The sequence below is a fragment of the Monodon monoceros genome, unplaced genomic scaffold (assembly GCF_005190385.1).
Source record: "Monodon monoceros isolate NGI ecotype Baffin Bay Population unplaced genomic scaffold, NGI_Narwhal_1 Super_Scaffold_12, whole genome shotgun sequence".
NCBI classification, from domain to species: domain Eukaryota; kingdom Metazoa; phylum Chordata; class Mammalia; order Artiodactyla; family Monodontidae; genus Monodon; species Monodon monoceros.
This window is the reverse complement of record NW_021703768.1, coordinates 96463078-96535166: the sequence shown is the minus strand read 5'-3', so window position 1 is coordinate 96535166 and position 72089 is coordinate 96463078. Positions and strand designations below refer to the sequence as shown.

Here is a 72089-nt window from a genome sequence, read left to right as displayed (position 1 = left end):
AGGCTCTTAGATTTAAGCTGAAAGCAACTAGCTGAAAGCTCTAAAATACTCCCAATATTCTGGCCTTGAAAGCTTCAAAGATTCAGTTAGGGTCCATGTAGTATTTAAACCTCAAAACAAATCTTAACTTGTTACTACCTGTTGAATAATTTCATCCTCCAAATACTGTTCGGTTCCTTGAAATTCTTTGTTTTCTAGGCATCTTTTCACCAATGTAGTAAACACCACTAAAGACTTTGCTTTTCATTCTTTCCCTTTGAAAATAATTCTGACTGGGTCATGGTACGTTTACTGATGGACGATTTCTGAAGAGTTTGTGTGCTCCTCCCTGCTGTATTTTAGAACCATCTGCTTTGCTCACAAATATTTTCTTTCCTCTGTAGGACAGACTGTTTGGCATGAGATTCTGCATAATAAAGGGAGCACTCCAGAGCTTTATAATAAAGAAATTAAATCAGGTCAGCTAACAGCCCAATGTTTATCTACGAATCTTAGAATGACCAACGTTGAAAAGCCCAGAGAAAAAAGGAGACGACATCTGGCATGAAAGCTCCAAGGTAGAAACATCAATGGCAGAAGATGGCTTAGCATTTAGTTTACAAAGGATTAGCTAATTCTTCCATAAAAGGATATTTTTAATGCACACCTGAAAAATAAGATACTGAAGAAAGAGGGAGGCGCGTGATGACAGAGTTACTGCCTGAACACTGGAAAGTATGGGGATGGGAATTTAACTCCCAAATACCCCTGGACCGCCCACCACCCACTCCATCCACCAAGAATAAAGCACCCTCTGAGGGTGACACAAAGCCCATGGACGATTAGGAGCTAAGAAGAGATTTCTGTTGGGATGACCCAGACTTGAACTTAGAGGAGATAAAAAGAGAGCTGTGATAGATACTTTCAATCCATTCAATAACTACAACTCTAGTGAACATAGTTAAAAGAAAGCATCCTCAAGGTCAGGTCTCCTGAATAGTTTTTATAGCCATATCCCTATGAACATAGACTGATCTTCAGAATGAATGGTGGTCTCTAGCTGATTAGCTGGTTAGTGCCATATGCTTACGTAAGCTGAAAGAGAAGACAAAGTTGATGAAGGAACAGATGGAAAGAGTGCCTAGGTGAGGAAGAAAAGGAAAGTATGAAGCAAGAGGGGAAGTATAAGGAATTGTAAAGAAAAAAAGAACAAGGAGAGAAATAAGGATGAAAGATGGAGTATAATACAGTCCAAATTTAGTTTCAAAGAGAAACTAAAAAATATGAGAAAATTTAAAACTTTTTCTTAAAGTAAAGCAAGTTAAAAAGAAATGTCATCTTTAGTCAATTCTAACATTAATCTAATTTAATTATTAGATTCTCAAATATTTGAGAATATTCTCAAATATTTAATGAAAAGAAATGTCTGAAACCACTTCTATTCTCACCTGATCCCATTACTATTTCATAGTCTTCTCCTGGCTTGGGGAATTACTCAATTTTTATCTATACTGCTTTAGAGCTTAAGGAAAAGCACAATGGAAATCCAAGCTTCATTTACACATAGTTTTTTTTTTTTTTTAATAAATTTATTTATTTATAATTTTTGGCTGCCTTGGGTCTTCATTGCTGTGTGCAGGCTTTCTCTAGTTGCAGTGAGCGGGGCCTACTATTCTTGTGGTGCACAAGCTTCTCATTGCAGTGGCTTCTCTTGTTGTGGAGCACGGGCTCTAGGCACGTAGGCTTCAGTGGTTGTAGCACGTGGGCTCAGTAGTTATGGCTCGTAGCTCTAGAGTGCAGGCTCAATAGTTATGGTGCACGGGCTTAGTTGTTCCGCAGCATGCAGGATCTTCCCAGACCAGGGCTCAAACCCATGTCTCCTGCATTGGCAGGTGGATTCTTAACCACTGTGCCACCAGGAAAGTCCCTACACGTAGGTATTTTTAAAAAGAAAAAGTGAGTATTTCCTAGTGCAACCAAAAAGTCCATACATTTTTTAAAGTAATTTCTTCAGAGTTTGTTGGTTTTCTTACCCAGACAAAAACAAAGAAAGAGGTGCTAAACATGTTGGTGTCACTTTCCTTAAGCTTTGTAGTTACATGATGGTTTCAACTCTGTTACCATCCCCAAAAGCAATGTGAGCAGGTCTGAGCTCAGGAGGTAGGCTTTCTGATCTGAAAAAGTGACTGACTTTCATTATCTATCCACCTTCCAGATCGCCTTGCTTGTCAACTGAAGATATGGCTCAAACTTGTCCAACCAAAGGAGTCCCTGAGCTTCTTGTTAAAGTCCAGATTCTTAGCGCTGTTCAAGAATTAATAATTTTGAATCTAGGTGAAGGGAAATTTGACTTTTTAGTAAAAGTCCCAGGTGATTCTAAATTCAGTTATGTTTAAGAACCATTGCAATAAGGGGCAATCCTTACAGAATAAATCATGTGTGATTTTGTTTTCCCATTTTGAGTGATATATGACAAAGAAATATTGTGCCATGGGAACTATTGCAATATACATGTAAAACTTTCACTAAGAGATTTTTAAATTGTGTATCAAACTGTCGTTCGATCACCTTTAAGAAATCTGTATAGAAGCCAGATAGTATCCTATGGGAACAAGTAGACTTGAGAAAAAAACTGCACCCCTGATTGCTTATAAATGTAGCCAAGAGCCAAATGTTCGCTCCAGCCACCTGTGAACAATCCATGTTTGACATGTGACATGGAGAGTGGTCATTTGTTTTAGACTCCGTGGCCAGCACCTCTGTAGATTTATGGTGATAGAGATAGAAATTCATTTCCTTACCTTTTAGTCCAATAGAAGTTAAATTCTCAATTTATTACTTTTTGACCTTTGCCACAAAAACCCGTTGAACACTATAAACAGAAAATTCTTTCTTTGGTTGTATAATATGCAGCCACAGAAGTTGAAGGACTTGAAGAAACCAGAAGTGACCAGGGTGGTGTCTCATGTGGCATAAGGAAATTAAAAAAAAAAAAAAAACTTGGATAATCTAAGAATTGATTACAGTGTTTTCTAAATTCTTCCAGAGCTGTCAGCTACTCTCAAGCTTTGTAGACCGGCACCTTAAAAACTAACCGGCTTAATTCTTTTTAAAGTTCATCACCTATAATTAATGAACTAAAAGACAGGGAGCATGAAGATTTTCAGGTCTGCAGTTTATAATCCCTCGGATTTTAAATCTACTTCACCTCTAGCCTCTCCTTCCCTTTAAACATCACATTCAGGCAAAAAATGGAAGAGAACTTGCTACTCATTGGACTGATTAGCTCTGAATCCTAGTAAATAGTTGAAATGTTGTATCCTTAGATATTTTTAGTCTCTTTGTCCCAGGTTTTGTTAATTCCTCCCTAGCACTAGCATCATTCTCTTCAACAAAACATTAATTCTCATCTTTATTTTGCTCTGACCCCCACCCCTGACAGCAAAGATTGACTAAAGTCCTCCCTCTTAATATCCTCATAAAAATTATTTGCTACATCCAACACTGAAGTAGACACTGAAAGACAGCCTTAGGTTAAAAGATTTCTCCTTAGCTTTACAATATAAATAATCTGATGTTATACATTTAAATTATAATAGAAAATAAAATCTGAGCCTAAGTAGTAAGTTTTAGAACACTGTGATAATCCTAACAAATATTATGTAAAATACATTATATTAATATTAATATCTGGCTACAATAATATTTATGTAAACTAGTTTGAGATTACTCTTTTAAGAATAAAACATCAAATTAAAATAATGAATTTAATATAAAAATAAGATTGCTTATTGAGCACATGCTGTGTACCAAACACTATTCTAGAACTTTATATACATAATCTTATTTTATTCTCATTATACAGGTGGAACACTTGTTATGAGAGGTTCAGTACTTTGCCCAAGGTTGTCATGCTGCTTGATAATGACACTTAAATTTAGGTCTGTCTGATCACAAAGGTCTCTCATCTTCTTAAATATTACATAAACTCCTCTCTCCCTTCCTTACATTTGAATAATTTTTTTAAACATATCTTATTGGATTAGAATGAACTTTCTCAAGAATTAAGAAATGTTAGCTTGTCTCTATCTGTGGCAAAACAAAAAGATGCTGTTTTTAAAGTCAGAGGGCCTACTTTGTTTGACACTGGCATTTACTCGTTTCTTATGACCTGAAAAGTCACTTGAGGTCCCTCAGCTCAGGTTTCTTCTTTTATAAGGTAATGAGGGTGGGCAGGAGATGGTACTGTCTCACCTGAACTTCCTGGTCCATCCAGACAAATGTCCATCCAAAGCCAAACTCCGTAGTTATAACCACCACTACCCCACATGAAGTACATAGCAGAACAAGTTTAACTGCTGACTTCATATTTTATAGAAAAGGAGATGCATCTGAGTGTACTATCCCCCAGAATGAGAGCTGTTGTCATGGTGTAGAATGATTTCTGATACCAGGGAAACTAGCACACAATGAATTTTCACAGTGAGAAGAAACCAGTCTCAACTTTTCTGAAATTTAAGAAATTTTGTATTACTCAGTCTTAGAATACAAACCATAAAAATGAACACAACTTTTGGTCATTATTAGGAATAAAACTTAAGCAATTCTTAATGTGTTTAGCAAAATTTTGCCTGTGTCAGCACAGATCCACTCAGTCACATTTGTCTGTTGGTCCCATGCAGTTGAGGTGTTATGGGTCTATTTTGAAATAGTGGTATTACAGTTATATTAAATTTAGCTTGGGTTACCACTTTGAACTTGAAACGTATTCTCAGTATACAGCATACATGCACACCCTAATCTGATACATGAAACCTTAAAATCTGGCCGGCTCAATTTGCTATCAAGATGTCTCCAAAGCGAGAGATTGCTATTATTCTGAAAGGCAGTATGACTTAGTAGGGACAGAAATTTGAATAAAATAATAATAAAGTAATGTCAATATAATAACAATTATCTACCAAAAGAGGAATCTGACAAACAGTAAACCTCTAAGTCTTTTGTGATTTTGTTTTCTTGTCTTGCTTTGGTTTGGTGTTATGTGACTATGACAGGACACCCAGAACAAATATTAATAAATACAAGGGTAGCACAGATATTGTCATTAAAGTCAAAAGCAAATAAAAAGGAAAAGATGCTTTTTGTCTTAAGCTAAAGTTAGGCACAACTTCCAGAGACCTTTTCCATCTATATGTTAAGAGGCTAGATAAGATAAAAGAAGGGTTTGGCCCATTGCTTGGGGTAAATGGGTTAAAGGCTAATAGTAAGCAGATTACTTTTTTCCAGGTATGCTATCAAAGAGGATAATCTTTGCCCTGCAAAGTGTAAAACAGATGGGGGTAAAATAAAATTGGAGCCCAAGATAAGGAAAATGATAGTAGGTAAACACCCAGCTGTTCAATGAAGCTGAGTCTCGAGCCCCTTACAAATTACTTCTAAGCATACGAAGAAAATTTTGAAGTTGTAATCGGCTGTTCTACTCTTGATTATCTTTGAGGAATCAAGTGAGTGAGTTTCCATGGGTGAGTGTTCCATAGTTCAAAGGACAGATTTCAGACTTACAAATAGACTTGATACAGATACTTGCAAAGTTCCAAAATTATTCTTCAGCATTTAGAGAAGGGTGTAGTAAGCACCAAAGGATTGCACAGGTATGCTATGAATAAGGAATGAGACTTTAAAAATAAACTGACAGAGCAAGGCAAAGCTGTAGACAGTGAATTATAATTCAAAACAGAAATCTGATACCTCCAATAATATTCTTGTTTACGGGATGAAGAGACATTGCTGAGATGAAAGCAGGGTTAGTTATACCCTCAGTCTTACTCAAGAAGTCACTGTAGAGCAAAACACCAGTGATGTGCCATGTAATTCTGCTATTGATCTTTTTTTTTTTTTTTTTTTTTTTTTTGCGGTACACGGGCCTCTCACTGCTGTGGCCTCTCCCATTGTGGAGCACAGGCTCCGGACGCGCAGGCTGAGTGGCCATGGCTTGGGCCCAGCCGCTCCACGGCATGTGGGATCTTCCCAGACCGGGGCACGAACCCGTGTCCCCTGCATCGGCAGGCGGACTCTCAACCAGTGCGCCACCAGGGAAGCCCTACTGACCATATCTTGATCAACATTTATGTTAAATGGCATAAAAGGAACCTTGGAAAGTCAGCTTATTGAGTTAATACATGACAGAACTCTTGGTGGGATGCCCAATTTATTCAATTATAGAAGACTAATTTCAATAATATAATCAGGCTGGAATAATGAGACTACATTTTTAAATGGAAACACATATATATGTATATGTATGTGTATATTTATACAAATACACACATATATATACAAATATTCATAATATTATTTGCTTAATAGATGAAAGGGAAAAAGTGAGGGTAACTTGGTTTGAGAGCAGTTAGGATAAAAAATAACTAGAGGACTTAGTTAACTATTAGTTTACCACCTAGACAAGTGAAGGAAGTACTAGGAAGCCCATTTAGGATCAGCACCATCTGTGCTCTCTAGTTCACCTTCATCAGCAATAAAGCTGATATTTTTATTCCTGGTTTATACCTGCATCAATTTCTCAGTTGGACCAAAAATCACGGGGGAGAGAGGTATTTTCAAACTCAAATGAGTGGTTTATGTACCTGATTACCTTTTCGCCCTCTCATTCTCATTTTACAGACGAGAACACTGAGGCTTAGGAAACGTGCCTACTTACCTCAAGTCAGCCCCTAAGTAAAAGAAGGACTTGAGCCTGGTTCTGATCTCCTCCAAAGCCCTTACCATTAACCATACTTCTCCAGCCTTCCAAGAGGAGGGAGATTAGGGTCCTTCCCGCACTTGATAGAACTCTTTTTAAGAGAAACATGGAGCAGCTGAAGTGTAGCCAAAGAAGGAAGTGGGGAGAGGTGGGGTGAGGGTGTTGGAGATTTGAGAACTATGCAATATGAGCACCAGCAAAAGGAGGTAGAAAAGGTTTACTCTGAAAGGAGGAGACACAAAGAGGACAAGGACACTTTATCCATCATTTCAAGGGATGGAAAGCCAAAGGAGACTCAATGTTTTCATGCTGTAAAAACTGACCTCCACTGGCAGAATAAATGGAAACTACGGGAGGCTGATTTTCATTAATATTTAAACAAACATCATAATTTAAACTATTCCAAAATATTCCTAGCTTCTTTGAATTCCATCTCAAACAGTGGCTGGATTGTCAACTTTTGGGAATCTGTAGAAGAAATATGTGTCATGGATTAATTTGTTTCTTTAATAGAGATGCACTGAGCATCTACTATGAGCCAGGCACTCTTCTAAATACTGAGGATGCAATGTTGAACAAGAGACATGGAATTATAAAATTAAAAACACAGTGTTGAACAAGAGGCAGGACCCTTCTCTCATAAAGTTCCATTCTGAAGGGAGGGTGAAAAAATAAACAATTAAGCAAATAATGAATAACTTAATTTATGATACTGATAAATGCCATGAGACAGCCCTACAAATGGTGATATGACAGAGTATGACCAAGGGTAGGGAACTACCTTAGACAGTTGTTCAAGAAAGTCTTCCGTGAATGACACTTGACAACCAAACTGAGTGTTTCATGACAAAACAGAGCACACAAAATCTAGAGGAAGAGAATTGCAGTTGGGTTAATAGCAGGGACAAAGGTCCTTAGGCTTGAGTGGGCTTGCTGTACAGCAGGAAATTCACTACGAATAATGAGTCACAAGCTTAACTAAGAGGGTAAGTTTACATCTTGTTCTAATATTCTTGACTTGAAAATATGTCCTTGTCCGGTCTAAATGTCTAGATCATAGATGCAGCAGAATTAATTCACTGGTATAAATGTGAAAAATTCATGACATCAGCTGTCAGTGGGAGAGTAATATATTTTGTGACAAGTTTTTAAGCTCTACTGATCAACACTTTGTCACTTGTAAACCTCTGGAGAGTATTAAACTCATTTTCCATTGATTTTGACACTGAAATCTTTGTCCAAAGTGTATTTTCAAAATAGATTAGAATGGTATATTCTATGACCGCTTCCAGCCTAGGTTCATGTGCTGACCATCACACAGAGAGTTGGGAGGTGCCAGCTCTTGTCTTCATGCTGTCACTGACTAAGTGTATGATCTTAAATCAGGTCCTAATGTCTCAGAGCCCCAAGTTTCTCCACTTGTGAAGAGACAGGATTACAACATCCGCCTAACAAACTGAGGATGATAATTTAGACAATGTTGTAAAGATGATTTGAACATTTTAAATTATTAAACAAGACAAAGATCTTAACAGAAATGTCAGCACTATTTTTCCTTGAAAGGAAAAGAAATCCTTGTACTTTTTCTATGATTTGCAGAGAACTGGAAGCCCAAAGCATGCTTCTAATTAAGAAGACACAGGAAAAGAAGCAAATTGAAACATAAGGGAAACATTGAAAGAAAAGAGACAACTGAATGACAGTTATCCGGATGAGTAGGGAAGAGAGAGATGTGTCGCTTAGAGAAAACATCATGACATAGAAATTGTGATTTAGAACTTTGTAAAATGAAGAAGAGGAAAACTGGGGTAAAACTGCAGTAAAATATGAGAGAAGAATGTACCACAGCAGTAGATCCCTTAACATTTTTTCTCTTTTTATTAAAAGGCAAAAACTATCTTGACACCTATACTTTGCGTACGACTCTGCCACAGTTCAGTTTTATCTGTAGAAACAGAAAATGTACGAATTTTTATAGGTTTCACCATATTTATTCCCTGTATTCTCTGCTAGAATGGTATTATTATTAAACTTCTTCCTCCCAAAGAAGTTAGTATTGTTAATGTTGCAAATATGGACTTGGAACCCTCACTGCCTCACTAAAATAAATCAATAGTTTTATTTCACAGAGAACATGATGGCTATCCAGTTTATGCAGGTAGTTTATCACTTTTCACGTTCTCTATGTACAGAAAAATAATGAAAATGATAAACTGAGGACTGCCAGGAGACAGACAAATGCATAAACCAATAAAAGATCAATACTTTAGAGGGTAACAGAGGATTAAGAAGGTTGAATGCAATCAAGACTTTAAAATGCAACAAGTTTCCAAAGGCTGGTTAGTGAAGATTTATGACCAGCTTTACATAACTCACGTTTATCTGATATTCCTAGTCTTCATAAACTTCATGACCCCTAAACATCTCTCCCAAAGCCTAGGCAAAAAATGAGATCAGAAAAGATGTCTCTACACCAGATTTTCTACCCTTCCCTCATTCTCATCACCTTCATCCCTGAAACTGTCTGAATTTCTATCATTTAAGAGTCCTTTTGTTACAGACTTTGTAGACTTTTAAGAATGTACTATCACAGGACAAATACCATGTTCTGAAAAGTCTAACTCCTAAAATACTTTATCAACTCAGTTTCTTGTGAAATGAATAAGAATGAGGTACAGGGCAGTTTCTCTTTTTTTGGCGGGGGCGGGGGGGCAGTATTAGAAGACAAAGATTGGTTTGGCAGAGTCAAGGTTCCAGGAAAAGCGAGCCTGAGTAAATCAGCATTTAGGCTTCATGAGTTTCATGAAGATCTTAAGTGAGAGTAAGCAAGCAAAAAGAAAGGATGCTGAGGGGGATACAAGTGTCAAAGCATGACTTATTCAATGTCACATTTATGCTCCAGGAAAGGTTACCATAGCCTCATACCATAAAGAATAATCATTAAACTCTCATCATACAGTATTGACAATAGATATGAAATGGATACTTGAATTTGATTAAAGAGAATCAGATAAGAAAAATGTATGATAAATCATGTGTCTTTAAAGGTCAGAGGTGGAGTCAAGATGGCGGCCTGGGAAGACACTGAGTTCGAGTCTCCCCACAACTAGGGCACCTGCCAGATGCTGGTGGGGGAAGTTGAAGACCAGGGAGATGGGAGGAATCCCCAAACCACAGGGCAGAATATGGGGGGGAGTGAGGGGGGAGGAGAAGTGGAGGCCAGACAGGACTGGCTCCGCTGAGGGATGACTGGGAGAGGGGAGGGGTTCCCACACCTGGAGGGGCCCTGGGGGCTTGGAGGATCAGAGGGGAGTGCACCCAGCATTTCCCCAGCCCACTTGGGCCCCAGGAAGCCTGCTGGGCTCCTGGGCCTGGTCTTCCATTCTCTGGGGCCACCTCTGGCCTCGTGCGTCCTAGGGGCATAGGAGGGATTCGGGGGGGAAGAAGAGAGGCCAATGGGAAGGGACCCTCCAGGTATGGATGACTGGAGGGAAACGTGCCTAGTGTTTCCCCCGCCCACTCAGACCCAGGGAGCCTGATTGGGTCCCAGACCTGATCCTCTACCCTCCAAGGCCAGAGGCACTCCTGGGCCCCACCTGCTGCACTGAGCCTAAGCCCCACGCCCCCACTCCCCCAGGGCCTTTTCCGCCCTATGGGTCTTAAGCATAGTCCCCGCCCAAGGCCTAAACCCAGCCCCTGCCTAAGACCCGGCCCCCACAGCCAAGGCCTTTTCTGGCCTTTTTTTTTTTTTCTCCTCTTTTTTGCTACTGTAGTTCTGTTTTACCTTCTGGTTGTTTCATCTATATTTTTATTTTTTTCTAATATATCTGCTAGTTCTCTAATCTTATTTATTTTTTACTCTTTGTTATTGTTCTGCTAATTTTTTTCTTTATCGCTGCCCTATGCAGCTTGCAGGATCTTGGTTGAAGAGTCAGGGGTCAGGCCTGAGCTCCTGTGGTGGGAGCTCCAAATCCGAACCACTGGACTAACAGAGAACCTCAGAACCCAGGAAATATTCATAGGAGTGGGGTCTCCCGGAGGTCTTCATCTCAGCAACAAGACCCAGCTCTACCCAAGAGCCTACAAACTCCAGTGCTGGAGGCCTCAGGCCAAACAACCAGTAAGACAGGAACACAATACCACTGATGAAAAAAAAAAAAAAAAGAGACAACAAAAAAATATCTCACAGATGAAGGAGCAAGGTAAAAACCTAAAAGACCAAATAAATGAAGAGGAAATAGGCAACCTACCTGAAAGAGAATTTAGAGTAAGTATAGTAAAGACGATCCACAATCGCTAGAATAGAATGGAAGCATGGATGGAGAAAATAAAACAAATGTTTAACAAACACCTAGAAGAACTAAGGAACAAACAAACAGAGATGAACAACACAATAAATGAAATGAAAAATACACTAGAAGGAATCAATAATAGAATAACTGAGGCAGAAGAATGAACAAATGTGTTGAAAGACAGAATGGTGGGAATAGTTGCTGAGGAGCAGAATGAAGAACAAAAAATGAAAAGAATTAAAGACAATCTCAGAGACCACTGGGACAACACTAAAAGCACCAACATTCGAATTATAGGGGTCCCAGAAGAGAAGAGAAAAAGAAAGGTTCTGAGGAAATATTGGAAGACATTATAATGGAAAACTTCCCTAACACGGGAAAGAAAATAGTCACCCAAGTCCAGGAAGCACAGAGAGTCCCATACAGGATAAACCCTAGGAGAAACACAACAAGACTCATATTAATCAAACTAACAAAAATTAAATTCAAAGAAAAAATATTAAAAGCACCAACAGAAAAGCAAAATAAAACATACAAAGGAATCCCCCTAAGGTTAACAGCTGATTTTTCAGCAGAAACTGCAGGCCAGAAGGGAATGGCAGGATATACTTAAAGTGATGAAAGAACAAAACCTACAACCAAGATTACTCTACCCATCAAGGATCTCATTCAGATTCGATGGAGAAATCAAAAGCTTTACAGACAATCAAAAGTTAAGACAATTCAGCAGCACCAAATCAGCTTTACAACAAATGCTAAAGGAACTTCTCTAAGTGGGAAAAACAAGAGAAGAAAAACACCTACAAAAACAAACCCAAAACCATTAAGAAAATGGCAATAGAAACATACTAACCTTGAAGGTAAATGGATGAAATGCTCCAACCAAAAGACACAGGCTCACTGAATGGATACAAAAACAAGACCCATATATATGTTGTCTACCAGAGACCCACTTCAGACCTAGGGACACATACAGACTAAAAGTGAAGGGATGGAAAAAGATATTCCAGGCAAATGGAAATCGAAAGAAAGCTGGAGTAGCAATACTTGTATCAGATAAAGTAGACTTTAAAATACAGACTGTTACAAGAAACAAAGAAGGATACTACATAATGATCAAGGTATCAATCCAAGAAGAAGATATAACAATTATAAATATATATGAACCCAACATAGGAGCACCTCAATACATAAGGCAAATGCTAACAACGATAAAAGGGGAAAGCGACAGTAACACAATAATAGTAGGGGACTGTAACACCCCACCTACACAAATGGACGGATCATCCAAACAAAACAAATAAGGAAACACAAGCTTTAAATGACAATAGACCAGATAGATTTAATTGATATTTACAGGACATTCCACCAGAAAGTGGCAGAATACACTGTCTTCTCAACTGCACATGGAATATTCTCCAAGACAGATCACATCTTGGGTCACAAGTAAAGGCTCGGAAAAGTTAAGAAAACTGAAATCATATCAAGCATCTTTTCTGACCACAACACTATGAGATTGGAAATCAATTACATGAAAAAAAACTGTAAAAAACCCAAATACATGGAGGCTAAACAGTTCACTACTAAATAACCAAGAGATCACTGGAGAAATTAAAGAAGAAATTAAAAAATACATAGAAACAATGACAACAAAAACATGACGACACAAAACCTATGGGACGCAGCAAAAGCAGATCTTAGAGGGAAGTTTATAGCAATTCAATCTCACCTCAAGAAACAAGAAAGATCACAAATAAACAATCTAACATTACACCTAAAGCAACTAGAGAAAGAAGAACAAAGAACCCCAAAGTCAGTAGAATGAAAGAAATTATAAAGATCAGAGCAGAAATAAATGAAATAAAAATGAAGAAAACAATAGCAAAGATCAATAAAACTAAAAGTTGGTTCTTTAAGATGATAAACAAAATTGATAAACCTTTAGCCAGACACATCAAGAAAAAAAGGGAGAGGACATAAATCAATAAAATTAGAAATGAAAAAGGAGAAATCACAACTGATGTCGCAGAAATACAAAGGATTATAAGAGACTACCACAAACAACTATATGCCAATCAAATGGACAACTATCAACAAATGGACAAATTCTTAGAAAGGTACAATTTTCCAAGACTGAACCAGGAAGAATTAGAAAATATAAACAGACCTCTCACAAGTAATGAAATTGAAACTGCAATTTAAAATCTTCCAACAAACAAAAGCCCAGGACCAGATGGCTTCACAGGTGAATTCTGTCAAACATTTAGAGAAGAGCGAACACCCATCCTCTCAAACTCTTCCAAAATTGCAGAGGGAGGAACACTCCCAAATTTGTTCTACAAGGCCACCATCACCCTGATACCAAAACCAGACAAAGATATCATGGAAAAAGAAAATTACAGACCAATATCACTGATGAGCACAGATGCAAAAATCCTCAACAAAATACTAGCAAACAGAATCCAAAAGCACATTAAAATGATCATACACCATGATCAACTGGGATTCATCCCAGGAATGCAAGGATTCTGCAATATATGCAAATCAATCAATGTGATACACTATATTAACAAATTAAGGAACAAAAACCATATAATCATCTCAATAGATGCAGAAAAAGCTTTTGACAAAATTCAAGACCGATTTATGATAAAAACTCTCCAGAAAATGGACATAGAGGGAACCTACCTCAGCATAATAAAGGTCCTATATGACAAACCCACAGCAACCATCACTCTCAATGGTGAAAAACTGAAAGCATTTCCACTATGATCAGGAACAAGACAAGGATGTCCACTCTCGCCGCTCTTATTCAACATAGTTTTGGAAGTCCTAGCCATGGCAGAGAAGAAAAAGAAATAACAGGAATACAAACTGGAAATGAAGAAGTAAAACTGTCAGTTTTCAGATGACACAATACTATTCATAGATAATCCTAACGATGCCACCAGAAAACTACTAGAACTAATCAGTGAATTTGGTAAGGTTGTGGGATACAAATTTAATGCACAGAAATCTCCTGCATTCCTATACACTAACAATAAAAAATCAAAAAGAGAAATTAAAGAAACACTCCCATTTACCATCTCAACAAAAAGAGTAAAATACCTAGGAATACACCTACCAAAGGAGGCAAAAGACTTGTACTCAGAAAACTATAAGACACTGATGAAAGAAATCAAAGACGACACAAACAGATGTAGAGATATGCCCTGTTCTTGGATTGGAAGAATCAATATTGTCAAAATGACTATACTACCGAAAGCAATCTACAGATTCAATGCCATTCCTATCAAACTACCAATGGCATTCTTCACAGAATTAGAACAAAAAATTTCACAATTTGTATGGAAACACAAAAGACCCCAAATAGCCAAAGCAACCTTGAGAAAGAAAAACAGAGCTGGAGGAATCAGGCTCCCTGACTTCAAACTATACTACAAAGCTGCAGTAATCAAGATAATATGGTACTGGCACAAAAACAGAAATAAACATCAATGATACAGAACAGAAAACCCAAAGATAAACCCACACACATATCATCACCTACCTTATGACAAAGGAGGCAGAAACATACAATGGAGAAAAGACAGCCTCTTCGATATGTGGTGCTGGGAAAACTGGACAGCTACATGTAAAAAAAAATGAAATTAAAACACTCCCTAACACCATACACAAGAACAAACTCAAAATGGATTAAAGATCTACATCTTTTTGACCCAGCTCCTAAAGTAATGAAAATAAAAAGAAACAAATGGGACCTAATGAAACTTGAAAGCTTTTGCACAGCAACGGAAACCATCAACAAGATGAAAAGACAACCCTCAGAATGGGAGAAAATATTTGCAAATGAAGAAACTGACAAAGGGTTAATCTCCAAAATATACAAACAGCTCATGCGGCTCAGTATCAAAAAAACAAACAACCCAGTTTAAAAATGGGTGGAAGGCACTTCACCAAAGAAGACATGCAGATGGACAAGAGGCACATGAAAAGATGCTCAACATCACTAATTACTACAGAAATGCAAATCAACACTATAATGAGTTATCACCTCACACTGGTCAGAACGGCCATCATCAAAAAATCAGCAAACAATAAATTCTGGAGAGGGTGTGGAGAAAAGGGAACCCTTTTGCACTGTTGATGGGAATGTAAATTGATAAGCCACTATGGAGAACAGTATGGAGGTTCCTTAAAAAACTAAAAACAGAGAAACCATATGACCCAGCAATCCCACTACTGGGCATATACCCTGAGAAAACCGTAATTCAAAAGGACACATGTACCCCAATGTTCATTTCAGCACTGTTTACAACAGCCAGGACATGAAAACAACCTAAGTGTCCAATGACAGATGAATGGATAAAGAAGATGTGGTACATATATACAATGGAATATTACTCAGCCCTAAAAAGGAATAAATTGGGTCATTTGTGGAGATGTGGATGAACCTAGAGTCTGTCTTACAGACTGATGTAAGCCAGAAAGAGGAAAACAAATATTGTATATTAACACATATATGTGGAATCTAGAAAAATGGTACAGATAAACCTATTTGTAGGGCAGGAATAGAGACATAGACGTAGATAATGGACATGTGGACACAGGGCAGGAAGTGGGGGTGAGACGAATTGGGAGATTAGGTTTGACATAAATATACTACCATGTGTAAAATAGATAACTAGTGGGAACCTGCTATATAGCACAGGGAGCTCAGCTCGTTGCTCTGTGACAACCTAGATGGGTGGGCTGGCAGGGCGGGGGGATGCGCCAGAGGGAGGCATATAGGTATACACATAGCGGATTCACTTCATTGTACAGCAGAAACTAACACAACATTGTAATGCAATTATACTCCAATAAAAATAAATAAATAAATAAAGGTCAGGAAAAAATGTTCCTATATGCTACCTCATTAACTTTCAAGTCATGATTTGGGGGTGGTATGGGGGAGAGAGTATTAATGCAGCTGTTTCTTCAGTCTTGAGTCCATTTTCTAAAAAAGCTATTACTTTTAAGATGTAAGAGGGGAAAGAAGAAGAACAAACAGAACGCCAAACTGAAGGGGATGGGTTGAGAAGGGAGGCACCAGGAAGAGGGAGACTAAATATAATGTCAGAAGCAGCAGAGTCTCAGTGTGGAGAGGGGGTATACACAGAAACCAGTCCAGGGCTGTTTGTCAGATTATATTTAAGTTGCCAAGGGTGGCTTAATGATTCTGGCAACTTCCATGGTAGAATTTGAAACTCCTCTCTGAATATCTGTGCTTTCACCCACCTCCACTTTCATTAACCTGATCTCAATGTTTTTTTCCCAAGCAAAAGAATATGGGTTCTGAACAGTGACGGAATGAGAAAGAATAAACACAGGCCAAATTTTTTAAAATTAGATAGCAAAGTAATTAACCTTGAAAAATCCATGTAGGATGAGGGTTAAATTTGCGAGTAGAGCCTCAGTTTCCCAGTAGGGCTGCTGACATTCATAATGTAGGAAGCCTGAGAGCATTATTACCTTTGTACAGGGGATTCAATTCCCAATTCTCTAAATCTGTGAAAAATTTGATAAGCGTATTTTTAAACGGTTTTCCTGCTTTCTCAGCCTACTTTCTTTAAAAATGATTACCATATTCTTAATTTAAGTGTGCAAGTTCATTTTCTTCAAATCTTAGAAACATGTGTGTATGAAAATGCCTTTTCATCCCCAGATATTCAAGTGTTGAAATAACTTTCCAGGCCCAAGATGAACTGCTCCTGCCTGGGGGGCCACTTCAGCAAACCCAGAGTCAGATAACCCTCAGGTCTCTGTAAATGCTCTGCTTGACCGGAAGCAGCATATGCAGTCAGCCAATCCCCAAGCCAAACAACCTGTGGGCCTTCTCACCTCAAACAAGGCTGACTACGTGGCCCCAGCCAATCAGTTTCTGTTTTTCTCTTCCTTGTTCTTTATTCTTCATCCTGTAAGACCTTCCTGCCTACTGCCCCGCTGTACAGTGCTCCAAAATGAGATTGCCCACTTCATGAAGTGTTAAATCAAGTTCGTTTGTGTCACCTAAATTGTCTTATTTAATCATGTTTTTAAAAAAAGTTGGGAACACTAGTTGCTGCATTGTTTTATATAATCCTTCTCACATTACTATATTTTAAAAATTGAAAGTAGTATTAAATAATGATGCTTCTATTACTTTGCACATTGTAAGTACAGCATTTAATGTTCCTAGCCTCATTTTCTTAGCCCATGCTAACAAATACTTAAAAAAAATAAATCATGTTATCTTCTTAGTGTGGTTTATAAAATAACATTCCCTTTACTCAATTCAAATAGGGAAATGAACTTCTAACGGCATCCATGTACACTGCTGCTAATGACAACTCCCAAACTTTTAAGGACATACAGTATTACTGTATATTTAGACAAACTTAATACGCTCCGGAGAACTCCTAATGTTTAGAGATCTCCATTACTTCCACACCATATATTTATGATTTCTCTTTTTATTTCTTTCCTCTCTCTCAAGTTGTTTTCCCACAGCATTTTTTTTGTCAGAACATCTCTGTTAGCTCTAAACTTTTAGAACTTTATTTTTAACCCTTGCATTTGTACCCCAGTTCATTTATAGAACAGAAATCTGTCTTACATAAAAAAGCCCCTCTTTTAAGTTCTACACTGTCGTTTCAGACTGACCAGTTGGACAGACACTTCATTCAGTCACAGACAGTTTATTCTGTCCCCAAGAGTGCAGCTGCGGGATTAGAACTTTTTCCGTCACCGAGTAATTTTTATTTGAGAAAGATTTGCAGTCTTCAAAAATGGGCTAATCTATTCCATATATCCTTAAAATGCCATAAGCAATCTAAGAATTGCCCAATCAGTACTTTGTTCCTGCTACATAGAAAAGAAATTAGTGGGAAGAACAAAGAAGTGTAAGGAAAAGAAAAGAAAAAAACAACCTTGGGGAAAAATGTCCACAGTGATTTATGTTTGCCATATTTTTTTAAAGACACTTTCACAACTTTTACTCTGGGACAACTGCTTTAAGACAAGTCAAATATGCTTTATTTGGCTAGAATTCACATAACTTCAGCAATGATTTATACTGGAACTGATCGATACAAATAGAAAAAGATAATGTTTCCATTCTCAATATTCTCGTGAGAAATCCATTGACAACCGATAATTCTAACTGTAGTTTCCACTGTGTGCTATAGAAGCATAGAAAAGGACTTACTCCAATCTGGGCTATGTGGAGTGAGAGGGCAGGTCAGTGAACTCTCTTCTGAAATAACTCCTGACCTGAGCCCTAAAGAATGAATAGATTTTATCAAGGTAAAGAAAACTCTTCCTTTTATCAAGGAAAGAGTATCCCAGAGAAAAATAATCGGCACAAAACTCTGAAACAGCATAATGTTTACAGAAAACTCTATGCTGGTCAGCGTTTCTGGAATTCAGAGTTGTGGGGTATAAATTTCAGGCAGGCAGTGGAACTGAAGACATGAGTAAGGTCTGGTAGCAAAGGTCCAAGGACATCATGCTAAGGAATTGGAACCTTAAGCTGTAGATGAAGGGAAATCATCGTATAAACAAATATGCAGGGACTTCCCTGGTGATCCAATGGTAAAGAATCCACCTTAAAATGCAGGGGACACGGGTTCAATCCCTGGTCAAGGAACTAAGATCCCACATGCCACGAAGCAACTAAGCCTGCACGCCACAACTACTGAGTTTGTGCGCCTCAACTAGAGAGCCTGCTTGCGGCAAACTACAGAGCCCATGCACCACAGCTACAGAGCCCATCTGCCCCGGAGCCTGTGTGCCACCACTAGAGAAGAGAAAACCCGCATGCCACAACTAGAGAGAAGACTGCGTGCTGCAACGAAAGATCCCGCGTGCCTCAGCAAAGATCCTGCATGCCACAACTAAGGCACGATGCAGCCAAAAATAAATAAATCTTTAAAAAAATATGCATTTTGGATAGATCATATCAGTGACAAAGACAAATTTTAGGGGAGTAAGATCTAAGGCAAAGATATGTAGCGGAGAAAAAAATAATTTTTCTCTACTCCTCTTAGGTTTATTGGCTGGGGCCTTGCAAATTAGATTGACAAAAGACAGATTAACAAAAGGGAAACAGAAGTTTATTAATTGCATTGTTCCTATACGTGGGAGTATATTCAGTGATGGGTAACTCAAAGGGGTAGTTGGAACTTGGGTTTATACAGCGTCTTAGCAAAGAACAAAAAATTTATAGAGAAGTGACAAGACAAATGAGAGGACTTTGAGCCTTCAAGAGTGTAAATTGGAGGAGGCAAATATATGGGGGAAAATAATGGTAAATAAGGGCTGGTTGGAAGGTTTTGTTGAAGTAGACTCTTTCCTGGTACCATCTTTGGGCTGATAAGACTCTGGAATTGTCCCTGTGATTAACTTCTGCCCTTCCTGGTAGAGAGAGGAGGGGAGCCACCTCTACAAATTTATATTCTGCTTTTAGACAAATAGGAGAAGCATAGACAACTTTTCTTGTATCTCCTTCTTCTCAATTGCCTTCAGCTCAAAAGAATCCTTATACCAAAGAGACATATTTTAGAGTTGCATATTCTGCTACGCTTCAGATGCTAGTGTGAAGGAGATGGTAAATAACATGTCAAATAAGATAGGGTTCTAAAGAAGGTAGAGATAGTAGGGATGAACAGAGGAGGACACAGTCAATGTAAATTTAGAAGACAAAAAAATATATCAGTACTGACTAATTCTACAGCAAAGAGAGTGTGTAAGAGTGTATGCATGGCAGCCCTATCAACTAAGGGGAATATTAAAAAAAATAATACATAGCCTTGAAGAAGATGACTCCATCCTTATATTAGAGATGAACAGGAGGAAGTTGGGTTTCTCAATACACACCTCACAGAATGAAGCAAGTCTAAATTAGGAGTCTGTTATGAAAGGTGGTTAAAATGAAAAGTGTGATTGAGATCAAAGAGGGGGTGCTGAGTAGAAGTGAAACCAGAAAAGGTCACAGAAAAGAGACTTACAGGGTAGCAAGGTGAAAAAATACCAAGGAAGACTGTCAATGATGAAGAGGGACACCAGAAAGGAGAGAGTTATTGGAGCCAAAGGAAAGTGGGAGTTTCAAGAACAGAGTAGGCAAAATTGTTACTGGAGTGGCTGTCTCCTGTGAAATAAAAACTGGAACTTTTTCCTTTACTGATTTAGAGGTGCACGGGGATCTTTGGGGGTGGATGGGGGAGGCACTTTTGTTGCACTGTAATGTGTAAGTAGAAGTAGAGACAAACAGAGACTCGTTACGCATTTTTAAAATATATATGATATCTAAAATATATATTCCACAGTCAGACTATATAATCAAAAAATGCCACTCCCACCTATCCTTCCCACGAAGGGACACACGCTTTTTGTTTCGTTATGTTTTTGAATGGGAGGAATGGAGTATGTTCACAAGGTGAGGAGAAAACCTGTAGAGAAATCACATTGATGATACAGAGGAACAAGGATAATTAAGGAGGAGCGGCAACCAATTCAAGAGCCAATGTAGAGGAATTTTGCCTTACACAGGAGGAAGGCCACCCAGCCTTAAAACTGCAGGGAAGGAAAGACGGATACGTGCTTAGGTGGACGCATTCATTGGATTAACCTATTCAGATTTAGTTTGCAACTGTTGCTAGGCACGGTCAAATGAGTCAAAGCTACAGATCTTTATTTTACCATTTTGCAGGCTGCTCTTAAGAGCTTAAGCACAGATAAGTGAAATGCCAAGGTCAAAGTGTGCTAACAAAGTAGAACTGGAAAAAGCAAGCTAAAACTTCAGACTTAGACACAGCATTAAGATAAAGCAGCCCAGTAATAAATATTAAGCACCTACTATGTCCAAGGCACTGTGAAGCATTTTACAGGCATAAAGTATCCTCATTTGTTATTCACAATACTCAAATTAATTAGTCCTATTATTGTTCCCATATCACAGATGAGGCAACTGAGTCTTATTAGAGAAATTAAGTGACTTGCCCACCCAATGTTTCACAACCAATAAAAGCACAAAATGACAATTATTGTTTAGGTCTGTCTGACTCCAAACAGATTTTCTTAACCACTCTATCATATCCCCACGTCAAAGGCTCAACTCAACTTTCAATCCCGTCCCTCTCAACATGCAATCTCTCGGCAATGGACCTAATGTTGTGTCCCCTCAAAATGCATATGTTAAATTCCTAACCTCAGATGTGATGATATTAGGAGGTGGGGCCTTTGGGAGCTAATTAGGTCATGAGGATGGAGACCTCATGAATAGGATTAATGCCTTTATAAAAGGAACCCAGAGAGCTCTCTAACCCTCCCTCTGCCCAGTGAGGATACAACGAGAAGACGGCCGTCTGCAGCCCAGAAGAGGGCTCTTTCCAGAACCCAACCATGCTGGCATCCTCATCCTTGGACTTCTAGCCTCCAGAACTGTGAGAAGTAATCTTCTGTTTATAAGCTACCCAAGTCCATAGTACTTTGTTATGACAGCCTGAACTGACTAAGGCACTCTCCTTGTGGATATCAGGTGCAAATACCTTAAAAGTGCCAACTTTCCTTCCTTTGGATGTTATTCTCAATCCAAAGTTGGCCTCTCTACTCCCTGCCACAGTGACATGAGGAGTAAGGGAAGTCAACTTGATCTAAGGGTCATCACAGCTTTCAATGACTTACTAGCTACCCATAATGAGAAAAGACTTAGACACAACTGAATTGAATAAAGAGCTATGAAGCCTATACAAATTAAAATCTAAGGAGCTCAAATAAAAAGAGGAAAATGTGTGTTAAAAGTATTCATATAGGGACTTCCCTGGTGGCACAGTGGTTAAGAATCCGCCTGCCAATGCAGGGGACACGGGTTCAAGCCCTGGTCCGGGAAGATCCCACATGCTGCGGAGCAGCTAAGCCCGGGCGCCACAGCTATGGAGCCTGCTGTCTGCAGCCCACGAGCCACAGCTACTGAGCCCACATGCCACAACTAAAGCCCGCGCGCCTAGAGCCTGTGCTCCAGAACAAGAGGAGCGCCCACTCGCTGCAACTAGCGAAAGCCTGCACGCAGCAACGAAGACCCAACGCAGCCAAAATTAAAAATAAAAAAATTTATTTTAAAAAAAAAAGTATTCATATATTAGAAAAGAGAAAGTGGTGCCTTCTGTCCAGTGCATCTGCATATTGCCCAGGTACAAAAAAAATAAGAGAAAAATTAATCAATTTAGTACCTAAAACCAAAATTACACTTTACACTCCTCAATTTAGTTTCAAAGTAGTAAATTAAGACATAATTTAGTTTTTAAATCCCCATGTTATAGAGCTGCCACTGAATTAAATATTCTTTTAAGAATCAGAGGATTTTATTCCATAAAACTTCAAGACGCATTTGTTGTTTTAATTCTGCAAAACAGAGCAGTTAATTTCGTTGATTTTTTAAAATTCCTCAAAGTATTTTTTTCTCTACTTTTACTGGTTCTCTCTATGAGCTGCTTCTGTGTTGGTCTAATTACAGAGAGGTCATTTCAGCATTTAGATTTATGTACACACACACAATTTCTTCATATATAACCATAAAATAATGTAATAACATGTATAGATTCACATCATGGAAACAATATAGGATTGAAACCTAATTATTAGCTGAGGATGGTAACGGAGAGGGATAAAACGATGTTTAGAACTGGTCCTTCAAGCCATGCTGCCTAGAAAGAGCTTCACAGAGAAGATACCTGATAGAGAAGAAGGAAAGGGGACCTGTGCATAAGGAAACACTTTTCTGTTTCAGAAACTGCGAGCCTGGATTTAAAAAGAAAAATCTTCACCAGTACATTTCTTTTTTATTCACTATTACTGCTGGAATTTTTTTATTATTATTTTCTTCATCTACGTGGTTAAGGTGACACTGCTGAATTTCTAGCAAGTCTAATTTGAGAGGCCTCTTTCAAAACCTCTCTCCTTCCATATCCTGAGTAAGTAAGAGTTTTCTATCTTCAACCGTGTGAGGAGTTAGATGCTTCAGTTGGCTCTGAAGGGCTCTGTGACATCTCCTTCTCAGCTTTAATTTGAAAGGACAGATTCTTTTCCTGGTTTAACTTGAATCTTCCCTGATGAGAAAGAGTTAGAAAAAAATGAGCTCTCAAGATCTTTTGATTTTTATAAATGTAAGTAGTCATTCAAGTTGAAGAGTTTGTTATTCTCAACATCATGAGAATAATTTTCCAGTAAGCATCATGTCTCTGCCACTTTCAGCTTGTTAATAAACTCTACTCTGTCTTTAATTAACAGCCTTTTTATTAACTCTCTAAATTAAGGAAAGGGGAACAACTATATCTTTTCAAGTTGTTGAAACTCCCTCCCTCTTCCATTTTCACCATTAGTTTTTAAATCACAACTCGATGGAACCACTTTTGAGAGTAAGTATTAACGGTTTAATAGGTAACTTTTGGAAGTTACCTTTAATCCAAATACCTACACATTTTGTTTATCAATGGGAGGGGTGTGGTTCTGACAGAGTGAATGATTGCAATGTCTTATCTGATGAACTCAATTTGAAACTTGCCCAGTGATGGAATTTTGTTAAGTTAAACTATGTAATTCCAATAAAAATCTTGATCACACGTTTGAAGAGACGGCAAACATTTATCAAATTTTAAATCACCATCTCAACTACATACACTTATTTATATATCAGGAAAGGGTCGTTGTACCTATGATATATCCATGGGTAATAATTCTCCTTGGAATTGGATGCTAAACGAGCCCTGTTTTATTCATTTTCAGACACAATCACAATTAGAGTCATGTGTACTCTTTTGCAGTGCATGGACATTAAAACATAATGAAAGTAAATCTATTGGTTTTTATTACAGTTATGTGAGGCAATACTGTGGTTTATGAAGGGATTTCTAGGACAGCTGCACATTTGGTTATATTTATTTTCTTGATAACTGTCCTACATAGGCTGATATTTGCTATCTATTCACTTCTTTCTTTCCTTTTATGCTTTTAATAAAAGAAATTTCAAAAACTTGCCTCAATCCTAAAAGATAATACTACAGGAAAAGGAAGAAAAGAAACTATTAAAAGTCAGAAATTACTGATTTAAGATATCTGATTAAAAGAATTAAACTTCTCCCACCTGACTACATAAGTAAGCTACTCTCTGCATTCAAAGTGAAATGGTTGAGGCAAATTTATTTGCATAATAAAAGCCCCAAATGTCACTTTTACCTAAAATATTCAGATTGTTAATGGTAAAATGTTTCTATATCGAATTATGCAAATAATTACTCAAAGTCTGTCGTTTATAACAAATCTCTAAATTGTCTTCCAGCTCCACACCTCCATGACATTATCTGAAAACTGACATGGAGGCTGTTTTTGAGAGGGTAAACATGATAGCCCCTAGTTGTCTAAATATGAACGTAAAAGTTAGTCTGTAAGATAAGATGTTGCAACATTATAAATAAGGTAGTTAGCTAATAAAAACTTTAGTTTAGTAAATTGGTTTCTAAGGGACTAGGTAAGAACCAAGTAAGATAATCTACCCAGCTTTACTGTGAATGAAATAGAAACTATGCTGATTACTAGAATTATAATTAATGATCTTTTTCTCAGGCTCTGAGACAAATGGACTTGAGGGTATCTCCTATCCTGACAAGAGGCCCTAAAGGTCCTTAGCCTGGGCTGGTACAAGCCATGGTCTTCTTTCTTCTGTTACCTTGCTTCTCTACACCTAATTCTTCCACTTCTGCTGCTCTCCTGGGTCCAAAATTGTCACTGTACCTTGGACTATTAAAGATTATTCATGCCTTACAGGACATAGCTCTATCTTCAACCTCTTGGTCTCCTCCACCTTGATTACCTAACTCAATAGATAGGGGCCACTGTGAGTTATTTGTCAAGTGTTTATTATCTTTGAGCAATAGCTCCAAAGGACTAACAACAGAACTTTATGTGCTACCACCTAGATACATTCTTCGTAACAGTTACAACAGGGCTAGCCAATAGCTTCATTTGGCATATTTTCTTTTCCCAGTTGTCAATGAAAAAAGCATTGTTTTAAATACTTATACCTGACTTCAATCAGCTGTCTTTGAGAGGTTTTCCTACTCATTTCAAAACTTGGTGTCCTGTGCCCAAAACTGTTCAAAGATATTTATCAGAATTCATGAACCAGCATTTGCATGACTTTCAGGTGTTAGATGCTCAGGCCAGAGAATGCTTTTTTTTGGTACGCGGGCCTCTCACTGTTGTGGCCTCTCCCGTTGCGGAGCACAGGCTCCGGACGCACAGGCTCAGCGGCCATGGTTCACGGGACTAGCCGCTCCGTGGCACGTGGGATCTTCCCGGACCGGGGCACGAACCCGTGTCCCCTGCATCGGCAGGCGGACTCTCAACCACTGCGCCACCAGGGAAGCCCCAGAGAATGCTTATTTAATGATACTTAACAACTAAAAGTGTAACTAATGGGAGTTTAAATAGGTGGCATAGTGATTGTACACCTCATCGCGCTAGTAATACTTATTGAGCTCACCACATAAGAAAGCTTGGGTTTGAATCTGTCAGCTTCCAGAAAGGTCAAGAGAAAAAGAAAACCATTCAAGATTCCGAACACTCATGTGAGTAAGCAAAATAGGAGAAAATATTGATTGTCTCCCCGTCTCACAGAATATGGAACCAATACCAAAATAAAAGAGGTAGAACATTTGAACATGTTCCATTAGTAGCTCTTCATATCACATCGTAAACAGTCTGTCTGATTCCTGCCAGTGGCAGAGGGACTTTGCAGAGGGCCATGATGCTTGTATAGGAATTGAGAGATGTTACCTTAACTAGGTCCCACACCTAGAGCCAGAAGATAATCTAACTCTGAAGCATTATTTCTTAAAAAAAAAAAAATATGTTGAAGGAGAATCACTTTTCTAATGAAGGAATCCTGAAAAATGGTATGAATGCTTTTCTTAGAGTTTTTAGACCATGAAAACATAAGAAAATCACACAGCAAGCAGGTTAACGCTATCGGCTTTTTTAGTCTTGGAACACAACCAATGGTTTCCCTATGAACAATGTCCATTTTTAAAGCTTTCTTTTATTTTATAATGTGTTTCATAGATAATGAGGAAACACCATTGTGACATATATAATTGACTTAATTCAATATACTATATATACATATTAAAAGTGAACATAGAGAAGGATTTGATTACATATAAATGTATGTGTATGTATATATACAAACTTTTAATTAACTTTATGTTTTACTATCTCATCAACTTTAGTACCAACATCCACACCTGTAGCATTATTCATAATGAGAGGCTGACAGCACTTCTATGAAATGAGCAGAGGGACTTAATGGGACAGGCGTGCTGTAGCCTGAGTTGCCACTCTATTCTGACATTTTCCACTGCTCAAGTTACTCCAGTCATTAAACGCTTCCAATTCTACGCATGAGTGCCCTATCGAGCTGGCCACTTGCAGACCAGATGAAAAGGTACAGGGAGGAGTCACTCTGTATGACCTTTGTGTAGTCTATTATGTGCCATACTCCTGCCTCTGTCCCCACCGACACCCAGCATCATTCCTGCATAGCACAGACGGGGGTTGAGGTGAACCATTCTAAGGACCACATCCTCAAATGGAAAGGAGCAGATGTAGCAGCATTTCTCAAGTGCCTGCATTCCACAATGAACATTTTCTAATCCAACCAGAATCTGTGTAGGCAGTTTCACCTACGTATTTATAAGTTATATGAATAAATGATCTAGTCCAAACGGCTTGTTCTTTTAGTATTTCTCTTTCTTCCTGAGGAGGAAGAGTTGTTTGGGACTAAGAGTTGACCAGATGGACCACACAATGGTGTGCTGATACCATTTGTGCTGTGAATGGAAGAGATGATTTCAGAGCTCACCCTATTCTCAGAGGATCCAGGCCTCCATCTGTTGGGAATGGCCAAATTCAATCCTAATAGCCCAGTTGAGATACTAAATTCAGTCAGTTATTTAGAGAACTCCCTCATCAGTGCCAGTTTCTCACTGACTTCCAGTTTTAGGTCACAAGTTAGAGCCCATATTTGCAAGGCAGTTAAGGTCACAAGAGGAAACATAGGACGCAAGCGTCCAAGTAAGGACAACATGTTTGCCCTCTTAGAGAAGAAAAGGAAAAGAGGCACACAGTAGAAAAGCAAAAGCTTCTGTGACAAATCAAGGGTAGAGCTGGGAAGAGGACACAAGCTTTCTAGTTCTCACCTATGACAATGCCAGTCACACAAAAGAAAAGTTTTATGGCTTATGACAGCAGCCAAGTAAAATAAGAGAACAAGAACCAGCGGCTTATGTTTTTAGCATTACCAAGACCCTTCCCACCATTGTTTTGAACAATAACATTTGGTGTTAATCAACTCCTTAAAAGGCACCCATCATTTTTAGTAGAGGTGACTGTCTATTATTCTCTGCAAAAAAGTCCCTGCACAGTCTGTCTAGGTTGGAAGTAAGGAGGAGCAGTCGATCTTGCCAAAATCTCAATTGTGCAAGTTGTCATTGAGAAAAGCCAGCAGTGGATTCAGGGCCCTGCCAGCTCATTCGAAAGAGAATCTTCGTGCTGGCTGATGCACTCATAAGGAAATGAGGCTGAGGATGGAAAAAAGACCAGTTGGGATACACACTCACAGGAGGGTTAGAATCCAGAGTAAAAGAGGTTGACTCCCTGACAGCTGGGATTTATCCACTTCAGTAACTAGGGTGGGGTACTTAGTGTTGTTTCCTCGCTTCTCAAATTTAGAGGAGCATGCTGGAAAGGCAGAAAATTAGCCTTCGAGGGGGGCTGCTCTGTGTTTCTGCTAAACACAGAACCTTTTTTGAAATGGAATCAGGTGGAGAGTAATTCTCCTAGCTGGAGTTAATACCACTATGATTCATAATCTTAACGAGAATGAAGCCAGCATGGCAGGGTAGAGGTGACCTATATACAGAGAGGGACAGAGAAAGGAATACTTCCTCTGAGTCGACCTGAGCCGCAGGGAACTTACTTTTATGCCCCTCCAAACAAAGACATATAGGCTTATCTTATTAAATAGTTCCATTTGACTGCTAACTAGGGCAACTCATCTATTGATTTAGTGCCCCTCAGTCAAATGGAACTATGTGTCTCCAGGGCAGGATATATATGACATAGTCTAGAGCACAGATTCTAGAGCCAGGCTGCCTGATCCACCACTTCAAGTTCTATAACCTTGGCACATTACTCCAACCCTCTGTACCAACCACCACACAGGACTCTCCTGAGGCATAAATGAGTTAATATGTGCAAAGAGCTAATAGCTGTGATTTTGTGCCTCTCTCCCCCATTCCCCTATTACCGGCAGTAAAATGTTTGGTTTAAAAGGGGACTTCAACATACTTTTCATACAACTCTATTCACATTTGTTGAAAACTTGCTGAATTCGAAATTCTAGAAATTAGGATGATAGCGTGGCTTTGGAGTCTGACAGTCTGGATTCAAATCCTGACTTGGCCACTTGCTATACATAATTTTTGCAAGTTTCAATCCTTACACATGTAAAATAGGGAAAATAATGCCTAACTCTTTATTGTTTGCGTTAAATGAAATATCAGCTATTGCATATTCTCCCTAACCCTCAGGAACTAAGTAAGATGACCTCAACAGCCCATTTCCATACCCTCAGAGTTGAAAACAATTTCCAAGATGACAGGAAACTGATGAGAAAATTTTCTTTCTCATGGTCTCTTCTACCTCTTGAACAACTGTTTCTAAATATGAGTGGTTACAGTTGCATTAAAAATGAGCAGAACTGCCTGGGTAGCTCAGCTGGGAGAGCATCAGACTTTTAATCTGAGGGCCCAGGGTTCACGTCCCTGTCCAGGCGCCAAGAATAAATAAATAAACAGAATAAAAATGAGCAGAACTCTGTGCAGTGTTTGAATCTTAGAATTTGCAAAAAGCTGCTGGTTTTCAGATGGGGCCTACGAGGCATATCCCAAAGCAAGCAGATTCAAATTCCACATCATACGTCCTTGTCCTCTGAATTCCTTGTTTGTTTGGGTTTTGGCTTGTTGGTTTCTTGGTCGGTTGGTTTTCACTTCCATCGGTCCTCTCCTGACACTTCTTACCCCGACCAGATTTCAGTCTCACGTCGCATAGTTGATGACTCTTTCCTTCCAGGTTACCCTCCAAACACCAAATTCAGCAGAAACTTAGCACTGTGACTCCCAAACTCACATAACCTAATTTATCATATGCTAAACATATAAATGTCTTCCCACGCAACGACAGCCTTCTTCTTCAGAAAACAAACATCAGTACAAGGAGCATTTTCAGATGCTTTTTAGTAAAATGTTTGCACACGTTGAACACATACTTTATGGTAGCTATATAGAAGACGGTAAGGTTGGATATCGAAAGCTGCATAGTCTGCTGCCCACAAACAGGTCCCAGCTAGTGAGGCACAGAACGTTAGCTCCATATTCAAGAGTTTATGAAATTGTGCATCCATGTAGATAAACAGGTTGTCACGTGTGACAAGTAATCCTCTAACCCTATTGATGCCATATGCTATTACTTCTTCGCAGAGGGTGAAGACATAAAAGAAACAAAATGTTCTACGTTTTTTAGTGCACACTTTTCATCCTTAACTGAGGTGGACTGTATTCCAAACATGCAATAAAAAGCGCACTGGGCTTTAACTTGACTTTTCATAATATATGCAGTATTAATTGATGCTACTATTCCATTCTTAATCAGCTTCGTGAAAGGGATGCGATAGGTTTACAAACGATCCCCTGTCCTTCATCAAGTTATTGCTGCTATAGGCATATTCACAAATTGAATCTAAAATAAAGTTGGCAAAAGCTGTTCACAAGTGTATTTACTCAAACATTTAGATGAGAATTGGCTCTCTTTGGTTTAATCCTCCAGCAAACATTTATCCAGATGCATTTACTCCACCCTGTCACAGGAAGGAAATAGTAATTGTTTCTGTGTACTGATATGCTCTTAATATTAAGGCTTTGGGGATGTGGGTAAAAAGCTGCTTGGTGTATTTAATTAAAATTAGTAGAAAATTTAAAACCAAGCAAGCATTGTCAGTAGTACTTAGTATTTAATGCAAAGAAACCCAGGTGCTTAGAAATATACACCAGAAGAAAGAAGAGACTTGCTATATTCAGAAAGAAACATCATGCTCTCAGTTTTCAAATTTCTTAAAGAGAACTATAGAATCTTGAATTTTGAGTGAATAGAGCTATAATTTTGTAAATCAACAGACTAATCAACCAAGCTGGAATCATTTGAGTAACTACTATGGGCTTAATCCTGAGATTCAGTGTTTAATTTTGAAAGTAAGGAGAAATTGAAGAAATACAAGAAGTTATTTTTTATCTGGGAGATGATACTAAAGAATAAAAAATAGTTAAGTGAAAGTAAAAGTATTAAAACTAGTGCTATAATGTGCTACTAACTTCAAAGTACAATAAGAATTCAGAAGGAACAACAAACTTAGGAGCAGAGTCATCAAGAAAAGCTTCATCAATCAGCACACGGCAAGGCTTCAAGAATGGGAGCCAAGATGAAGGGGCCCCAGGGACCAAATCTTGGACACTTTGAGTAAAAATAATAATGATGATAATAATAATGGATTTTAACCCCTGGAACAAAATGGGAATCCATGAGTTCATGATAATATAAATAATGTTTAAAAACTGTGTAAGAGAGCAAGGACAAATTTTTTATGGCAGAATATTTTTATATAAATTTATTTTATTTATTTATTTTTGGCTGCATTGGATCTTCACTGCTGCGCGGAAGCTTTCTCCAGTTGCAGCGGGTGAGGGCTACACTTTCGTTGCGGTGCGCGGGTTTCTCATTGCAGTGGCTTCTCTTATTGTGAAGCATGGGCTCTAGCCATGCAGGCTTTGGTAGCTATGGCACGTGGGCTCCAGTAGTTGTGGCGCATGGGCTCAGTAGTTATGGCACATGGGCTTAGTTGCTCTGCGGCACGTGGGATCTTCCTGGACCAGGGATCGAAACCGTGTCCCCTGCATCGGCAGGCAGATTCTTAACCACTGCGCTACCAGGGAAGTCCTTTATGGCAGACTTCTAATTGACAAATGCAGGAGAAACGGTGGAAATTGAATCTCATCATTTTCCTGCCCCACAGTAGTAATTGTGGCAGGTGAGAATCATTTTTGGATTCTAAAATTAGTGGGCAAAAGTGTTAAGGAGAAACAAGATATTTGCATAATCTCAAAGTAACTCCCCCCAAAGTAACAAAGATACAAAAAGAAAAACAGTAACTCCATTGAACTGGATAGTATCCCTCCCCAAAATCTATGTCCTTCCTGACCTCAGAAGGCAGCCTTATTTAGGGTCAGTGTAGATCCAGTTAGTGAAATCACAGTGAGGTTACCCTAGAGTAGGGTGGGCCCTTAATTCAATTTGACTGGTATTTTAGAAGAAGATAAAGACACAGAGACAGACACAAGGATGCCACATGTCCATGGAGGCAGAGATTGGACTTATACTGCCAAAAGGCAAAAAATGCCTGTGGCTACCAGAATCTAGAAGAGGCAAGGAAGGATCCTCCCCAAGAGGCTTCCATGGGGCATGTCCCTAAGCAAAACTTGGTTTCACATATCTAGCCTCTAGAACTGTGAGAGAATAAGTATTTGCTGTTTTAAGCCACCCAGCCTATGGTACTTTGTTTATGGTAGCCCTAGGAAAACAATAGTAACTTTAGAGTAGAAAGACCTGGCAGACACCACCTTAAGTGATTGAAAGGAACATCACTAGTAAAAAGACATGTCAACAGCACGTACCTCCTGACACAATGTACCGAAAAGGGCACAATTGCACTTTTGCAGTACTCTTGACAAAAATATATAACTTCAATCTAGTAAGAAGAAAATCAGACAAATTGAAGTAGAGAAACATTCTATGAAATAACTGGCCAGCACCTTTTGAAGTGTCAAGGTTGTCAAAGACAAAAAATGACTGAAATGAGGAAACTGTCCCAGATTTGAGGAGACTAAAAAGATGTGACAACTGAATAGAATGTGGTATCCTGGACTCTGAACTGGTGGAAAAAGACAGCAGTAAGGACGATTTGCAAAATTTAAAGAATGTCTTTAGATTAGTTTATGCCCTGGTTTGGATGGTTGTACTATAGTTACATAAGATGTTATCATTAGAGGAAGCTGGGGAAGGGTATTCAGGGATTCAGTGTACTATTTTTCCAATTTTTCAAGTCTAAAAGTATTCCAAAATAAAATAATTGTGAATAAAATCCAAGGGCAAAAATGGTCGGGTCAGACAAGATGGATAAGGAAAGGGTTTCCTTGCCACATAAAGAACAGATGTGAACAAAGGCGAGATGGAGGGAGCAGAACCCAGCTGACAGGTCTGTGTTGCAAGTAGCAGGAGGGCACACAGGAGCCTGCATATGTGCTGCTGGAATAGGGAAGCCAGCCAGGAATCTCACGCTGATACACAATGGAACCTGCATAGGGTTTTGAGCTGAAGAGTGATGTGATGAAAGCACTGTTGAATGACCATTTGTCTGGCAGGAAAATGCAGGATTGAATCCACTTATATAGACTCTTCCTGTCAAATGAATCTACTCCCCTTTAGGACAGTAGCCGACTGAGGAATTTGAAGGCAGCCCTTGTCAATATTTCTGTCGCTATTTCTGGGATGCTTTCTCTCTGGGGTCCTCCTTCCTCCTTCCTTAGAGGCAGAGTGGAGGTTTGTAATGAGGGGTAATATAGACATCAGAAATATTGTCAGAAAAGCACTAACAGGAAAATACAAGTGACAAAACAGTACTTAGGAAATAAAAAATCCAAATACAAAAATATTTAGGAAATATTGTAACATTTAGTGTTTAGGAAACAAAAATAAATAATCCAGATACAAATATAATAGAAATTGTGTGGGTTAAACCAAAGGAAGAACTTAAGGCAAGAGCAATCACACTGTAGGTAGCAATAATGATCCAGATTCTTGGAGAATTAGTGGAATAAGAAGAAGAAACTCAAACCATCCTCTTCCTCTCTTTAGGGTTGGTATGATTTTTTCTAGATTACATTTCAAGATCTAGGCCACAGAGTAAAGACAGATATAAAGAACCAAAAAAGGATTGAAAGAGGCAAGTGACCAAGAATTTAGAGGTTTCAGAAATAACTGTAAGTAACAAAAGGTCCTAAAATAATGAAGTTTGAAAAGATTAGGGAGAAAAGGGATTAAAAATGGACTCTACCATTATAAAAGCTCATTAATTTCAGCTCAAGTAGTGGAGTTGGCGATCATTTACCATAGATTAGGCTGAAGTTTACCTTTACACTATCTCAAAGAAATATTTTGTTAAGCAGATTCATCTAAACTAAATAAAGAACTATTTAAAAAGCTTTTTCGGAGACCAAGTATGCCCCGAAAGGGAAAGTAACAATGTTACAGAGTAAGACTCAAACTTTGCTGCTGACCTATTAAAAGCTAAGCTTTCATTTATTTTTAAAGGTGTTTAAATCTCACTGATGAAGTTTAAATCTCACTGTTTAAAACCTCAGTTTTTTCTTGTATTGTCCCTATTGCCAGTCTTTAGAGAGCTCAAAGTCACAAAGCAATAAAATCTTTGTGAACCAACTGGAACTTCTTTCTCTTGCCCATCTGCCTCTAAGGAGTCTACCTGCCCCAGGTTAAGCATAGGCAACTCAACATGCAAATATCCATGGGGATTGTGGGATGGTAGGAGGGTAGCCAACAGTGTGGGGATCTGTATGAGGAAAAGGTGGGTCCCGTCCTTTCTAAATAATAGGAGAAAATGTTTCTTATACACAAGTAATAACAGAGGTCTGAGGGAAGTTTTCTAGAAATGAGAGAGGGACACTGAAAAAAGAAAACCTCGAACAGTAGAGACAAATGGCCTCCATCCAAGATTATACACCAAACTAGAAAAGAAGTATCCCACTGGAAAAAAAAACTCAAAGTTACCAAAGGGTTGTTTTGTCCTTTTCTTTCTCCAGTTTCCTAATTTAGCAAAACCATTCCCTCCTCTCTCCAAAAATGAGCCCTTGCCCACAACCAGCTCTTTTAGGCGCCCAGACTCCCCTGAGCCTTCCCACTTCATATACTTCCTTGGGGGAGAGAGTAAGTCGTTCCAGCTGGGCCCGGCCTTATGTTCCTGTGTTCCAGTTCCCTGGCAGTCCCCTAACAAGGGCTTGCAACTGTGGAGCTTGCACTGATGTGTGAGAGTCCCCGCAAATCCCAACAGCCCACCCCCTACACTCTGCTCCCAAAGCTTCAGAACCACAGGCAAGTACAACACACAAAATCAAGATGCCTTAAAATAATTCCATTGTAGCCTCTAAGCCTGCAGTTTGTCTCATTTTCCCAGTGATCCCTTACAGGAAAACCTCTGGAGCTTGTTCAAAAATATGCTCACGCTCCGTGTGAGTTCTGACTCAGTTCCTTTCTTTCTGTTCCCTCAGGTATACACGTTTGGCGTTCTTGGTGATAATGAAGGCTCAAGAGAAGGCTTAGGTTATTCTTGGCTTTCGCTGTTATAGGGCAACAGACTTGCTGACAAAGGGTCTTTGTAATTGGGTGTCCCTAGGAATTCCCTAAGTACCTAGTTTTATGAAGTGCATGCTTTCCCTGCCTGAGTATGAATCTGAGGGGTTCTGCCTGGAAGAACTAGACACTATCAAAAAAAAAAAATACACACACACGTAATTATTGGCCTCTAAATAGTGGTGAAGCTAACATCACATCCTACTCTCCTCAAATTCCTAATTCAACAATCTCTAAAGCTCTCAGGAAAACTAGTAACTGATATATTTAAGAGGTCAAAGGCAGCTAGATCCACTTGTAACCAATGATTAATTTTATCGCCTAATGCCTAAGTTGTATGAGACATACGACTTAAATAGTTTTAGAAAATTAATATTAATGCATGTATTTACCAGAAACTTTTTAGTTGCAAGTGATAGAAGTTCAACCCAAACTGGATGAGTTGCAAGAGAAGAAGAGCCATGTGGAGAGGAGTGGGCTGGAAATGGGGAGAAATGTATGACCTCACGTAAATGATAGACCCACACTTTTGCTGTTATTAGACATTGCCCTGTCATATCACATGGTGTTATCTAGAATCTTCTCCCTTAGGTCCACCTTGTTCTTTGTTGACTTTATTCTCACACAGATTTCCTCAAATAATAGGAAAATGTCCTCTCAAATTTCCAAATTTACATCCTCTTACCTGAGCAATCATGAAAACAAAAGAGCGTCTCTTCTCACATAGTTCCAACAAAAATTCCCAAGTTTAAATCTCAGGGGTGAACACACATGTGCTTGCACACACACACACAAACACACACAGGTAAACCACAATACCACCACCACCAACAATAACAACAGTCACCGTCCACATTTAAGTCATTTGCCAGTCACGGTGCCAAGGGTGGCATGCTCTAATTGGCCTATCTGGTTCATGCGCCAACATCTAGAACTTGAAGTAGAAGAGAGAGAAGGCCACTTGCACCACATGAACATAGAATGGGGATGGAATCACTTCCCAAAGGAAAATCAAGGTGCAATTACCTGAAGAAAGGAGAATGGATATTGGGGATGCAAAAACTAAGATCTCTTGCAACTCAGATTTCAAGCTTCTGATCATCACAGCATACTTCAGGGATGTTCCCCCCTAATGCCATTATAAAATCCTATCTATAATGAGACACCCTTACTCCATGTTTAAAAGTTTCTTCTGTGAGATGTGTGTATGAACCACTATGATAAAATAACACCAATTTTTACAACCAGAAGTTGTAATAACATATCTTTAGATGAATAAATGAATAGCCATTGGGGTCTAATAACCATTTACTGAGGACTCTTTTATATCAATTTGGGTTTGCATGACTCTGAGGTTTTATAAAATTATAGAATTCCAGTTCCCCAAATGTAACAGAGAATGTAAACTGAAAACTCATCTGCTAAAAACATTTTGATGTACTAGATTAAGAAGATGTATTGATGTGCTCCTGTAATGGCAGTGGGAGGAGATCTGCAGACATACTCCTCAGAAACAATTGTAATTAAAATTATTAGTGTAAAAATTACTAAAAGTATAAAACCATCCAAAGTCTCTGGAAGCTGTCCTAAGAGCATACAGCATGTGGTAGGCTGGATAGTGGCTACCAAAAGAGATCAGGTCCTAAATCCTGGAACCTGTAACTATTATAAGGAAAAAGTGTCCTTCCAGATGTGATTGTGTTAAAATGGGGAGTTTAACTGGATTATCCAGGTGGGCCCTAAATTCAATCACAAGTGTCCTTATAATAGTGACTCAGAAGGATATTTAATAATGACAAACGCAGAGAAGATAATATGACCATTGGCACAGAGATTAACGTGATGTGGCCACAAACCAAGGAAAGCTGGTAACCACCTGAAGCTGGAAAACCCAATGAATGGATTCTTCCCTAGAGAACTCAGAAAGACCAAAAATGCCAATGCCTTGATTTCAGTCCAATGACACTAGTTTAAGACTTTTGGCCTCCATAACTGTAACAAAATAAATTTCTGTTGCTTTAACCCACTGGGTTTGTGGTAATTTGTTACATCTGCAACAGGAAACAAATATACAGCAAATAAGAAAATTTACTTAATCTTAGAACAGGCAGCATCTGTGATACTTGAGCCAAGATCCAGTGTTATTTTGATATTCAAACCAAACAAAGTCAGCACGAGGAAAGAAAGTTTTAGAAAGGTTAATTTAGTGTTTGAACTGACAGTTTTTTGTGAAGAAACTGAATTTTGTGGGAAGATGTGGGTCAGAGAGGGTGGTCAAAAAAAAAAAAAAAGAAGGTGCTGTGTAATAAAAGTAGATCAAAAAAGAACAATGATTTTTATCCAACCAAGAAGGAAATGCATCCAGGAAAAAAAGAAAAAGAAAGAGAGAGAAAGCAACAGCAGCAGCTGGAGTAGGTGTTTTCTTAAAGCAATGCTAGGTGCAGTTCACAAATGACAAACACTTGCTTAGAGTCTGGCATCTGCAAGAGAACAAAGTTTTCATCTGGTATCACAAGGTTACACCTGGAAGACACAGAGAAAAGGATAAGATTCCACAGAGATGGAAGATAACACAGACGATGAATGTAGGGAACCAGACTTACATGTAAGATTTATCAAATCAGAGTCAATGGAAAATTTCTGAACTTATACATTATCTACCCGGACATGTTTCAACACCCATTCTTCCCACATTTAAAAACAGTGCTTTTGCTCCCTAAATGGGTAACTAGGAGTGAAATGTGTTCAGGATCTGTGACAAAGAAGGCAAACACTCTTAGAAAGGGGAAAAGGCTTCAATGTTATATCTAAATTCTGATTCAGAAATGAAAGAAAAATCTGCCATACCACTGCTATGAATTTCAAAATGCTTATATTCGTACATCACCCTGCAGTATAAAAGTTTCATTAACAGGATGAGCCTCACAAAATCTCTTGAATAGAGAGGGCGAATACCCACAGATTTTTATGTTTGTTTGCTTTCAACAAAGGAAGAAGGCACATGAGTTGACTAATGACTGTGTTATTGAGGACTCCAGACTAGATTATCTGACACTAAATACGGAAATCAAGTTCCTGATCACATGTGTCATGGCTACCGAAACATACTGGAGATAAACCCCTAAACCCTCCTGTTTATTGGTCTTACCATCTTAATATTTATGACAGCCACTCTATTGAACATTGACAATCTGAAAGTTGCTATAACAAGACCTTCATTTACCCTCACATAATTCAATGAGTCAACTATCAGTGTTCTCCCTTTACTTAAGAGAAAACTCACAGAGTGTCTTGTTCAAGTTCTCACTACCAATAAGCATCAAATCTAAAATTTGAATCTAGGTAGCTTTGGTTTCAAAGCTGGTATCCTTAACTACTATGTTATACTGTGGTTAACCAGTTCATTTCACTTTCAACCCAATGTGGCTCGTACCCTGTACTTTCATTCATGACAATATAGGTCATTGTACTTTACAACTGAAGAGGTTTTACTATCGTACTATGACTGTTAAAACTGTGATATTTTGATCAATCTCCAAGTTAGAGGGGTAGGATAGGGAGGGTGGGAGGGAGGAAGACGCGAGAGGGAAGAGATATGGGAACATATGTGTATGTATAACTGATTCACTTTGTTATAAAGCAGAAACTAACACACCATTGTAAAGCAATTATACTCTAATAAAGATGTAAAAAAAAAAAAAAAACTCCAAGTTAAACTCAACTAAGACCAAAAAGAGGACAGTCATAAAGCCACAGCATAACACAGAGTCAATCCAGAAAAAATACTGAGACAATGCCCCGCCCATATCACCTGTGCATTCATCATTATTCATTATTTTCACTGCAATCACTTGGTACGCCTTGTGCCGAGTCAAAAGGCAGGCCAAAAGAACTCCCAGGGTGGTTCATGCCCCTCGGAGCAGCCCTTAGCAAATGAAACAGGACTTCGTGTCTAAATATCCAGCTTCCTCATCGCTGTTGCAAGAGAATTCTGGGGCATATCCTAAGCTGTGCCCCCAGGGTCCCAGTGGGAACAAGCTCCAGCTGCCCACAGCAGAACCTGCCCATCAATGCTCCTTGAATTGGCTGCCTCCTCTTCTTCACTTCCTTATTGGCATTTCTGGGGATCACCTTTCTCCCAAAAACTACTTAGGTTTAGTTGTTCCACAAGATGAAGTCATCTATTTGGGAATCAGACATAGTTTTACATATCAAAAAGAGGCAGCAACTGCATTTTCATATTCTACAAAAATATATTCTTTGCCTCTCCTCCCTTAGAGTAAATATATCCCCCAAAGATAATGAAGTAACCTAGACTGTTACTTACTACTGTAAGCCAACATTATGGGCTGAATTGTGTCCCCGCTGCTTCCCTCCCAACGCCAAAATTCCTATGTTGAAGTCTTAAGCCCCAGTACCTCTGAATGTGACCATATTTGAAGACAGGATCTTTAAAGAGGTCATTAAGTTGAAATGAAGTCATTAGGGTGGGTCCTAACACTATATGACTGACATCCTTCTAAGAAGGAAGTTGGATACAAACGTGTGGAGGCAAGGTCATATGAAGACAGAGGGAGAAGACGGCCATTCCCAGGCCAAGGAGCAGAAGTCCTGAGCCAACACCTTGATCTCGAATTTCTAGCCTCCTGAATTGTGAGAAAGTCGGTGTCTGCTTAAAGCATTAAGTCTGTGATACTTTGCTACGGCAGCCCTAAGCAAACTAATATAGTCAGAAACCGATTATATTCAGATATTATCACTGTACTAGAAGCACCAGTTAAACATACACAATAATAAAAACAATAAAGAAACTATCATATATAAAGTAGCTATTGTGTGCCAGCAGTGAGGCTGGGCAAGTTACATGTATTATTTATAGTCATGGTAGCAAATTTTTATTTCAGAGAAGTGTGATTGTCCCCATTTTACTAATGAGAAAACAAGAACTTTACGAGGACGGATAACTTGCCAGAGTCCCACTGCTTCTAAAAAAGAGAGCAAGGCAATGAGATTGCAACTTAGACTGCAATCCTTATACTATTACTGAGGTACAGTCAAGGGTTAATAGCTTCATTTCTCCATGATGTAGTTTCTTCTTTTGTAAAAATAAAAAAAATCATATCTATCAGGGCAGGAATAAACCATAGGAATAAAAAAGGGTAAATTTCAGAACACATTTAAAAGACACTTGGATGAAACTGAAAAAAAAAGTTAGGTGAACTGAAAAAACTATTATTATTCAAGCCACTGTTATAATTTCACAGCAATGACAAAGCAGCCTTTCCATGTTCAGTTTTGTCAGTGTTCTCGGCATTACATTCTCCTCTTCCACTCTGAGCAATAAGTCATCTGCGTTCAATCTCTTCATGCAAAGTCAGCCCAATCAGCCAACAACAGGGAGTTCACAAGTGTACAGGGGCTCATTATTCATCATTTCTGAGGAGCAGCTACTGTAGTCCTAGTTAGTGATTAAATATTTAGTGTCAGTAATATAGGCAGCAGAGAAAAGAAAATACTGCACTTCTTAAATGCCTTGGAAAGCATTTTGAAGGCAGCCAGTGAAACACATGAGTGACAGACTCTGACTACCTCATTAAAGGTGCTAAAACACAAAATATGCTCCAGATCCCTCCCACTTGCTCTCTCCCCATTAGGCACTATTTGGGACACTCTTGTTTGGATTTTATAACTAGTGTGAAGTGAAACTCACCACCAAGGACAAAGTAGAGGTATTATAAGTGATTTTCTTTGCCACCAACTCTAGGTGAACTTGATATATTGCCTGAGGTATCACAATGCTGGGGAAACTGAGAGCTGTCCCCCTTTCGGAGCAAAAGACAGCAGACTCAAGGCAAGACAAAGTAGAATAACCTGCCTCCACTCCACTGCCGTCCTCCCAAAATAACCTAACATATTAATGTGCTGGCCTCTAGCTGTTTCTAAACTAGACACATGCATAACTGCAACAAGATATAGCGGAAACATTTGCATCTTTATTCCTTGAAGCCAGTGTAGGCCATGTCAAGCTTGGGTATGAAATCATGGGTTCACATATCCAAATTAGATCTCTTCAGATTGCAGAAAGGGCAGAAATGATCCAGAAACTCAGGATATGTTGGATCTGTAGATTTTAAATCAGGCGCATGTGCTCAAGTTGGGTTAATAGACATCGGTCAGGTCCTTCATATTTGGGGTTTAGGCCCCATTAGGTGGGCTTACTTTGTAGTTGTGAGGGTCCACTGATTGTGCCACAGGCTAGAACTCTCTATGTGTACTCAGGCTACACAAGGATTTTAGCTTTAACTGCTGTCCGTCTGCTACGCTGTCTCAAACCTTCGTATTTGAACTCTGGGCCATTTCCCTCTGCTTCACTAGGAAAGCAGTGGCCTGTGCTCCTCTCTTGGCTATCACAGTTGTTCTTTGCCATCACAGTTGTTCTTTGCCTTGTACTGCTTGTCCCTACAAGTCTCAGGCATCCTGGTCCAACAAGGAGACCCCACAGAAGGGCATGATCACATGAGAATGCGACTTGAGGTCAAGGACCCACCACTGACTATTCCTGGAACACACTCCCCTTGAGCAGCCATGCTCAGTTGCGGCCCATTGCCAGCAGTGGCTTATACTCAACTATCCCATTTGCCACAACTTTCTGTTCACAGGGCTTAATGTTTCCTCCAGATTTCATTTATTATCTACTCCCACCAAAGGGATTCTTCCTTTTTCCCTGACCTCAACAATCATTCCCATATATTTAGCGGCAAAGGAACAGCTTTAGGTCACCTAAGACGATTGTACTCTTAAAAATTAATGGATGCTCCTTCTACAACCTTTCCCAAGACTTTGAACCACTGTTCCATCATTTCCCTGAAGGTCACATTGGGAGTGGTCCTGAGTTCACACACTGTCCTCTGGGTCTGAAGGTCTTTGTTCCTGCTACACAAAGTCCCAATGGAGGAGGCAGCGATTTGAAATATGGTTCCACTAACTACGTAGCCACATGTTTTTATCATGTATACAGTTCATTCTGAAGTAAAAATTCTAGCCCCGCACACTGACCGTGATAAACAAGCAGCATCAAGCAAACCGTTTTATAATTTTTGTGTACATGAAAAGAATAGCTGAATGAATCGGTTTATGGCAGCATCATTAAATGTACCTTTGTTAAATACTGCCTAGAAATCCACCTTTTAAAAAAAAATGAAGACTACAGGGAAAGATGCTTTTTTACTGAAGGATCATTAACACATTTACGTTTTAAAATGACTTCCCTGAGGGAGCCTGGAGAAACTAGTTATTTTTTATTTTGAGTGTCATTTGGTATTCCCTTTATTGCTCTCCCTTTGTAGGTCAGGACACCAGAAAGAATTTGAGATGCAAACCACCTGATAACAAAGATATAAAAGTCAAAAAGTTCCAGGAAGGACAGAGATATTTAACTTGGGTGAGAAGTAAATTACCCACAAGCAAGCTTCAGATTCTCTTCTTTTGTGCTGTGAAACAAAGGTGTTTAAGTATAAATAATACACTATACTCAGAAGGATAATCCCTCACCCCTTCAAGAGAGAAGTTTCTCCAATGGTTTTTTTTAGTTGTGCTGAGTTGCTTTTGCAAATGGAGCCTGCTTTGTCCCACTGAAACAGAAGCCCTGTTTCAGAAACAGACAGTAAAAAAAAAAAATTAAAAGTATGACCACAGCTTGGGTTGACTTGCTTTAGCCCCAGGGTCCAACTTTGGACTTGAATAGAGTCTGTGTGGCTGGCTTCCATGGTCTGCTGCATCATCATATAGCAAAACTGAATTGTTTTGACGAGAGCTGGTGAATAGGCTATGTTTGGACAGACTGGGTCTGTTTTTAGCCATTAAAAAGGGCTATTAAAACCGCTGTGCTGTCATTAGAGCACATTGTGAGGTGCCCAAGACAAAGCAGCAAGAAGTAAATTGGCTTTCTGCATCCAGAGGCCCTAAGTCTGGGAGGACATTGCACTGTCAGGCGACTTCCACTTAACGGTGCAGAGCAGAAACCAACACTTATACCAGGTGTGAGTGAAAGGAACTCAGCTTGAATTATCTCTGGAAAAGTGCTTTCAGTTAAAAGAAAGAAAGAAAAAGAAAAACACAGCTTCAAGTTTCAAGTCCTGGTCAGCAAATTGGGCAATGTTCTCGGGGTTCACTCTCTGCATTACAGCAAAACCTCATTAATTTGGAATAATTGGGAGAAGGAAAGTGTTAGGCTCTCCAAGTTAGAATAAGGAATTATATAATATTTTTGGACCACTGCCATTGTATTACTTTATAGAGTCAGGCTAACAACTGTTATTAACCAAAGAGCCTATTTAATATCCATAGTCCAAAAGAGCAATTTGTAATTAGCACATCACTGCTAGTATTCAAATAGAATGCTTTTCTTTTATCTTTTAAGACTTCTTCAGTGGGATAAACATCCCTCTCAAATTCTCTTTACACTACTGATTTCATTGGTAAAACCAATTAAAATATAATAATAAAACCTGTCAAAGACAAACTTTAGCTCTGTCCCTATGTGAATAATCCCAAATTCTGATGTAGTCTAATTATAAATGAGTAAATCCAAATAAGCAAAATCTTACTGCATATTGAAACAGATGAGACTTTTGACTCTGCTGAAAAATCAGAAAAGCAATATATCCCTCTTCCTGGGTCCTGAGCATATGGCATTGTTTTCCTGGCTTTTTCTTATCCATATTTGAACATATTTTAGGCTTTCCTACCTTAATGTTTAAATCTCCCTAAACTCCATGCCCATCTCAAGGCACGCCCTTCTTTCTTCATCAAAGTCAGATTTCTTGAGTCAATTACACTCCTGACTTTGCACTCTGACACTCCACACCCTTAGGCCACTGAAATTTCACTTCCTTCCCCATCATTCTGCTGAAACCACCCCATCTCACAGGGATTCCTGACATTTACTCCTTATCTCATTTGACTTTTCTTCCTGTGCTAGAGAGGACCTACAAGACAATGTCGAATAGGAATTGGAATAGCAGGCATTCTTAGAGTGTTTCCAACTGAAAAGAGAATACTTCTATTTTTTTTTTTTTTAACCATTCAAATGATGTTAACTAGACATTGTTGGTAGATATCTTACCTCAGACTAAAGAAGTTTTATTCTGTTTTTAGTTAGTCAAGACTTTTTTTTGAATAATGGATAAAGAGGAGGAGATGAAGATGCTGAATTAGGAGGATGCTGGGCTCACATCCCCTTGTGAACACATCAAACCACAGCTACATATAGAATAACTCTCACTGAAATTGACCAGGGACTAGCAGAGCAACTCTTCTACAACCGAGGCTGTAAAAATGATCCACATGGAGTCTGGTGGGAAGGGATGGAAAGCAATCTGGTTGGAACCCACATCCTTAGCAGGGGACACAGAAGAGGAGGGAGATATCAGAGGCTCAGAGATCCTCCCTGAGGCGTTCAAGCTACATATTAGTTACCCCAGCCCTGGGGTCTGACACCGGGAAGATGAGCTCCTTTAGCTGGCTTGAAAACAAGTGCAGCTTACCTGAGGGCCATAAGAAACTGAGACTCTGCTTTCAAAGAGCAAGCACCCAGAATTGCTCACTCCTGGTCACAGCAGAGACATCAGATTTAAAAGAACCTGAGGCTCTGGGAGACTTGCCAGGACCACCATAGCACAGCCCCCAGCCCACACCATGTTTCTGCTCCAACCCCTCTTGCTCTGTCACTGCTCCCCACAAAGGCAGAGTCTGTCACTGCCAATAAGAGGGTGCACACATGGAGGGAATAGAGCAGGCTCAGACCACAGCCTCTGGCCAGTGTGTAGGCACACACTTAGAAGGGAGTGAGGCTAGATCCAGGGTAGAGATGACCATTGCCTGAGCATACATCCTGGTGCACACTTGGGAGGGAATGAGGCCAGCTCAGTGGTATGTCACCAACACTTCAGCCCTGAAGCAACCTTTAATCAAGGTACACACATTGGGGGACAAGTGAAATCACCACAGAAATGTAGCCCCAAGCCCTCAGGACCTGGCCATGTCCCAAACCAGTCACCAAGGTGGAGACCGCCATCACACCCAGGAAAACCCAATTCCCTCAGGGCTTCTGCTCTAGCCCCTTGGCCCCCCACCACTTGCGGTTGGGCAGTGATGGACATTAAACATAGGAGAAACCCTATGCACCTAGTTCTGGTTCTAGCCCCTCCAACTCTAGCCCTACTTCCCACCAAGGCAGTTAATGCCAGCACTCCCTGGAGGAAGAAACAGCCCATGCTCACTTCAGATCCAGCTCTCCTACCAAAGGCATTGGGCACACACAGACTGCATAGGGATGCTCCCACACAAGGACATGCCTTCAAGACAAAGACAGGTAAGTGTTTCACCTAATTTCATAGAGAGAGAGAAGGATAAAATAAGAAGACAGAGATATGTCAGGGGGATGGAATAAAAAATGTAGAGCTTTAAGACTGAGTCAAAAGTAAAATGAATACAGTTTAAAATAAGTAGATATAGTTATAACTCAACATGTATGAACTAAATGGTAACCACAAATCAAAAACCTACAATAGATATACAAAAACTAGAGAGTAAGGAACACAAATATAAGACCAAAGAAAATCATCAAACTACACAGGAAAAAACTAAAACATGAAGAACAGAGACAAACTACAAAAACAACCAGAAAACCAATAATAAAATGGCAATAAGTATATATCTATCAGTAATCACTTCAAATGTCAATGGAATAATGTTCCAGTCAAAATACATAGGTAGCTGATTGGATAAGAAAAGAAGACCCATCTGTATGCTGCCTGCAAGATATTCACTTCAGAGCTAAATATACAGACAGACTGAAAGTAAAGGGACGGCAAAAGATATTCCATACAAAAGGAAATGAAAAGAAAGCAGGGGTAGAAATACTCATATCAGACACAGTAGGCTTTAAAACAGAGTATATAATAAAAGACAAAGAAGGACATCATATAATGATAAAGGGATCAATAGAAGAAGAGGATATAACATCTGTAAACATATATGCACTTAATATATGATTGCCTAAATATATAAAGCAAATACTAACAGACATAAAGGGAACAATTGACAGAATTACAATAATAGTACAGGATAGTAGTACAATAATAATAGTACACCCCACTTACATCAATGGACAGATCATCTAGACAGAAAATCAGTATGGAAACAGTAATCTTAAATGACACATTAGATCAGTTGGATTTATTAGATATCTACAGGACTTTCCATCCCAAAACAGTAGAATGAACAATCTTTTCAAGTGTGCATGGAACATTCTCCAGTATAGATCACATGCTAGGACACAAAACAAGCCTCAGCATATTCAAGAGAACAGGAATTATATCAAGAATCTTTTCTGACCACAAGGGTACAAAACTAGACATCAATTATAGGAAGAAAAATGGGAAAAACACAAACAAGGAGAGATTAAACAACATGCTACTAAAAAAACAGTGGGTCAACAAAGAAATCAAAGAAGAAATCAGAAAATAACTCAAGACAAATGAAAATAAAAACACACCTTTCCAAAATGTATGGGATGAAGCAAAAGCAGTTCTAAGAGGGAAGTTAATAGCAATACAGGCTTACCTCAAGAAATAAGAAAAATCTCAAACAGCCTAACTTACCATCTATAGGAAGCAGAAAAAGAAGAAATAAAGAAGTCCAAAATCAGGAAAAGGAAGGAAATAATAAAGATGAGAGAGGAAAAAATAAAACAAAATCAAAAAAAAAAAAACACACAACTGTAGAAAAGATCAAAAAAACCACAAGCTGGTTTTTTGAAAAGATACACAAAATTTATAAGCCTTTAGCCAACCTCATCAAGAACATAAGAGAGAGGACCCAAATAAAGCAACTAAGAAATGAAAAAGGAAAATCACAGCCAATATCACAAAAATACAAACCATGATAAGAGAATACGATGAACAGTTATATGAAAACAAATTGGACAAGCTAGAAAAAAATGGATAAATTCCTAGAAAGATACCATCTTCCAAAATGGAATCAGGAAGAAATAAATTGAACAGACTAATTATTACTATTGAAATTGAATCAGTAATTAAGGAACTTCCAATAAACCAAAGTTCAGTACCAGATGGCTTCGTGGGGGAATTCTACCAAATATATAAAGAAGAGTTAATACCTATGCTTCTCAAACTATTCCAAAAAATTTAAGAGGAGGGAACATTGCCATATTCATGGTATGAGGCCACCATTACTCTGATAACAAAACCAGACAAAGACACTACAAAAAAAAAAAAATCTAATGAATCTAATGAATGCAGACACAAAGTCCTGATAAAATATTATCAAACTGAATTCAATAATACATCTAAAGGATCAGACACCATGATAAAGTGGGATTTATTCCAGGGTACAAAGATGGTTCAATATATGCAAATCAATCAATGTGATATACCATATTAATAAAATGAAGGATAAAAATCACATGATCATTTCAATATAGACACAAGAAAAAGCATTTGGGGCTTCCCTGGTGGCGCAGTGGTTGAGAGTCCGCCTGCCGATGCAGGGGACACGGGTTCGTGCCCCGGTCTGGGAAGATCCCACATGCCACGGAGTGGCTGGGCCCGTGAGCCATAGCCGCTGAGCCTGCGCGTCCAGAGCCTGTGCACCGAAACGGGAGAGGCCACAACAGTGAGAGGCCCGCGCACCACAAAAAAAAAAAAAAGAAAAAAAGAAAAAGCATTTGACAAAATTCAACACCCATTCATGTTAATAACTCTCAACAATGTGGTATAGCACAACATAACAAAGGCCATTTATGACAAACCCACAGCCAACATAATAGTCAATGGTGAAAAACTTAGTTTGTCCTCTAAAATCAAGAACAAGACAAGAAGCACTCTCGCCATTTCTCTTTAACATAGTATTCAAAGTCCTAGCCATAGCAATCTGACAAGAAATAGAAATAAAAGACATCCAAATTGGAAGGGAAGAAGTAAAACTGTCACTATTTGCAGGTGATATATTCTATATAGTAAACCCCAAAGTCTCCATAAAAAATTTATTAGAATAACATAATTCAGTAAAGTTGCAGTGAACAAGAATAATATATAGCAATCTGTTGCTTTCCTATATATTAATAATGAACTATCACAAAGGGAAAGAAAAATAGTCCCATTTACAGTCATATCAGAAAGTATAAAATATCTAGGACTAAGCTTAACCAAGGAAGTAAAAGACCTATACTCTGAAAATTATAAGACATTGATGAAGGAAACTGAAAATAATACAAAGAAATGGAAAGATATCTCATGTTCATGGATTGGAAGAATTAATGCTGTTAAAATGGCCATACTTCCCAAAGCAATGTACAGATTTAATGGAAGCCCTATCAACTACCCATGACATTTTCCAGGAACTAGAACAAGTAATCCTAAAATCTGTGAACCACAAAAGATTCTGAATAGCCAAAGAAATGCTAAGAAAAGAAGAAGAAAGCTGGAGGCATCATGCTTTCTGCCTTCAGACTATACTACAGTCATCAAAACGCTAGCGTACTGGCACAAAAATAGACACATAGATCAACAGAACAGAATGGAGAACCCAGAAATAAACCTAGGCACAAATGGTCAAGTAATCTAAGATAACAGGGCAAAAATACACAATGGGGAAAAGACAGTCTCTTCAATAAGTAGTGCTGGGAAAAGTGGACAGCTACGTGTAGAGGAATGAAATCAGAACATTTTTTACACCATATTAAAAAAAAACTCAAATTGGATTACAGACTTACATATAAGACCTGAAACGACAAAACTTCTAGATGAAAACATAAGCAGTACACTCTTTGACTTAAGTCTTAGCAATATATTTTTTTAAATCTATCTCCTCAGGCAATGAAAACAAAAGGAAAAATAAACAAATGGGACTTAATTAAACTTAAAAGCTTTTACACAGCAAAGGAAAACACAGACAAAACGAAAAGTCAACCTACTGAATGGAAGAAGACATTTGAAAATGATAAAGCATTAATACCCAAAATATATAAAGAGCTATATACAAAGAGCTGATACAAGTCAAGACAGAAAAAAACCAACATGATGAAAAAAATGGAAAGAAAATCTGAATAGACATTTTTCCAAAGAAGACATACAAATGACCAACAGGCCTAAGAAAAATGCTATCCATCACTAATCATCAGGGAAATGCAAATCAAAACTGCAATGAGATGGCCATTCTGACAGGTGTAAGGTGCTATCATCAAAAGACAACAAATAATAAATGTTGGCCAGGATGTGGAGAAATGAAAACCCTAGTATACTGTTGTTATGAATGTAAATTTTTATAGCCTACTATGGAAAACTATATTCAGGTTTCTCAAAAAAGTGAAAATAAAACTACCATGTGGGGCTTCCCAGGTGGTGCAGTGGTTGAGAGTCCGCCTGCCGATGCACGGGACGTGGGTTCGTGCCCCGGTACGGGAGGATCCCACATGCCGTGGAGCGGCTGGGCCCGTAACCCATGGCCACTGGGCCTGCGCGTCCGGAGCCTGTGCTCCGCAACGGGGGAGCCCACAACAGTGAGAGGCCCACGTAGAGCAAAAAAAAAACCAAAAAAAAAAACTACCATATGATCCAGCAAGTCTACTATTGAGTACATATCTAAAAAAAAATTAAAACAGTAATTTGAAAAGATATACGCATTCCAATGTGCATAGCAGCATTATTTACAATAGTCAAGGTATGGAAGCAACCTAAGTCGCCATGAATAGATGAATGGATAAAGAAGCTGTGGTAAGATGGCAGGACAGTAAGATGTGGAGATCACCTTCCTCCCCACAAATACATCTACACGTGGAACAACTCCTACAGAACACCCACTGAACGCTGGCAGAAGACCTCAGACCTCCCAAAAGGCAAGAAACTCCCCACGTACCTGGGTAGGGCAAAAGAAAAAAGAAAAAACAGCGATTTTCATTTACACTGTCCTACAGCACTGGCCTTAAGGGGGAACTGGATGCAACAGTGGTTCATTCCAGGCTGGCACCAGTCCTGAGTTTTCCCCTTTATGAGCCGGTTATAGAAAAACCCTTATAAAGCCGTATTGTGGGCTGATAAAGAGGGGTTGGTCTAATAGAAGTGGGGAACATACAGCTCTGGCTCAGCTATTTATGTGGTTTGTTAGTATCTTCTGATTCTACCCAGGCTTGATCCCAAGTATGCCATTTTCATCATTCATTGGATTGCCATTGCCTTGCCTGATCTCATGACTTGGTGCATCTGATAATACACAGTTCCTGATGGGTAGTTCTGGTTGCATAGACAATGGGTACCCTCTAGTCAGGCTCTCAGTCTCTACTAGGGTGAAGCATACCAGGAACAGTGTTTTTAACCCAGAGTACTTATTTTCTGCAGAAGGCACAAACTTGCTCCAGAATTTTCCTATGGACATTTTCCAGAGATGCCTCATGGCATTTTTATGCATAGTGCATACCTTGAACTTCAATGCCATTAGATCTGCTGGGTGATACAAACTGAGGAGCAGAGCAATCATCTTGCACCTTGACCCCTACTCTAATCTGTTAGCCTTGAGAGTCACACAGGAATGGATTAGAGCAGCAATCTCCAGTATGGCATATGCTGACTCCAACACCCAAAGAGTTCCAAAAGGTAGAAGACCTAACAACTTGTTGTTTACTTTAGAGGGGATGTCCCACTGTGCCCATATGACTGACATAAACACTATCACTGAGGGTGTATTAGTTTACCACTGTTGTGTAACACACTGTCACAAGTTTAGTGGCTTAAAACAGCATATTTTTATTATCCTACAGTTTCTCTGGTTCAGGAGTCCAGGCATGGCTTTACTGGGTTCTTTCCAGGCTGCAATCCAGGTGTGACTGACTCAGGTCTCCTTAAAGGCTTGATGGGAAGATCTACTCCCAAGCTCCCTCCGTTGGTTGCTAGAATTCCTCTCCATACAGCTATATAGCTGAGTCCTCATTTTCTTACTAGCTTTCAGCTAGAGTCCACCTTTAGGTCCCAAGGCTGTTCATATTTCCATGACAAATGCAGAGAGTTCACAACTTAGCCATTTGCCTCTAGCAGGAAAATTTCTCGCTCTTCAGGAAGCGCACTGTTCCTCTTTTATGGGCTTTCACTTAATTAAGTCTAGCCCAACCAGGATAAACTCTTTTTTCATTAACTCAAAAGCAACTGATTTAGGGCCCAATTACAACTGCAAAAGCCCTTCACCTTTGTCATATAACATAACTTAATCGCACGAGTGAAGTTCCAAGATACTCACTATGTTCTGTAGTCATTAGTCAAGCGTATGTCTATGCGTTGTTTATAAAATGTCTGAAGCACTGAAGGGAACGTGACATACTTCATTTGTGAATTTTTTTTTAAGGTTTGGAAAATTTGATTGAAACTGATGTTTGCATGTCTAAGAATTTTTCAAATGTCCCCATTTCAATCATGAGCAGAGTTTAAATATTTAGGTTTCTGTGCGTGACTGATTTACAATCGTATTTTGAACATTAAACAAGAAAAAAGTAGTAGTAAATACCCCCACTCTACACAGGAAAACCACTGGAACATTAAAATCTTGGCAACTTTTAATTACCCAGTAATTTTAATGCCCGTTTTTAGTTTCTGGGAGTTCTTTACATATCTTTCACAAACCTGTTTTTCCCCCAACAGTCTATAGTTCTTTCATGGTGGTTTGTATTCCTACTTTTATCTCCGTAATCAATTTAACTTATTTTGAAGTGTTAGATTGCTTTACTCAAGCTCTTGGGATGTTTTGTCTTCTGAATCTTCTTCATAGCATGCATTCCTCACATGGTTTGCATGTACCTTTTGTTCCCATTGTGAGGTCATCTTCACTGTTATGTGCTCCCGGACTCACACTCCCACCAGAAAATTCCTGTGTGCCCTGTGCTGTAAAAGTGTCCTTCCAGAGTGCTTCTGTGTTTGCTTTCACCATGTTCCACATTTCATCAATGTGGGACCAGGTTTTACACTGGTCATATCGTATGAAATGTATACGTTTGAACTCCATGTCTATATGTAACAAAAAGCTTGAGTTTTGATTTCCCATGGGAGATTTTTTTCGCCATCTTTTTTTCCTGCAGCTTTCTTGTTCCTTCCCTTAGCCTGTTGGAGACCTTTTTCTTATACTAAATGGGCAGCTCTTCTAGGATTCCATCTTTAGAAAAGGGTCTCAGTCAAGCTTTCTGCCTCCTGCCAATCCAAAACCACATCTGCTATCCCTCTAAGGATAAGTCCTCAGCCTCTTGCTCTTAGAACTCATAGTTAGAGTTAGTATACTCTGAACTTCCCCAGCATCAAGTCACATGCTTGATGCTCAGGCCATGAAACCCTTTGTTTCTTTCAAATCTGGTTATTTTTCAATGTAATTTTGTACTTTTTTAGTGAGATGACGTTCAACAATACCTCAATCTGCCATGTTGCCCAAACTGGAAAGATAATGTATTTGGAAATAAATAGTAATGGCATGTAGACTTTTAAAAATCATGACGATTATACAAAGGTGGCTAAAGTCTGAGAAACATCTCCTGTTTCATGGTTTTACCTGTTGCCATGACCTATACCTCTGGCCACTAAGAAGCCAGGAATGCGACTTAGAGAATGTGAGTCACATGCCACTTAAGACATTCACAGAAAGGGTGAGATGAGCTGTCAGCTGATTTGGTGTATAATAAGTATAAATGCTACAAACACATTTTCATTGAAGTTATGCATTATTACAATAAACATGCAAACAAAACAAAACAAAAACTCTTGAGAGGACTTCATTTTCAACCATTTACTTAAAAGAGGTGGTAAATTTCCACATGTAATGTGAGAGAAGGTACCTCAAAAGTTATAAGCCTGCCCTAGAAAGCTATGACACTCTGTCATTCCTGGTGTGGGGTCTTTCCAGTGGCAGCAGTAGCAATACCCAGAGGCTTATTAGAAATGAAGCCTCTCAAAAGGGAACCCTCCTATATGTTCCCTCCTATATGCGGGAATGTAAATCGGTACAACCACTATGGAGAACAGTATGGAAGTTCATTAAAAAAGAGCTAAAATATGATCCAGCAATCCCACTCCTGAGTACATATCCAGAGAAAACCATACTATAAAAAGACACGTGTATCCCAATGTTCATTGCATCATGATTTATGATAGCCAAGGCATGGAAGCAACCTAAGTGTCTACTGGCAGAGGAATGGATAAAGAAGATGCAGTACATATATACAATGGAATATTAGTCAGCCATAAGAAAGAATGAAATAATGCCATTTGCGGCAACATGGATGGACTTAGAGATTATCATGCCGAGTGAAGTAAGTCAGACAGAGAAAGACAAATATCATATGATATCACTTGTATGTGTAATCTTAAAAAAAATGGTACAAATGAACGTATTTACAAAACAGAAACAGAATCACAGACTTTGAAAACGAACTTATGGTTACCAAAGGGGAAAGGTGGGTGGGGGGAAATAAATTACGAGCTTGGGATTAACTTATACACACTACTATATGTAAAACAGATAAACAAGGACCTACTGTATAGCACAAGGAACTCTACTCAATATTCTGTAATAACCTATACGGGAAAAAATCTGAAAAAGAATAGATATATGTGTATATATACATATATATATATATCTGAATGACTTTGCTGTACACCTGAAACTAACACAATATTGTAAATCAACTATACCCCAATATAAAATAAAAATTAAATCTAAAAAAAATGTTTTAAATTAAAATTTAAAAAAGAAAGAAATGTAGCCTCTCAGGTCCCACCACAGATCTACTCATCAGATTCTTTATTTCAACAAGATCCCTTGTTGATATACATGCACATTAAGGTTTGAAAACAGCTAGAAGAAAATGGTAATGCTAATATGCCTTTGGAATCTTGAAGAAACTTAAAAGATATAAAGTAAGAAATTTCTCTAGTAGAAGATCTTATCATTTAATTACCTTTTTGCCAAAATGATATATTGACAACTATGAAATGGCTCCCTAATTAATGATGATATTAATATCAGTGTTTATATCAGTGTAATTTCAACATCATATATTCTGTGAAATATTAGTAAAATTAGGGTCTGTCATTGACTGACTTTGCTTTTTATTAATAATCGAACTTAATTTTATACTCTGCCAATGGACACATATGGTAATAGTTGTCAAAAATAGTAATTTGGCTAGGAGAAATACTCATGTTTCATAAGTCAGGGTCTCTGGAGCTATGTCACTGCATGGTTTTCCTTTGCAAAACCTAGTAGGGATTTGGCAGAAGAGAACTAAACCACGTAAGTATGGCCCTGCAGGAAGAGGTTGGTTGCTTTGATGGAAAGCCCCTTGGCTTTCCAAGTCGTTACTTACCAGCCATATCAACTTACTTCATCACTTCACTTTTGTGAGCTTCAGTTTACTTATTTGTAGTAAAGAAAAAATGTTTACCCTTGTAGATGAGAAACTAATAAAATAACACATACGGAAGGATTTTATGAACTATTAAGGCCATGCATGGGTAGGTGGTTAACTGGCATCTCAGTGGAAAATTGGCAGTCTACAGTCACCTGTAATCTGCCAAGTTCAGGTTCAGACAATTGGTTCCATCACAGAGTTCTGTGATCCCCAATTTCTCAGAGATTAAAAAGATTTCATGTTAAATTCGATTATATTTTAGGAATCTAATGTAGCTTTACTTCAAGTAGGATGTGAATCTTTGGCACCAGCATCTGGCTTTCCCTTTGCCAAAGGAAAGAGTGGTCTTTGCCCTTCAGATAATCATTGAGGTCCAGGTACTTGGTTCCATCAAATATATGTTCCCAGAAAACAAAGAGCCAAAACCACTAAGGTTATAAGTATATCTGAATTCTTAAACCAAGTTTGTAACCTGGTATTTCAAATATGTATTTTATTTGTGCCACAACAGTGTGTTTTTAAAAATTATGGCCAACATCTAATAACAGAGATTCACATAAAAATCGGAATTTCTTACATCCTGAAAAATCAGACCTAGCAACCCTAAATCTAGTTGCCAATATGGTGGACAATACTCTACTATAAATGAACATTGGTACCTGGGTCCCAGGTACCACAATGCTCATTCTCAGGCTCCACTCACTCATTTGCTATAGCTATAGCCATTTGACTTACCAAGCCCTGACCCTTCTGTGACTTCTGAGTTCGCCTTAAGTTGCTCCAAAGTGATGGGAACTACCTGTAGCAACGTCAGGCCATTCAACTCTCAGGCTTCCCTGTCTGGCTCGTTGAAATCCATGTGCTCCTGGATGGGAAGCCAGGAGACTGAATCCCTGAGCATCAAAGTATGAAGGGCCCCTGAGCTGTACTTGGACCTTAACTCATCTCACAAGGCATAATATTCTATCACCTGGATGTGTGCACATATCTTCAGGAATATCTGAAGCACTAAAAGTACTTCTCTTACATGTACATTTACTCCTTTCCCTGAGCCCTTCTCTGTCCAGCTGCACTAACAGTTCTCTGATGCACATTGCTCCTCCTAGCTCAGAACTAAAGCCATTTAGGAACAAATTCAAAGAAGGTATATCCAGGAAAATGGAGATGACTTAGCTAAGGGAAGAGGACCTGTGAGTCATGCCATCCTGCTAAAGAAGGTGATTTTCATGGCATTGCATCTCTGACAGAACAGATATAACCATATTCACCCATATTACTTAACAGCAATAATCATCAGAAGGGTTTAAAGCCAGCATCAGATACAAGATGACTTCTACTTTGACTCTTCACATGCTTTTACTTCTTCAATTCTACCCCACAATACAAAATCAGACAGCCATAGTTCAGTCGGCCAACAACAATCCTGATGTCAAAAATGAAATTTACCACAAAGAGAGAACTAATTAGTATGAAATTATGACACAAATCCAGTGGGGAAAAATGTGCCTAAGATGGGGTATTTACACACTTTCCCCCAAATTTAATAAATGCCGTGGGAATCAAGATAATTATATGGGGATTTATTCCTAATGTAATTAATTAACATCTAGGAGCTGTTACCAGAGTTGACAATAACGTCTCAGATTTGTTCCAGTTGCTAAAATGCTGGTGGGAGCACATCATGGCTATATTTGACTCTTTGGGCTCACACAGAAGGGCTTATAAGGAATGAATTCTGAATTAGCCACCAGCTCTGTGGATGTGTGAAGGAGTTGATGGAATGTGACGGGGGAAGTGTGATCTGTGCCAACTACTATAACATTGATTGTCTTATGACTGCTAGCAAGAATCTAAATAAATAGACTTTCCATGCTCCAAATGAAAGGAATAGTACCTACAGATGGCAGTGCTTCAAGTACATCCCAGTCAACAGTTTTGCTATGCCTACCCCTATGCCAGGCACCGAGGACACATGAACTTTGTCTTCTAAAACGAGGCAATACAGTTAGAGGAGGCAGAGAGATTCATCACTCTCTTGCCCCTAGATCCCTTACCATTAGCATCTATGATCCATGAAAGCAGGAACTGTTGCACCCCCAATGTATACATAGTGCCTGACACATAGCAACTGCTCCATAACTACGCATTGGTTGACTGAAGGAGTGAATGGATAGACGGACGTGTGAATGAATAAATGAATGACTGTGAAACTACATGCTACCAAAATACAGATGAGGAAGCTTTTTACTTACGAGTAAAGATTGAAACCCAAGGGGATTAATGATGCAATTGGCAGGCCCTGTGACACGCTTTATTCCAAGGCTCAAACAGGTTGTCCTGGACCACACTCCCACTTAGGACCCTGTGTAAAATCATCCATCCTCTTTTCTTTTGTTCATTGACTTGGATTGTCGGCACCATAATACCTAATCCCCTGATGGTATTATGAATTCAAAGAAAGAAAAATTACATTCTGTTCTGAAAAAAAATGAGATTCTTAGAGTTAGACTCACAGTGAGTCTAATATTCAAAACTTCTAAAAACCTGCAAAGGGGACAATATTGATTCGTTTATTTTTCACTGCAGTATGCCAGAAGTTTCCTCCATGCTGTTTTAAATTTCATACTCACCTGGGTGCAGTACTAAAGAGAAAAATCTCAAAAATGAATTTTGATATATGTAAATAGATTAGCCATCCCTGATCTGCCCTTCTCCTTTGGGGGAAGGTATCCTATCTTTCTTTATTGGTATCTGGAAACGGCCAAACTCTGGTACAACTGAGTTATATCAGATTATTTCTCAAACATGGTTTTGTACCAAAATATTATCTTGATGAAGCAATCCAGGTGAGTAACATATGGGCATTAGGATCCTCGCTCTGGCCATCAGAGCCAAGCACCCAACCAGATGAGCTGATTCACCTTCTCCCAAATGACCGGTCTAACAGTTCAAACAAAGCAAAATGAACCACAATGGTTCAGGATGTTTGTGTTCCTGATGCTACATGGTTAACCCAAACCCCTTAACTGCCTTTCTCTAACATGGATTAAGAATCAGCTGTTTGGAATATAGTTTTTTCCTCATCTTACTTTCTTTTTAATACTGTAAACTAAAGTCAAAAAACATTTTCAACTTTCAGAAATAACTTTGACAGAAAAAGCTTTGCATCTCTTCTTCAAAGTAAACATCTGTTAATTACTCTGGTGCTGGAGCTGAAAAAATTCAGATTGTGTGAAGATTGTTCCAGTTTAATAAAACAGGACTGAAAAACAGCCAACATGGCGGCACCATTAGACTGATTGTTTTCTGTAGATACACGGAATATATGAATAATAATGCTTTCCTTCTTAACTTTCTGACTTGAAGGCACAATCGAATAGTATATTTCTGATTAATCCAGGGCCCAGTTCACGTCAGCACATGTGCAGAGTTCTGATAAGGTGAAGAAAGATGTGCTTCCATGTCAACAATTTAAAGGTTGGAACTATTTTGAGTTGTTAATATAAACTTTGATATTAGCTCATTGACTCTGACGGTTTTGCAAAGAATAAATTCTCACACAATTACAATGACTGCTGAAATGTATTAAATCTACAGAGAAGGTAGAAAAATGTGTACGCGTGACAGGTTTGTCAATCATCTTTTGCTCTGGTTATGTGACATTAGCATGTGATTTTTGTTAACTAGAAAAATGACAGTATAATGTTTCATAATGGCCCCACACTAAAACATTCTGTGACTCTTTATATGTTCTTCCTGTGTCTTTTTGTAATGACCAAAAAAAAAAAAAAAAAAAGCCCAGTGGCTACATCTTGAAACATCATACCAGCTCATCAGCTTATTAATACTCAGAACCTACAACATCATTATCATAACTACAGGCAAGAATATTTTTGGCAAAAATTAAAGAGCCACGATGATTCTTGTCCCTGGATATTATCCCCATCAGCTCTCTCCTGGTTTCTTTTTCTGGGACTCCCTTACTCAGAGACAAAAGGATGATTATCTCATGTCAGGAATCTTATATTATCAGTAGAAGGAACCAAAAAAAACAAAAACAGAAGAGATAGTTTGTCAATGATTATGAAAAACCTAATGTTATTCTAAGGGATTAATAGAACTCAAGGCATTTAAGTGGGAAGAGAGGCCAGAAGAAAAGAGATTCAGGGCATGACTAAGAGCAGACTAAGGGTCAAGTCAGTAAAGATTTAACTGGGAGGGGAATGTGGGGTAGATACGGGAAAGAAGGCATAAAGGATGCTGGAAAAATTTAACTTATAGACTAATTATTCCCAAAATTCTCATTTCAATCTTCCAAGATTAATGAGTAACATTACACTGATTAATGCCTGATATTCACAAGTGGTGGCTATAAGAAGGTGCCTCTCTGATCTCTGAGTGGGAGGCCCCAGGGGTTGACCTCTGAAAATCCCACCTTCCCAGGTGCTAAGGCTCTGCTTCCCACATTACTCCCAGCCAACAATAAAGCTTGGCGGGGAGATTCAGGCAAACCAGCTCCTAGGAGACATGGGACTCCTCAAATGGGCAACCTTGGCTCCACAGCTCTTGATAGCCCTGACAAACTTTCCTCAAAACTGCAAGATGTTCTAAAATTCTTCCATCCAGCCTTCCTTCCTTTCTTCCTTCTCTCCTTCTTTGAGGTCAGACCTCCATCATGGTCTGATGGTTCCACCAGCCTGCACCCACTCCATCTCCTCTGAGAAGCATTTTCCTTAAGAAGTCTCTTATGTATTTATTCCATCTTGGGATCTACTTCTTGAAAGACCCCCATTCACTCACCCACCAAGCGTATTCTGTATTCCCAATGAAAATTTTAGGATAAGCAGTTAACATTTGTTGAATATCAAGTATATGCCAACTAATTTACAAATATTATCTAATTTAAATTAATTCCCACATCAACTCTGCTAGAGAGTATTATCCTACATTTAATACTTGAAAAAGCTATACTCGAAGAGTTTAGGAATTAGACTGAACCATATGAAATTGCCAGTCTTGTAAGACAAAAAAGGTCAAATGTTGGCAGCTTCATAATGTTTAACCTATATAATTTTGCCAAGGTTGCACAGCCACTAAGTGAACAAAGTAAAATTTGAACAATTTCTGTCTGCTTCCAAAACCCAAGTCTTTTCACTCTACCGTAATGCTTCACAGTACTCAATGAAGACAGACTCTATGTGTAAATCTCCCCCATGAGATTATTCAATGTCATATTTGACATAATATATATTGAAGATATCTGAGAACATCAAACATACTAGGTACACTGATAATTTAAGAATGTTCTAGTTCTAAGTCTTTCCTCAATGTTCCTAATAATGTGAGAGTTACAAAACAATGTGAATAATATATATGTGTACATATGCATAGAAAAAGCCTGCAAAGGGGAGGCCACCGGTGGTAGGAATTGGATAATTTTTGTTATTCTTTTCATTCATCTATAGTTTATCTTTTCCACAGTGAGCACATATTCTTGTATAATAAACAGTTATTAAAATACAACATACAGGTGTAATGCTGGCAAATCTTTCTCAAAATGCATCCATGATCCTCGTGCTATTAGTCATAGACTCTAGGCAGCAAGTAGACTAGTCAACAGGGAAGAAAACATCCTCAGGACTTCTCTGCCTCCAATATCTTCTGGCCATGGACCTTTCTGGCTGCACCACTCTGTGCTCGGTGTGACGACCTTGTCCTCCCCCTGGCAGAGACAGTGTGCCTCAGTGTGAACAGGTCAGGAGAAGGCAGGGCACCAAGTCACACACAGCTCTGACTCACACAGCTCCCTCTGGGGCAGAGGAAACCTGAGCTTTACAAAGATTCCTGTATGAACTCCCAACTTTGTGCTACAACTAATGGGGTCTACTTACTACCCTTCGACGAATTCCAAAGAGAGAATTCAAGTTTCTCTAACAGCTGTCTGTTAATGTGAGGTTAAAAAAACAGACATTTTTGTGATGACAGCCATGAAACAGAGTTGCACTGGGTAAATATTGACCCAAGTAAAGCCTAAACCAATATTTTACCTTAGGTAATAAATCTTGATATTGAGAAAACCTAGATTTTGTTTCCTGCTGTAAACATTACTATAATTTTAGAGAGTGATAATAATCTCTTTATCCTGACCTTGAAATTTAATTGGAGTAAAGTTTAGATTTAGGATCAATTATTCTGAAAGAAGGAAAAGGCATTTTAGCAATAAAATCATTTGTCATTTTCTTCTATTTCCATACTGCTTTGTACATTCCTTCAGGGCAGCACAATAGATTACAAAACTGTGTCCTTGTCTGTAATCTGTCACTAGAATTGGTGTTGCATGATGGCAAGACCCATGACTGGACCATTAAATAACCATTCCAGTCCTTAACTGAATACGTGATACCTCATCCATACTTGATAGATATATATTAAATGGGCAAACAAATGGGTGAATTTGTAATAACTCATTACACCTTATGAAGAACTCTTCCAATAGCTTGTCTCATTTAATTACAATGGGAAATGATGGAGAAAGGTGGAAGTAGCAAAATGTCTTCTAAATACAGTTACCCCTTTCAACATGCTAATAGCAAATAATTCATTGCTCTATTACTTAAGGAAAGAACTCGATTTCTCTAATATTCAAAGCTTAAGGAAAGCACGTATTCAAAGAACAAAAATGACATCAATATGCAGATAGGCTTCTAAAAGTCCCTTACGGGGACTCCCTGGGTGATGCAGTGGTTAAGAATCCGCCTGCCAGACGGCAAACAGCAGAAGCAAAAAGAACTACAATCCTGCAGCCTGTGGAACGAAAACCACATTCACAGAAAGATAGACAAGATGAAAAGGCAGAGGACTATTTTTCAGATGAAGGAACAAGATAAAACACCAGAAAAACAACTAAATGAAGTGGAGATAGGCAACCTTCCAGAAAAAGAATTCAGAATAATGACAGTGAAGGGGATCCAGGACCTCAGAAAAAGAATGGAGGCAAAGGTTGAAAAGATGCAAGAAATGTTCAACAAAGACCTAGAAAGATTAAAGAACAAACAAACAGAGATGAACAAAACAATAACTGAAATGAAAAATACACCAGAAGGAATCAATAATAGAATAACTGAGGCAGAAGAACGAACAAATGAGTTGAAAGAATGGTGGGAATAGCTGCCGAGGAGCAGAATGAAGTACAAAGGATGAAAAGAATTGAAGACAATCTCAGAGACCACTGGGACAACACTAAAAGCACCAACATTCAAATTATAGGGGTCCCAAAAGAAGAAGAGAAAAAAAAAGGGTCTGAGAAAATATTTGAAGAGATTATAGTGGAAAATTTCCGTAACACGGGAAAGGAAATAATCACCCAAGTCCAGGAAGCACAGAGAGTCCCATATAGGATAAACCCTAGAAGAAACATGCCAAGACACATATTAATCAAACTAACAAAAATTAAATTCAAGGGAAATATATTAAAAGCAGCAAGGGAAAAGCAAAACATAACATACAAAGGAATCCCCATAAAGTTATCAGATGATCTTTCAGTAGAAACACTGCAGGCCATAGGGAGTGGCAGGATATACTTAAAGTGATGAAAGAGAAAAACTTACAATCAAGATTGCCCAGCAAGGATCTCATTCAGATTCCATGGAGAAATTAAACCCTTTACAGACAAGCAAAAGCTAAGAGAATACAGCACCACCAAACCAGCTCTACAATAAATGCTAAAGGAACTTCTCTAAGAGGGAAACACAAGAGAAGACAAGGACCTACAAAAACAAACACAAAACAATTAAGAAAATGGTAATAGGAACATATATATCAATAATGACCTTAAATGTGAATGGATTAAATGCTCCAACCAAAAGACACAGGCTCACTGAATGGATACAAAAACATGACCCATACATATGTGTCTACAAGAGACCAACTGCAGACCAAGGGACACAAACAGACTGAAAGTGAGGGGATGGAAAAAGATATTCCATGTAAATGGAAATCAAAAGAAAGCTGGAGTAGCAATACTCATATCAGATAAAATAGACTTTAAAATAAAGAATGTTACAACAGACAAGGAAGGACACTACATAATGATCAAGGGATCAATCCAAGAAGAAGATATAACAATTATAAATATATATGCACCCAACTTAAGGGCACCTCAATACATAAGGCAAATGCTAACAGCTATAAAAGAGGAAATCAACAGGAATACAATAATAGTGGGGGAAGTTAACACTTCACACCAATGGACAGATCATCCAGACAGAAAATTAATGAGGAAACAGAAGCTTTAAATGACACAATAGACCAGATAGAGTTAATTGATATTTATAGGACATTCCACCTGAAAACAGCAGATTACACTTTCTTCTCAAGTGCACATGGAACATTCTTCAGGTTAGATCACATCTTGGGTGATAAATCAAGCCCGGGTAAATTTAAGAAAATTGAAATCATATCAAGCCTCTTTTCTGACCACAGGCTGTGAGATTAGAAATCACGTACAGGGAAAAAAACTTAAAAACACAAACACATGGAGGCTAAACAATACACTCCTAAATAACCAAGAAATCACTGAAGAAATCAAAGAGGAAATAAAAAAAAAATACCTAGAGACAAATGACAATGAAAACACAATGATCCCAAACCTATGGGATGCAGCAAAAGCAGTTCTAAGAAGCAAGTTTATAGCAATACAATCCTACCTCAAGAAACAAGAAAAATCTCAAATAAACAATCTAAACTTACACCTAAAGGAACTAGAGAAAGAAGAACAAAGAAAACTCAAAGTTAGTAGAAGGAAAGAAATCATAAGATCAGAGCAGAAATAAATGAAATAGAAACAAACAATAGCAAAGATCAATAAAACTAAAAGCTGGTTCTTGAGAGGATAAACAAAATTGATAAACCTTTAGCCAGACTCATCAAGAAAAAGAGGGAGAAGACTCAAATCAATAAAATTAGAAATGAAAAAGAAGCTACAATGGACACCTCAGGAATACAAAGCATCTTAAGAGACTACTACAAGCAACTCTATGCCAATAAAATGGATAGCCTGAAAGAAATGGACAAACTGTTAGACAGGTATAACCTTCCAAGACTGAACCAGGAAGAAAGAGAAAATATGAACAGACCAATCACAAGTAATGAAATTGAAACTGTGATTAAAAAGCTTCCAACAAACAAAGCCCAGGACCAGATGGCTTCACAGGTGAATTTTATCAAACATTTAGAGAAGAGCTAACATCCATTCTTCTCAAACTCTTCCAAAAAAACTGCAGAGAAAGGAACACTCACAAACTCATCATAGGAAGCCAGCATCAGCCTGATACCAAAACCAGTCAAAGATACTACAAAATAAGAAAATTACAGACCAACATCACTGGTGAATATAGATGCAAAAATCCTCAACAAAATACTAGCAAACAGAATCCAACAACACGTTAAAAGGATCATACACCATGATGAAGTGGGATTTATCCCAGAGACTCAAGGATTCTTCAATATACACAAATCAATCAATGTGATACACCGTATTAACAAACTGAAGAAGAAAAACCATATGATCATCTCAGTAGATGCAGAAAAAAGCTTTTGACAAAATTCAACACCCATTTATGGTAAAAACTCTCCAGAAAGTGCGCATAGAGGGAACCTACCTCAACATAATAAAGGCCATATACGACAAACCTACAGTAAACATCATTCTCAAAGGTGAAAAACTGAAAGCATTTCCTCTAAGATCAGGGACAAGACAAGGATGTCCACTCTCGCCACTATTATTCAACATAATTTTGGAAGTCCTAGCCACGGCAATCAGAGAAGAAAAAAAATTAAAGGAATACAAATTGGAAAAGAAGAAGTAAAGCTGTCACTGTCTGCAGATGACATGATATTATACACAGAGAATCCTAAAGATGCCACCGGAATACTACTAGAGCTAATCGATGAACTTGGTAAAGTCACAGGATACAAAATTACTACACAGAAATCTCTTGCATTCCTATACACTAAGGATGAAAAATCTGAAAGAGAAATTAAGGAAACACTCCCATTTACCATTGCAACAAAAAGAATAAAATACCTAGGAATAAACCTACCTAAGGACGTAAAAGACCTGTACTCAGAAAACTATAAGACACTGATGAAAGAAATCAAAGATGACACATACAAATGTAGAGATATGCCCTGTTCTTGGATTGGAAGAATACTGTGAAAATGACTATACTATCCAAAGTCATCTACAGATTCAATGCAATCCCTTTCAAATTACCAATGGCATTTTTTACAGAACTAGGACAAAAAAAATCTTAAAATTTGTATGGAGACACAAAAGACCCCAAATAGCCAAAGCAAACTTGAGGGGAGAAAACAGAGCTGGAGAAATCAGACTCCCTGACTTCAGACTATACTGCAAAGCTACAGTAATACGGTACTGGCACAAAAACAGAAATATAGATCAATGGAACAGGATAGAAAGCCCAGAGATAAACCCAAACACCTATGGTCAACTAATCTATGACAAAGGAGGCAAGAATATACAATGGAGAAAAGACAGTCTCTTCAGTAAGTGGTGCTGGGAAAACTGGGCAGCCACATGTAGAAGAATGAAATTAGAACACTCCCTAACACCATACATAAAAATAAACTAGGACCTTCGTGTAAGACTAGACACTGTAAAACTTTAGAGGAAAACATAGGAAGAACACTCTTTGATATAAATCACAGCAAGGTCTTTTTGACCCACCTCCTAGAGAAAAGGAAATAAAAACAAAAGTTAACAAATGGGACCTAATGAAACTTAAAGCTTTTGCACAGCAAAGGAAACCATAAACAAGACAAAAAGACAACCCTCAGAATGGGAGAAAATATTTGCAAATGAATCAACTGACAAAGGATTAATCTCCAAAATACACAGGCAGCTCATGCAGCTCAATAATAAAAAAAAAACCAACCCAATCCAAAATTGGGCAGAAGACCTAAATAGACATTTCTCCAAAGAAGACAGAAATGGCCTCATGGCCAAGAGGCACATGAAAAGCTGCTCAACATCATTAATTATTAGAGAAATGCAAATCAAAACTACAGTGAGGTATCACCTCACACCAGTTAGAATGGGCATCATCAGATAATCTGCAAACAACAAATACTGGAGAGGGCGTGGAGAAAAGGGAACTCTCTTGCACTGTTGGTGGGAATGTAAATTGATACAGCCACTATGGAGAACAGTATGGACATTCCTTAAAAATCTAAAAATAGAATTAGCACATGACCCAGATATCCCACTACTGGGCATATACCCAGAGAAAACCACAATTCAAAAATACACATGCACCCCAATGTTCATTGCAGCACTATTTAGAACAGCCAGGTCATGGAAGCAACCTAAATGCCCACTGACAGAGGAATGGATAAAGAAGGTGTGGTACATACATACAATGGAATATTACGCAGCCATAAAAAGGAACGAAATTGGGTCATTTGTAGAGACGTGGATGGACCTAGAGACTATCATACAGAGTGAAGTCAGGAAGAAAAAAAACAAATATTGTATATTAACGCATATACGTGGAATCTGCAAAAACGGTACAGATGAACCAGTCTGTAAGGCAGAAATAGACACAGATGTAAAGAACAAGTTTATGGACACCAAGCATGGAAAGCGGGGTGGGAGGTGGTAGTGGGATGAATTGGGAGACTGGGATTGACATATATACACTAATATGTATAAAATAGATAACTAAAGGAAAAAGAAGAGAATCCTCCTGCCAATGCAGGGAACATGGGTCTGATCCCTGGTCTGGGAAGATCCCACATGTCATGGAGCAATTAAGCCCGTGAGCCACAACTACTGAGCCTGCCCTCTAGAGCCCATGAGCCACAACTACGGAAGCCTGCACACCCTAGAGCCTGAATGCTCTAGGGCCCATGTCCCGCAAATACTGAGCCCTCGCACTGCAACTACTGAAGCCCGTGTGCCTAGAGCCTGTGCTCTGCAACAAGAGAAGCCACTGCAATGAGAAGTGCATGCACTGCAACAGGAGTAGCCCCCACTCACTACAACTAGAGAAAGTCTGTGAGCAGCAGCAAAGGCCCAACATAGCCAAAAAGATAAATAAAAAAAAATTTTTAATTTGAAACGCAATTTAAAAATAAACATATAAAAGCCTTATATAGCTTCTCTAACGTTTCTAGTTTTGGTTTCTGTTTGTTTGTTTTAGTATTGGATAACTTTACATACCTCATTAATTCAACAGTACATTCTCTTCCACCACAAAAGAGTATCTATTGAGTATGTTTCTGTGTTGGGTAATTTATAGATATTACTTTATATCATCCTCCTAATAATTCTATAAAATATGAACCATCACAGTCTCATTTTATAGATAAGGAAACTGAGGCCATAGAACAGATATGTGATGTTCCCAAGGTCACAGAGCTAATGTTATCATCAGGATTTAGCCCCAGACCATCTGGTTCCAGAGCTCTGAAGTTTATGTGCTTAGCCATTAGGCTCTACTAAAATTTTCTTTAGCTCTGCCTTGCTTCTCATTCTGTCTAGGGTAGATACACAAATAGATGGCAATAATAACCATGCCAAAGAAATGCAAATACATACCATAATACTCATGAAAAACTCCCCTAAACCTTGGTTCTTATAGGATAAGAAAGAGCACACAGGGGGGTTCAATTATTAACCTAATTATTTGGGAGCTCACATGCAATTTACTCTTTATCCTGACGCTGTTACATTTCTTAATACCTTTCTTGAAGCGTTTATCTTTTCTTGAAGTACTTACCTCTAAAAGCTTGTCTAAAAATAAGGTGTGGTTCACATGGGCCAATGGCATGTTTTCTATTCAGGCATAAGGAGGGAAAAAAAACAGCAGCCCACATCATACAGGTAAATTATTGAAAACAAATCTGGGACCTAGTTCTACGTCATTAAGGTAAAGCTAATTACTCTAACAAAGAAACTCAACCTTAACACAGAAGAAATACCTATCTAGCTCAGAAAGATCAGTTATTGGAAAAGAAAGGACAGGGTAGAGAGAATGAAAGGCTTGCTTCACACAGTCATCCAGAAATCCAAAGATAGCACTGCCATCTTCAAATATGGCTTCCAAAGCTATCTGTGGCATTGAAGCCCAGTCAGCACACAAGGGAAGGAAGATAGGCACACTTGCTTCTCAACCTCTTGTCTCTCCAATGACTGACATCATTTCCACTCACATTTCATTGGTGAGATCTGGCCAAATGGCCCCATCTTGCTAACAGAGTGGACAAACATCTCTTGCTGTGCACTCACTTTCTGGCAATCACACTCCTTGTGTAAGGGAAGCTGGTATCTTTGATTTACAACCAGCCTTCTCTACTGTGCCTTGTAACCGAAGTCTCTGGGCCATCTCGCCTTATTTTTCCTTTTGTAAATTGTGGATGTTGAACTAGGTGATCTCTAGTCACTCCCAGGTCATAGAAAGTTCTATGGCTCAAAGTTTTCAGGTCATATACATTTTTATTTTAGGATTTAATTTGAATCCCTGAGTGTATTTTAAGATTTCTTGTGTACTACTATTTTACAACATACTCTTTGGATCATTAATGTCTCTCTTTATTTTCACTGACATTAAGTGACTGAGTGCTAATTGTTCATAGCCTTCACTTCCTCTTTGATTTCATCATTTACCCAATGATTTTTTAATAGCATGTTTAGAACTCATAGACTTCACTGCCAGATTGAGAGCACTGTTCTTAGGGTACCTCCATCCTAAGAAAAATACGCCTTCAATGGCATATCACATTGTAATTCTAAGAAAAATGAGGGGCTGCTAGCTGAAATATCAAAGTGAGATTGGATCTCACTCTATAAAAACGAAGATCTGGTACCTTATATTTAACATATTTAATCTTCACTAACCAGCCAGTGAGGTAACAGTGCCAGTCCCCATTTTAGGGATGAGGAAAAGGAGACTCTAGGAGGAAAAATGGTCTGTAAGAATCACAGCTGGTACATAAACCCAGGACTCCTGGCTCTCGATACCATTTTCTAATAAATCAAGATTCCTGTTACTGTCCTGAACTTCCATGTTTCATAAGCTTCTTTCCCATTTTATCTCCTCTGACCTGGTGAGCTTTTCCCTGATGCCTGTTTGCTGCATGCTTTGCAGCTGCCTCCCAATACATGGTTAATTTCCCGGCATTGTCTGTGAGCAGATGTTCCTGAGGAGCAGAGCTGCTTTCCCATCCCTGGCACTATCTCCCGCAGATTACTGGATTGAACACAGTAGCCGCTGGCCATCCTTTTGATCTGAAAAGAAAAGATTTCCCCACTGGGATATTCCTCATGATGATGTAATTAGTTTTCTAGACATACCTAACAAATTTCTTTCTAATCACAAGGGATGAGGGGAGAGGAGAAAGAACCATTCATCTTGGATCGTGTGCAACTGTGCCATTAACATGCATGCCCCTCGTGCAATGTCTTCTTTAGTGACTGTTCAAAGGTTCGGGGGCAACAGGCTGCTCTTCAAAAGCGGTGGGGAACTTCACATTCATAAATGGGTTCGGGCACTATTAAATTGCTTTTTCAAACCTGGCAAAGACATTAGAGCTGCAAGTCCTTTCAACTCCCCACTGTCCCCAGCATTAAGAACAGGTGAAGCTCTTAATAACTTCTGGAGATTTTGTTTGATTCAAAGACACAACATGGAATATTCTGTACAAACAAACCCAACTGTTCAAAATTTCCAGTCCTGGGCTTATTAGCAGTAGTATATTTTTGCCCACAATTATGTCTTGAGGTATTGTCAGGGATATTGTCTTTTAAAAATCATGTACCACACATCAAAAAAAAAAAAAAAAACCTTTAACTAACATACATACTACATCATTTTAATAATGAATCACATGTATAATCTGAGGTCTGCCTTTTACCATTAAATGTTTAAGCAAAGAATGGAGATCAGGGATGGCTGTGACAGTTGGTTCTGTGGATTGCTAGAGAAAAATACTGCAGAGTAGAAGAGGGGAAATGTTGGTTAAAGCCAGTCTAGTTGTTAACCAATCAACGCTTCATTTGAGACCTACATAGCATGCACCACCAACTCCTTTTAAAGGCATGCTTAAAACAAACGTTTCACAGGAAGAGAAGCAAAACGCTATCAGTTAGTTATTCCTGTTACAAATGAAGGCAATGAGAAAGAACACGGCCTGTAGCCAATTTCCACATCTCTTTGAATATAACACTTAGCCTTTTATCAGAAATAAGAACTCACTGTGTGCAGAGGGCAGTTCAAGAGGGGTGAAGAGGTGGGAGAGAGGATGAAGGAGAGTCAACTGAGGAAGGAACACTGGAAGACATTTAAAATCATTATTTCAACAAATAATACTTATATTCTGGGTTTTATTCTTGAAGTTTTGAATTAGTCTTCTGGTTGAGATAGATTTTAAAAAAATGAAAAGTGTGATGAGTTATATAGACGGTTGAGCACCCATGGAACAACAGGATCAGGAAAAAATAATTCATAAAACCAAACGCTAAATTTTCCAGGCTACAGAAAGTTTGTCATGCTCCTCCCCCATCCTAGAGACACTTAATCTAGGAGGCAGGGACTAATTTATGTGTCTATTTTTCTCCTCCTAAATGACCACCACGAGTTTTTAAGACTTGCAATAACCATGCCTGCTACTGCCCCCCCAAAATCACATTGCATTTCTTCTCAAAGACTTTTTAGAGTCTCCAAATAGGCGCCCTTGGGTTCTTTGTTTGATAATGGAGTTATAGATAAAATTAAATGAGATAACATACATAAGATCACTCAGTAGTTTGTCTGACATATAATACAAGCTCCATATATAGAATATGTAGATGTAACATAGACAGATATAATAGAAGCTTTCTTTCTTTTTTCTTTGTCATTATACACATTCATATACACCCTAAATAGTCAAGGCCAGTTGTCAAGCTAATATGGCAAGATACCAATAAGAATCAAAACTGGAAATGGTCTCCAAGACAGTGCTGAAGATGTTGAAAAGGAAAAGACTGTTACATCCTCTTTGGCTGAAAGTCCCCAATTTGTCTTTCCCCTCTTTCTTATTGCTGTTCTTTAACTCAAAGAATCCCCCATATCGCATGTGTTTTGGGCCCTTCAAGGATCTCTCTGCCTTCTATGGTGCTTTGTTATTATTTTATTTAATACTATAGTATTATAGAATTTATAACCCATTTTTAGCATAGTTTAATAATTACTTCTAGATGAAAACTTTTTTCCTTTGGGGCGATGAACCATACATTAATTTGATTAACAAAACTTGTCAGTGTGAGGGGAAGCCCTGGGACTCAGCTGTCTAGTCAGAAGACACCATTCTCCTGCCAGTCAGAGGACACAGAGGACAGTCTGGAGATGTTCACAAGGACTCCGGGGCAGTGATATGGAGGTCAACGTGTTTGATTCTGTTTAAATCATAATCTTGTTTCCAAAATAACAAGTTTAGCCACTGAAATATCACTGCTGTGATTGCTCAGTCAGTTTTCTTCCGGACATTCAAAGAATAAATTGAATGAAAATGGATGAGATTGTTGCCACAGAGTTTTCTCTGGAAAACAGACATTTCCAATTTGGATTGTTATAAAATTGTCTAGAGAAACTGGCATGTTTCCAACTTTGTGGATGTGTGTGGATAATAAAAAGGAAAAAATGGTAATAAAGGAATGGAAACAAATTAAAATCAAGTTAATATCTGCCTTCCAGACATTTCTCTGAATGGCATTTGTAATCAAATGCAAGGTTTTTCCTCTTCCGGAGAAATTAGTGATTTAAAAATAAGTTCTCTGTGCAAATATACTAGTCTATACCTACACAAAATAAAATGAATTTTCAAGCAATATCTGAATAATTTGATCCAATAATCTCCTACTTCCCTTTGAAATTTAGAGTAGGTCCAAAATGCTGGAATGTTATCCTATAAATCTGGGCAGAACCCTCAATGTGAAGTCAATGAATGGGTTTGGGGACATCAAAACCTTAGACTATGAAGCAAAATTCATTCAATCATAACAGCATTTCAGCTTTCTGTAGACAAGAAGAGGTTATCCTTTCAAACAGTAATTACTTTAACACAAAGGTAAGTCCTGTCTTATCTTGTCACTCTCTGCATTTGTATGAGATGATTTTCATGTCAGCATGGAGCATTCTGAAAGTCCCCTGGGTCTTTGGTGACTCAGAAGAAATCCCTAGTATCTCTACCTCAAATTCTGTAATACACTTCTCTACAATAAATTACCTCTACAATGAATTCCTTAATAGGTAAATCCCATTTGAACTGATGCCAGGGAGCTGAGACACAGACTATCAATCTAACATTCATTATAGAAGATAAATATAGTTTTCGTTCTAAATACTGTGCCCAGATGCCTGCTGTGACCATGTACATGTGACATTCCACTGTGAAGAGAAAATCAGATCATCTTCAAAGAAAATGAAATAAAAATTGAAAAGATTCTCCAAAGTCTGTGTGTCCTTGGCATGATTGTGGTGAATAGCTAAGTAGTAATAGCATGACATAACACCCCAAACCCAGCTAAAGACACATTCAGGACAATTTGGACCCAATTGTCCATAGTTATGGGTTATCTCAATTTCCCCACAAGTTATTACTAACTTCATAAGAAATTTCATTCTATTCAGTTTCTACTATTAAATGCAAAGTGATCAGAAGCATAACTGAGAAGCACCTTTTGAGTAACCTTTGTCACAGCACTACTGTTTAAGAGTCATTCCTGTATTATTCTAGTTCAGAACCTCCTTACTCCTTACCATATTCACCACCTGAAGTACCTATGGAATATTCTCCTAACATCCAGTCTCTCTCTTCACTCTAACCCATTTTAGACCACTGAAAGAGTCTAAAGGATCTAACCCGTACAATCCCTCTGTGATTTATTTTCTGTGTTGGAAGCAAGGAAATAAGGTCCAGAAGCTATGGTAGCTGAAAG

The 72089-nt window shown here is 38.6% G+C and overlaps 1 non-coding gene across 1 annotated transcript; it reads left to right on the top strand.

Annotated features, from left to right (window-relative positions):
- The first annotated feature begins 28863 nt into the window (after positions 1 to 28863).
- TRNAK-UUU lies at positions 28864 to 28936 on the top strand. The gene has a single exon. It is a non-coding gene; the product is annotated as a tRNA-Lys (tRNA).
- The last annotated feature ends 43153 nt before the right edge of the window (positions 28937 to 72089 follow it).